The sequence below is a fragment of the Staurois parvus genome, unplaced genomic scaffold (genome assembly GCF_062004578.1).
Source record: "Staurois parvus isolate SC_StPar_1 unplaced genomic scaffold, SC_StPar_1.0 ptg000142l, whole genome shotgun sequence".
Taxonomy (NCBI): Eukaryota; Metazoa; Chordata; class Amphibia; order Anura; family Ranidae; genus Staurois; species Staurois parvus.
The window spans coordinates 2,868,211-2,940,299 of record NW_028317938.1 but is presented as its reverse complement, the minus strand read 5'-3'; the positions used below and the strand labels follow the sequence as shown (position 1 = coordinate 2,940,299).

Below are 72,089 nucleotides of genomic sequence, written 5' to 3'. Positions count from 1 at the left end.
CTGGGGATATCAGTGATACCAAGTCAGCTCCCCCCAGTGTCAGAATGTCCTCCGCAGACCCACTATAAGTCGCTGATCAACGCCATTACTAGTAAGAAAAAAAAATTCCAGTATCTATACCGCCCTTTGTAAACGCCATAACTCTCACGTAAACCAATTAATTTACACGTATTGGGATTTTTTTTTTTGAGCAAAGACGTAGCAGAATACACTTTGTCCTAAACTTATGAAAAAAATTGATTTTTAAAATTTTTTTTTCTGGACATGTTTAATATCAAAACGTCAAAATATTGTTTTTGTTCTCAAAATTGTCTTTTTTTTTTTTGTTTAATAGCGCAAAAAAATAAAAAATGCACTGGCGATCAAATACCACCAAAAGAAATCTGAATTTGTGGGGAAAAAAGGACATAAATTTAATTTGGGTGCAGTGCTGAATGACCGCGCAATCGTCAGTTAAAATAACGCAGCGCTGTAACACAAGAAATGGCCTGGTCAGGAAGGGGGATAAATTCTCAGGAGGGGTTAAAAAGAAAAAGTCACGCTTCCGTGCATATCGATCTAGCGTCAGGTTTTACCTCCTGTCCAAGATGCTCAGGTTCCTGCCTGCCTATCTGCCCTGAACCTAGGTATTAAGCCTGTGCACCTGTGTATTAGTGTTTGGGTAATGTGTCTCCATGTAGAAGCCGGACCCCTCTGTTTCCTGTGGTGTTCACCGCCATTTAAGTATACTCAAATTTTTTTGTGTATTTGATTCTGTCATTGCTCCCAGTGTTTTCCCCTGGCTGTGCAGTTGTATGCCCTTGGATCCCTTCCATCCCTGTTACTGTGTTTCCTTCCAAGCATTGTTTCTTGTTTGTTTGCCATGCAGTCCCTACCCAGCTTGCTGCAGTAGGTTACTTTGCTTCCCTTGATCCTCTGTGTACCCTGTGCCCTTTCAGCTTGCTATTTGGTCGCACTTTGCCCACACGAGTGTGTTAAAGACCTGGAATCTGGGGGCTGCCATGCACCGCAACATCCACACCTCCAGCGACTCTGAAGAAGAAGACCGGGTAGCTCCTTATATCCTGCCACTCTGACAAATCACCGTTTGCGTGCGCGGGGACCCTGCTGGCAGCTGATGATTCACCGTATGTTAAGGACACGGCAGCTACCTGGTTCTTAAAAATCTCGACAGTTACTGGTTGTTAAAGACGCTGGCAGCTGCCCGCTCCTTAGCAACACTGTATTTACTACTGTAACCTGATTACAGATGGAGTTAAACTACAGCTTGTTTTCACTACTTAAATACCACATGACTTCATAAAATAACTCATGCGGTGTATTAGTAGCATTTTTTAGTGAAGTTAAAAAAAGTTTGAAAAATGGAGTACCTCTCAATGCAGTTCTCAGAAAAGAGAAACATGCATTTCTACCATTGTGGGGCACTGCAGGGGTAAGGCTCCAGCTTAGTTTGCTTGTGGGCTCCATCATGTACCTCCTACAGTTGGGCGTTTCCTGGGATACAGTAGATGATAGTTTCTGTCCTTTTCTTAGGCCTAAATTGACAGGTAAGAGAGTAAATTTTGTCTGACAAATTAGTTTATCCTTAAAACCTTTAAATGATTCCTATTAATGTTATCCACTATCAAAGCATACTATTTCCTTATAGTCTGGGAAGTAAATTGTTTTATCTTTTCCTCCTCTCAGTAAAATTGTGAAACCAACATCTTGAGTTTGGAAAAATTATCCAAAGTGCATGCCATAGGTGCCCAAAAGACATTAAAAATACTTTATAGAATTAAATGATGAGGACCATAATGAAAGTGCAAGCAGCCTTTCCCTCCAGAGTTCCCATTCCAGAAACACTATTTCTGCTGTTCCTGGATCACCACAAATTGTAAAAAAGAAGGTTCAGTTTATTTACTGAATAAGGTGTAGTTTTATTTCAAGCATAATACACTGCATTTCACACTCCCAGTCTAACAAAATGACTTTCAATTTGTAAAACTACTCTGCACCGATTTTTTTTTCAGTCTTTCCAAAAATTTCCATCTTTTTCTGGAAAAAAAAAAAAGGGAAAAACTTTTTTTTCCCATGGACTCAAAATTTCCAGAAATTTTACATTTCTAATCCTGCCACTTTAAATCTGATTTATGAAATGAATCTATGAAGTTTAGTGAGAACACAGCACAATGACTCCAAACTTTTCATATTAGAGAATGCAACTTTGCAAATGTGTTGAGCAGAGGGTGAAGGGTAGCACTGATGAAAAGCTGGTTGACAAGGAGCCGGTGTCCACCAGCATCCTCAACAACCAGGAAATAGCTGGGTTTCAGGGACACCAGCGGGTGCTGGCGTTAAAATATTGCATGTTTTGACTACTAAAATACTGCATCATTAAAAGAAATAGCGCATGCATTTTTTTTTAGTGTATTACAAACAAAAATATTTTTGAAAAACTATGAGCCATTTTACTGATGATATTAAAGCAGTAAATAATGCTTAGTGAATTGAGCCCACAGTGCTTACAAAGAAAATTCCAGTTATGATATCCACTCACCGACCACTTTATTAGGTACACTTTGCTAGTACAAGCTTGGACCCCCTTATGCCTTCAGAACTGCCTTAATTCTTCATGGCATAAATTCAACAAGGTGTTGGAAACATTCCTCAGAGATTTTGGTCCATATTGACTGTTGCCTATCATCTCGAACCAGTCTGCCCATTCTCCTCTGACATTGAGGCATTTTCCTCCACACAACTGCTGCTCATTGGATATTTTCTCTTTTTTGGACCATTCTCTGCAAACCCTAAAGGTGGTTGTGCGTGAAAATCCCAGTACATTAGCAGTTTTTTAAAATGCTCAGACCAGCCTGTCTGGCACCAACAACCACGCCACGTTCAAAGTCTTCGCCATTCTGATGCTCGTTTTGAACTTCAGCAAGTCTTCTTCACCACGTCTAGATGCCTAAATGCATTGAGTTGCTGCCATGTGATTGGCTGATGAGCAATTTGTGTTACCAAGCAACTGAACAGGTGTACCTAATAAAAGGGCCCACCAGTGTATTTTTGCATAGTTTGCATAGTTATATTGGTCCAGCTTAGATCAAATTAACTATTTATATACTATACCTGGCCGATGGCCCTGGAATCTGGAACTCACTGAAGTGGACAGTACTATGCCAGTGATCTCCACTTGCTTCCGGGTCCCATGCTGATTGGCCCGTCTGATGCATTGTGAACACAGGATTCAGCCACTTAGCATAGACGCCATTCACAGAATGCTTTTTCTGAATGAATGCAAAACGTTCTCTGATTGGAAAAGGTGGAGAAGCAGGGCAATGAGCTCATGCTCTCCAGTTCATTCAATCAGAGAATGCTTTGCATTCATTCAAAAATGCAAAGCATTCTCTGAATGGTGCCTGTGCCGAGTGGCCAACCTCCTGTGTTCACAATGCATCAGGCCAGCTGCTCAGCACGGGAACTGTATGGTATATACACAGTTACATTGGTCCAAGCTGGACTAATGGAACTATGTATAAAATATCCATACCTGGAATTCTTCAAGACATAATGTTAAACTGAATGTGTGCAATAAGCCTCAAGTACAGCTGACAGGACACAAAATCTGTCTACAAAGAAGAGTTGGGAGGGGGGAGTGAGCACTTGGAAACAGAGAAGACAGGGAGTTGGAACATGTTCATTAAGGCTTTAGAAAATGTACGGGTGCAAGAAGCCTCCAGTGCTTCTGACAGGAAACAGGAATGCCCTTGTCTTTTTATATTATGATGGATTATGTAGAATATGTATGTTGTATATACTCCTGAAAAAATTGAGTTTTGCCTTATCAAATTTTATAATTCGTGAAAATTATGTAACTGAGCTGAGTACCAAAAAATTCCAAACAAATTGTGAACCATAAAACAAATAGTGAAACAGTAGCTGCACTCAAAAATATCAATACAAATACTCAATATGTAATATGCAGTTAGTGTTGCGCTATTGATAAAAAAATATACCAATAGTGAGTGACTTATACTTTAAATGTGCTCCTATCAATAATATTAAGTCAAAATGCATGAAACCCCAAAGATTGAAAAAGTCTTTTGATGACAAAATCCCGATTATAATGAACAGATGTGTGCACAATAATCCTCCATGTGTGTAGTGAAATACAGATTCTCCTGTCCACCACCACAAAAAAACACACTGCTCCTTGTTCAATAGTTAGACCCCAGATTATAAGTGGTCTAGACAGGCATGGGTGATGACAGCACAATCTCTGGCCAGCCTCGATGTATGTTATTTACACACAGATCTCTCCCCTCTCAGCTTCGCCGACGGTCACCGAGTCCCGGACGAAAATCGCCAGCTGGGAACCTGGGACTGACATCCTCAGGAGCCAATAGCAGCGCGGGTACAGCTACACACGCCCCTACCCAGCAGGCATGTGGTAAATAGACACATGTGAGGTCACAGTAACCGCACCTGCACTACGACTAGTATTAAACTCCAAATGTAAAACTTAAAAAAAATGACTGATAGTACAACAATCACTGCTGAATAAATGGGGAGAAATCTTATATTGAACATTTATTAAACATTTGTAAAATCTAGCCACAATACCATCTGAATGCTCACTCCCCCCGGTGGTAGAAATGATAAAAATCCTACCACATTATAGTCTGAGTATTAACCCCCCCCAGTGGTGAAAGATGAAATAACCAGATTCATGCTATCATATCAAGAGAGATAAAAAAAATCCAAACAGTTAAAGTGTAAGCACACTAATGGATCCCTAATTGGTACCATAGCTTGTAGACGCTATAACTTCCACACAGACCAAATAATACACACTGATCGGGATTATTCTTACCAAAGCAATGTAACAGTATATATTTTGTCCCAAATTTAGTAAGCTACTGATTGTTTCTCTTTAACCACCTCCCACCCGCCATATAATCCAATGACGGGCGCAAGGTGGTTCTCTTGTTCTGAGAGGACGTCATATGACGTCCTCCCATTCTCACCACGCATGCGCGGCTCAGGGAGTGCGCTGCGCAGCGAATGGCCGTGCGCTGTGTCCCTCGGACACAGCGGATCACCGATCACGGAAAGAGCCGAAGATGTTGGCTCGGTCATGTGATCAGCTGTGTCCAATCACAGCTGATCACATGTAAACACGGAAATGCCGGTTATCGGCATTTCTCTCCTCTCGAGCTGTCACACTGACAGCTCGAGAGGAGAGCCGGTAATTGGCTTTCTGTGGAGGGGACATGTACATTGATCATCAGGGCACTGATGATCAGTGTGCCCTGATGATCAGTGTAGCCCCAGCAGTGCCACCTGTCAAAGTCCATCAGTGCCAGCTGTCAGTGCCGATCAGTGCCAGTGCCAATCAGTGGCACATATCAGTGCATACCAGTGTACATCAATGCCACATACAAGTGCCCATCTGACCTGCCTTTCAGTGTCATCCATCAGTGCCAATCAGTGCCACCTGTCAGTGCTACCTGTCAGTGCTGCCAATCATTGCCGCCTATCAGTGCCAGTCAGTGCCGCCTAACAGTGCCAGTCAGTGCCGCCTAACAGTGCCATATATCAGTGCTGCCTTTCAGTGCCCATCAGTGATGCCTGTCAATTCCCATCAGTGCCTCCTCATCAGTGCCACTTATCAGTGTCCATCAGTGCAGCCTATCAGTGCACATCACTGCAGCCTCATTAGCGCACATCAGCGAAGGAGAAAAATCACTTTACAAAATTCTATAACAAAAACTAAGAAAAAATGTTTTTTTTTTCAAAATTTTCAGTGGTTTTTGGTTTAAGAAAAAATAAAAAAAACACAGAGGTGATTAAATATCACCAAAAGAAAGCTCTGTCACAAAAAAATAACAATTTCATATGGGTACAGTGTTGCATGACCGCGCAATTGTCATTCAAAGTGTGACAGCGCTGAAAGCTGGAAATTGGCCTGGGCAGGAAGGGGGTATAAGTGCCCTGTAGGCTAGTGGTTAAACATAGCAAGGTCTAAGAAGTTAATCTCCGTGTTACTCAATGCACATGACCATTTTATCCCTAAGTCATTATTATTCAAAGAAATCATAAATGATAATGTCATTTTCTCTGCCCTTTGCCATATTAAGAGGGCATTATCAATGAATCTTTTCCAGATGACTACTTCAGCCATGTTTTTACTATATACCACACCTGCCTCCCAGTAGGTCATAAACAAGTTGGCCACACTGGGAGCAAACGTACCCTTTAGCTACTCCTGTTTTCTGCAAATAGTACTGTTCATTCTGCCAAAAGAAATTATGTTTAAGTGGCTAGATTTTATAAATGTTTAATAAATGTTCAATATAAGATTTCTCTCCATTTATTTGGCAGTGGTTGTTGCACAGTAATTTTTTGGGGTTTAAATTTGGAGTTGTAGTGTAGGTGCAGTCACTGTGAACGGACATGTGTCTATTTAAACTAAGTATGCAAGTCAGCACAGTCACCTGATCACCTTGACATCTATTGAGACGAAACATACATTGGGGCTGGGCAGAGATTGTGCTGACGTCACCCATACCTGTCTGGAACCGGCACCAGCAGCGTTTATGACTTACATGCTCACTTGTCTTTGAAGTTTGTAAGTAGTTTTTTTATTTATTTTAATAAATCATTTGTACGTTATTACACTATCTGGAGTATTATCCTTTTTGTTAGTGCACAGTGGATCCCAAAAATGAAGGAAGAAAGGAGGAGATACCGAATTCTGTGACACCTCTGTTCCATCAAGAATGTTACAAGCAATACACTGTATGTTCAGCATCATGCTCTGTTAGACCATCTATAATCTGGAGTCTAACTATTCGGTAAGGAGCAGTGTGTTTTTTGTGGTGGTGGACAGGAGAGTCTATTTCACTACACATGTGGAGGATTATTGTGGACACAGCTGTTCATCATAATTGGTATTTTATCATCAAATTCATTGTTTGGGGTTTTATGCATTTTGACTTATTATTGGCAGGAGCACATTTAAAGTATAAGTGACTCACTATAAGTATATTTTTTTTTATCAATAGCGCAACAAATTTTATTATTTGCTTTATTTTTATGTGAGTCTCTTAGAGCAGTTGCAAAAACAGTTTTATATTTATTTAAAATAACAAACATGACAGACTTACCTGCCCTATGCAATGGTATTGCACAAAGCAGCCCTGAACCTCCACTTCTGGGTTCCATTGGCAGCGCTCTTGGCTCTCTCTCTTCTTTGTGTGCCCCCATAGCAAGCTGCTTGCTATGGGGGCAGACATGTGCTCATTCCCAAGCTGGGCTGTGTGCATCCATAGACCCATACAGCACTGCTCGCCCCCCCCTTGTCTATGTATAATGGGAAACCAACACTCCTTTTTTTTTACATTTGTATTTTCTGTACAAAACAATAACAACTTGGCACCTGTCAGCAGGTTATATGCACATTTTCTTTTATACAATTACCTGTTGCTGTCACGTAGTAATTCATAATAGACTCGCTTTTTTCATATGCTGTAATTAACTGTATTAAACACTTGCCCATAATAGCTTAATTCTCAACTTTATTGGTCATAACAAAATACTATGCAATGCTTTACTTACTGGACACTCGACCCCTTCAACCCAATACACCTGGTCCAGCTTATGTTTTCTAAAGCGTAATGATTTCCTGTTCCCTTTGTGTGAGGAAGTGATGCAGGATGGAGGTGGAATGTGTTCCTCCACCATCAGCATACAGAAATCAATCCTGTCCTCAGACAACATAAATTAATGTGATCCTCCTTTATAGAGTAGGACATGATGTTATTGTAATGATGCTTCACACTTGCTTTGCACCAACTGTCAGTGTTTCTCCTTCCACTCCTCCTTGATGTGTTATGGACTGTCTAGCAGATTGGGGCTGCTACTTCCCAGTGACATTCTATACATTGGAGATTGCTAAGATTAGTTATCATTTACTGATACACATTGAACTCTAAGGAAAATTGTAGCCGTTGCTTGCTACATTTTACTGTCCTTGACAATGAACACTCTGCTGGGAATTAAAAAACCTGTTGGGACATTTCTGGCGGTAGGTCCCTCTAAAACCACCCAGTTTAGACAAACCTTTGCCCCAGTTTCAGTACCTGTACTGTACCAACACGTGTGCCAGAATCAGGTAGTTCCTGCTACCATCACTTTTAGATACTATTTATATGGCTGAAACAGATTTTAAAAATGCCATCAGTTTGCAGATTAGGAAACTGGTGACAATTAAAACCAAGACTGAGCTGGTGTACAGAAAGACGCTAATGGTCAGAGTGTGGAATGTCTGTGCTGGTATACTGTAATAAATGTGACAGCTTCCTAAACAGGGCAGAGGTTTCCTAGTAATAACATAAAACAATTTATTTGTTCAATCCTGTGTTGTCTGGTTCTATGAAATGCATTCAGATCAGATCAGCATTTGCAGTCCCCAGCTGCACTGAACTCATTAGCAATTTTATCTGCTGTTTTACACATAGGTTTGAAGTCAAAACAAATTCCTTATATAGGTGCCCTGCCCTTTGCGTTCTTGTCCTCAATTAAATTCAGTGTGTTTGTTGCTAGGCTGCATCAAGCCTGCATATTGTTTACATATTTTTCTGGGTTCAACACATTTTTCAGATCAGTGAGTTGATTTTCTCTGCTTGTTAATATGAAGGAGGTTCCAGTACAGTATTTAGAGTTGGTAGAACAACCACTTATGAATATGCATCTGATTCAACCAACCCCTGAGGTCCTTGGTCAGAGGTATGGGTCCAGAGATGATAAATATTTGGGTCACCTTTCCAGAGTCTTCCATACCTCCTGTAGTTCTGCTTAGAGAGGATCTGTGTTTAGAGGTTCTCTCTACTTGGGCTTAGCCTCGACCTTGGATATGTGCTGTGGGATCAAAACTTAAGCTGGTATTGCTGAATCCTGGCTTCATACTTCACGACTGGGCCATTAATATTCCTGACTATGTTCTCTTTCGGAGAGACAGGGTAAAAAGGAAAGGGGGCGGTGTCTGTCTCTATGTGAGAAGTGATCTCAGAGTGAGTCTGAAAGAGGACCTAGTTGATGGAGTGTGATGAAGCTGAAGCATTATGGGTGGAACTGCACATGGGGGTGAGTATTAAAAAGGTAATCATTGGAGTTTGTTATAAGCCACCCATTGTTAATGAGGAGGTGGAGACTCAGCTCCTTGCACAGATCAAAAGGGTTGCAAGGGCTGGGACAGTGATAATAATGGGGGATTTTAACTACTCGGAAACTGACTGGAGTGATGGCACTGAAGGAACAGTTAAAGGGCAAAAATGTATAAACCTAGTACAGAGCGATGAACACAACACAGAAATGGGAATTCTTCAAAAAGACACTGCAAAATATATATAAAAGGTCCAGTCCGAGCATGTACAACCTTTACAAAATAATCTAGAGTGGGTGACTGGGGACAAAGACAAGGCAAATTTATTAAATACCTTCTTCAACTCTCTGTATACAAAGGAGCATGAGGGAGCTTTTGTTCATAATGGGCATAGTATTGGCACAGCCCCAGATAATCCTCATAACTGATCTGTCTAAATATTGGACCATAATAAAGGTGAATAAAGCACCTGGACTGGATGGCATACACCCACAGATCCTTAACCCCTTTGCGCCAGACGCCGAGTGGCCGCACATTTGCATTCATGTAGCAAAAAACATATGTACTGAGAGCGCGCCCTGCGCTCTCCCAGCACACATGTGTGGTACTCACGGAAAGGTCCCGGTCTGCTCTTTCGATCGGGACCTTTCCCGATCATGTGACCGCCGTGATGACGCATCACGGTGGTCACGATTCCTAAACCACACCCCTCCCGGCGTCAAACTCTTAAAGGACCCGGAGGCGCCGGCGGGAAGGGGTTAAAGAATTGAGCTCTGTCATTTCAAAGCCATTGTTTCTATTTTTTAGGGACGTAATGACTGGCATAGTACCACTAGATCGGTGTAAAGCCAATATAGTGACTATATTTAAAAAGGGATCAAAGTCTTTACCAAGTAATTATAGACCTGTTTGTTTAACATCTATAGTTGGGAAGATACTGGAGAGTTTAATAAAGGACCACATAGATGAGTTCTTGCTGGGAAAAAAATATTTTAAGCAACAGCCAACATGAATTAATGAAAGACAGAAGTTGTCAAACAAATCTGACTTCTTTTTATGAGGAGGTGAGCAAAACCTTGAGGGGAGGCTGTGGAAGTGGCTTACTTGGATTTTGCAAAAGCTTTTGACACAGTTCCCCACACACGACTAGTGTGTAAGGCAAAGTCTACAGGCTTGGAAAAATCAGTATGTAAAAGGTTAGAAAACTGGCTAAAAGATCGTATTCAGATCGTATTCAGAGAGTTGTGGTTAATGAATGGTCTGGGGTTGTCAGTGGTGTACCCCAAGGTTCAGTGTTGGGACCCTTACTTTTTAATACATTTATAAACGATATAGGGTCTGAGATTAAAAATACCATTTCAGTCTTTGCAGATGACACCAAGCTGTGCAGTAGAGTAACGTCCTTACAGTATATCTCCGATCTTACTGTACAAGCCGACCTCAATGCACTGTTTAATTGGGCAGCTAAGAATATGTGTGCATCATACATACTAGGGGGAGTACAACTGGGGGAATCATTGGTGGAGAAGGATCTGTGAGTTCTGGTAGATCACAAGATTAATAATGGCATGCAATGACAAGACGTGGTTTCTAAAGCGAGCAAAATTTTTTGTATTAAAAGAGGTATAGATTCCAGAGAGAAAGATATAATTTTTCCCCTGTACAAATCATTAGTGAGACCTAATCTGAAATATGCAGTTCAGTTTTGGGCACCAATTCGCAAAAAAAATATTGGGGAAGTGGAGAAAGTGCAGAGAAGGGCAACCAAACTGATAAGAGGCATGGAGGAGCTCAGCTTTGAGGAAAGATTAGAGGAACTGACTTTATTCTCTCTTGAGGAGAAGATTAAAAAGGGATATGATCAACATGTATAAATACATCAGTGGTTCAAATAGTGAACTCGATGCAGATTTATTCACCCTGAGGTCATCACAAAGGACAAGGGGGCACTCTTTACGTCTGGAGGAAAAGAGATTTAATTTCCAAATACGGAAAGGTTTCTTCACAGTAAGAGCTGGATCTGGCCAGCTCAGTGGATTGCTTTAAACAAGTCCTGGATTCTTTCCTAGATACACATAATATAACTGGATACTAACATTTTAAAGGTAAAGATAATCCAGCGAATATCCGATTGCCTCTCGGGAGATCAGGAAGGAATTTTTTCCCCTGCAGGAGTAAATTGGATCATGCTTTGCTGGGTTTTTTGCCTCCCTCTGAATCAACTGTGGGTATAGGATTATAACTTGTTTTTTTTTTTTGCATGGTTGAACTGGATACACTTTTGTCTTTTTTCAGCCAGACTAACTATGTAATACTATGTAAAGTTGTCTGCTTGAGTGGATATCTAGAGGAAGCAGGACTGTAAAGAATCTTCTTGCTTAAAGCTTTTGTAAAGTCAAATTGTTTTTCTTTTAACATAACAAAAATGTTATACTTGCCTGCTCTGTACAATGGTCCTGATCCTCCTCCTTTCAGGTCCCCTGCTGGCACTCCTGGCTCCTGCTCTTTTCGGTGTGCTATCATAGAAAGCCACTTCTTACTGTGGCACACCTGTAGGCTCAGTCCCAAACTGTGCTGTCTGCATCTAAAGACACAGACATCAAGGCTTAGCCCCATGCCCTTATCACAGGATTTGACTGACAGCAGGGGGAGCCAATGACTTCTGCTGCTCTTAGCAAAGCTTATGAGAGCGGGAGGAAGAGGAAGGAGTCACTATAGATGGGCACAGTGCTGCAGTGAGATAAGGTAAAATAAGGGGGGGGGGGGGGGCAATACACATACTGAGACATCTGTTACTCTAATGCAGAATATGCATTAAGGTAAAACATGTTTAGACTTTAAAGCCACTTGATGAGTGTGTTAGAGGAGCTGGGTAAATGTTGCTGCAGGACATTGTATTGAGCTTTTTTATCCATAAATCAAGAAACATTTCATTGCTAATACTCAACTGTCACTGTTGCCAAACTTATATTTTTCCCCACCATACACCAAAAAACAGATGTTAGTCTGCCACACTATTTCTGGTCATTTCACACCACCCCAAGAAACTGCTACACCTATCTAAAAAGTTGTGCTCTTTGATATAAAAATAATTTTTAAATAGTAAAATTATGTGATACAGGCATAAATCCTGTATAGTAATAATTTGATACAGCTCCTCATAATGATCAAATACAAAAGTTGTACGAGCTAGAACTTAACCCTTGGGTGATTCAGTGGATATGCAGCTGGCTAAAGGATAGATACCAAAGTGTGGTTGTAAATGGAGTTCACTCAGAACAGAGACCAGTCACTAGTGGTGTATCACAAGGCTTTGCACTAAGGTCCTGTTCTTTTTAATCTATATGTAAGTGATATAACTAAAGGTTTGTTGGGTAAGTTATGTATTTTTGCTGATGACACAAAAGGTGTGTAACCAGGTTGATATCCCTGGAGGTGTCTGTAAAACAGACCATGATTTGGCATTGCTGGAAGATTAGTCAAAAAAGTGGAAACTGCAGTTCAATGTTTTGAAATGTAAAATAATGCACCTAGGGAAAAAAAAATCCTCAGAGTACAACATTGGGGGTACAGTGTTGACTTCAGAGGAAAAGAACTTGGGGGTACATATTTTAGATAATTGTAAAATGTTCAAACAGTGTGGCCAGGCAGTGGGGAAAGCAAATAGAATCACTAGAGGGGTCACAAGCAGGAGGAAGGAGGTCCTGATTCCCCTATACTGATCTTTAGTTAGACCTCATTTAGAATATGGTCTCCAGTTATGGAGACCTCACTTACAAAAAGATATTGATATGATAGAACAAGTCCAGAGACAGGTAACAAAAATGATGAAAGGTCTGGGGGATAAAGCATATCAAGAGCGACTTCAGGAACTTAACATTTACAGTCTGGAGGAAAGAAGGGAAAGGAGAGACATGACTGAAACCTTTAAATACATCAAGGGGGTGAGGTGAATAAGGTTCAGGAGGGCAGTATTTTCAACACAAAACCAAAATCAAGTACACGGAGACATGACCTTAACTAACTGGAGGAAAAATCAAAACTAATCTCAGAAAGTACTATTTTACTGAAAGAGTAGTTGATGCTTGGAATAAACTTCCAGCAGAGGTAGTGAGCCAGCAAACAGTAAATAGCTTCAAACATGCTTGGGACAAGCATAGATCTATACTCAGACACAAAAAAGTTAACAAAGAAAAAAAAAAAATGTATTAAACCCTCCCCCCCCCGCAAAAAAAAAAAAAAAAAAAAAAAAAAAAAAGAAGGTCAGACTCGGTGGACCACTCAGTCTTTTTCTATGTTTCTAAGTGCCAAATTGAATCATACACTGACACTATATGTATGTGTTGCCATTCTTGGGCGTAGATAAGGAGGTATAGGGGAGTCCAAATCCCTCCAGAGCATCCATTGATGGTGCAGGTACAGCAGCTATGTTAGCAATCCCAGCTGGCAGATCTGATTTCTGTTAATGATTTAAAGTAAGCTTTCCCATTTGAGCATCTTCCTGAGGCATAGCATGTTTGTTATGAATATGCCTCAATTGAGGTGGTCTACTTGGGTGGGAATTTTGAAAGAAGCTTGGTGCTCTGCAGTGTGTAGCAGAAGAGTCAAGAGTCAGATGCGTTTATAGAGGGACACTGTAGTAGGCCCAGGTAGGCGACAGTGGTTTTAGCTGGCTCTTACAAATTTTGTTTCTTGTTGGGTGCAATGTATGTGTTTTGTCATCACAGCTTGATGTTTGATGAAACAGTATTTATATGTGATTTTATGTAGAATGATATTGCTACATATAGTGAATTATACGACTGACACGGTTCTAACAGGCTACTTTAACTAACCACTGCACTGTATAAAACATGTTCCTGACCACTGCACTTTGTACAGTAGGCAGAATATGACCTGTTCCTGACCGCTGCACTCTGTACATTGGACTGTATAGGACATAATCCTGACCATTGCACTTTGCAGTGGTCAGGAGTATGTCATATGCAGCCCAACCTACACTCTCCACACCTGCTGTATATGGCATGTTATTGACCATTGTATTTAGTATGCTGGGCAGCAAATGACATTGTCCCGGCCACCGCACTTAGTACGCACAGTAGTATTTAACATATACTTGATAACTGCAATCTTTATGCTGTAAAGTACAACAGCTGTTTTTAATGAAGTTCTTCTATAAAAGGGTTTGTTCCCCTTGCCCAAAAAACTGCCTATGCAGATAAGGGGTGTCTGTAGAATAAAAGAAGCTCTGCAGTGGGAAGAACAGTGCCCCAAAAACCGGACAAGATCAAGCAAAGGGCCACATTTGGCCTGCGGGGTGCATTTTGCAGACCACTGGTGTAGGCTGTTATGTACCTCATGAAGCCTGAGTGGAAAAATCCAAGGACATTGCCAAAGGAGGCTTAGCTGTTACTGTTCACCTTCACCAACACAGGTGTGACTTTTTTTATTAATAGTAACTTATCATTGGTTTCAGTGTGAGGAATAGTGCCCCATCCTTGGTTTCAGTGGGAGGAATAGTGCCCAATCACTGGTGTCAGTGGGAGGAATAATACCCCATCATTGGTTTCAGTGGGAGAAATATTGCCCCATCATTGGTGTCATTGGGAGCAGTAATACCCTATCATTGGGAGCAGTAGTACCCCATCATTGGTTTCAGTGGGAGGAATAGTGCCCCATCATCGCTACTAGGATGAGGAATAGTGCCCCTTCATTGAGAAGAATAATGCCCCATCATTGAGTGTCAGTTGGAAGAATAGTACCCCATCATTAGTTTCCTTGGGAGGAATATTGCCCCATCATTGCTATTAGTAGGAGGAATACTGCCCCATCATTGGTGTCCATGGAAGGCATAGCACCCCATCATTGGTGTCCGTGGGAGGCATAGTACCCCATCATTGGTGTCCGTGGAAGGCATAGTATCCCATCATTGGTTTCATGGGGAGGCATAGTACCCCATCATTGTTGTCAGTTGGAGGAACAGTGGTCCATCATTGGTTTCATTGGGAAGTATAGTGCACCATTACTGGTGTCAATGAGAGGAATAGTGTCCCATTATTGGTGTCAGTGGGAGGAATAATGCCCCATCATTGGTGTCAGTGGAAAGAATAATGCCCCATCATTGCTACTAGGATGAGAAATAGTGCCCCTTCATTGAAAGGAATAATGCCCCATCATTGAGTGTCAGTGGGAAGAATAGTACTCCATCATTGGTTTCTTTGGGAGGAATAGTGCCCCATCATTGCTATTAGTAGGAGGAATAGTGGCCCATCATTGGGAAGAATAGTGCCCTATCATTGGTGTCAATGATAAGAATAGTGCCCCATCATTGGTGTCAGTGGGAGGAATAGTGTCCCATTATTGGTGTCAGTGGGAAAAATAGTGCCTGATCACTGATGTCAGTGGAAGGACTAGTGCCCCATTGTTGGTGTCAGTGGGATCAACAGTGCCCCAAGGGCTAGATACAGTCAAGCAAAGGGCCATATCTGACCTGCGGGTCGCATTTTGGAGACTACTGGTGCAGGCCATTTATGTAGCTCATGAAACCTGACTGGAAAACTCCATGGATCCTTCTACGAACACTGCTAAGAGAGGCCCAGCTGTTACTGTTCACCTTCACCAACACAGGTGTGAGCTTTTCCTCTGATTCAAACCCCCTCACATGGGTGCTCTCTCTCCTGATACACAGTGTGCTGTTTATTTTCCTCTGGGTACCCAAGGCTGACCCCCCTCCCCCACCACCACCACCAGTAAAAAAAAATAAGTATCTACAGCCCTGCTGACATTGGCAAACAAATTATTTCTGTTCCCCAACTTTCATTGCAATGCCAAAAATTTTGCAAGGATGCCAGTTGTCTGAAAGATGAAGTCAACCAAATCAAAGTATGAATATGATGTATACAGTCAGTTTTGGAGTGCTTACTAGCCTTCCTATTAATGGTAGTGGTTAGGTGTTAAACATTTTAAACAGGAAACATGAAAAGATGTAAAAAAAAAAAGGGACATTTATTAATAAACATTGCACTAAATAGATCTCCTTTCAAGAGATCGAGTATATCCCATAAAAATATTTTCCCTGAGGCTGGAACAGAAACAGGTGTCAGTTAAGTAAATGTTACCACTCAGGACGTCCTTGTGGGTGAAGGTTTGGCCACCACAATATTCCCAGATATAAAATATAAGGTCTTTTCCGATTATATAGTAGATCATAAAAAACCGTTGAGACAGGCTCTTTAAGAACCAAATTGTGGCTGCAGAATTCATTCACAGATTATTCTTCGGTGATGAAAATACACTCCAAATTTCAGGATCCTGAGCCCAAACGTTTAATCACAAATTGAAAGATAAGGACAACACCCAATGCCATCAGTACGTATCGGATACTGTTATTTGTCAATTTAAGTACAGCAGCCTGATAAGGATACAAAATGAAACTTAGATCAGAAATTAATTCATATACATAAAAAAAAAACTTTATATATTATTTGCAGAGTTGCTCATAAACTATACTATTTAACCTTCTTATTCATTTTTAAATAAGAAACATGCTATTTATACACATTTTAAAAAGGAAAAAAAAGGTGATCAGAAATTACAGTGTATTCCTAAGCAAAGGCAGTCAATGAACATGAATGCTCAGCATGAAGCCGGGAGAGTGGGGAGGGGGAGGGTAATTTTGTAAGATAGCAAAATGCTCCTTATCTCAAAAGGAAACAACAGAAATTGGGACAGGTTTTCTGAGCCACCTGCTCAATGGTGCCCCTTCACCCCTGGATAATAACCATCTCACATGTTCACACACAGAAATAATATTGTCACCCATCCAGATAAACATACCTATTGAGATGTCGTCATCTTTTATAAGTGGGAAAGTATTTCTCTCATGTGGTTGTCCTGTTGACCTGCCATTTTTTTCCCTGTATTTTTAGTTTACCAGACCTTATTAAACACATGGGGGTAGATTTATAAAAACTGGTGCACCCAGCATTTGGTGCAGTTGTACATGGTAGCCAATCAGCTTTCAAACTCAGCTTGTTCAATTGAGCTTTGCCAATAAAAACTGGTGCAGATCTGCATGGAAACCAATCAGTGTCCAGGTTTTGTGTATAAACCCCATTGTGTTATAATATATCCTTTTGTTGAGAAGAATCAGTGGGTCTATTACATGTATGTATTTTTAAAATAAAATCATGCCTATCTTTACTATGGGAAAAAAGATCTTACAACATTAGGGTTATTACCCAAAATCTTAGGTCTGGGACAGATAGAGGTTCTTACAAATAGAAACTCTGGCAATACTCTGGGATAAACAAATATTGTCTTACAGAGGCATGTGTATTCTTACTTGAATCTTGGTGTGCTTTGTGAATTTCTTCCAAATCTGTGCAGTAATCAAGTGTGAAACCTTGCCTCTGCACAGGAGCGTTTCCTTTTCTTTGTGCAGGAACATTGCCCTTTAACCTTAGCAAAGTTCTCTTAGATCAACTTATCCTATGTTTTTATAGAAATGGAATATCCCCCAAGTAGAGCCAGGACAAGGGAGGGGGAGTAGGATGGGCAGCTGCCCCAGGCATAGCATTTTTTAATGTGTGGGGGGGATTGGAGGGTGCCACAAGAATAGTTACAGTGTCCCCCTTTGGTAATGCAGAGCACTAGCAAACAGGCAATCAGCATAGGCGCCTGCTGTGGACTTTAGTCCCAAAGACTTCTCCCTGGTCAACTCATCACATGACTGGGGAGAGGATCATGAGATATGACAAGCATAAATATTAAATTCTAAGCAGAGGATACTATTTATATTACAGTTACGTTACATATCTTTCTCTGTGGTCTCAATATATTTCAGCTATGTAATTATACATATGTAAAGCCTTAGCTATATGTTTAATTATGTTTTCTTTGCCACCTTCCAGTGTCATAACTAACATATGCTGATGGCCACAGGCAGCATAATTGGCCAACTGCATTTGGGCAACATCCCTGTTCAGCATCCTGAAAACCAGATATCTTGCAGAAGAGCAGTATGCACAGAAAAACGACATTTTCATTAACATTAACCCATTCTAGAGTATTTCACTTTTTTGGAAAAACTGTATAAACTGAATAATGTACATGCTGTCTAAAATGTCTTTGCTGTTTACTTACCCATCCGCCTTGTCCTTCAATCCATCGGTAAATTCTACTTTCCACCAGGTATCTAGCAAGCCACTGAGCAATCGTTCTTAGAAATTTGCGCCGTCCATTTTTCCACACATAGACAGCTAATCGATATCCAAAGCCAAGGAGTGCTACAACACGTCCCCAATTCACCCCAGTTTCAAAAACACTGAAAAAAGACAGAAGGAAAACAATGTTATACTTCAAAATAAAATGCACAGAAAAACGGTAAGAAGAAAAAAAAAGAAAAAATAACCACAAATTAAAGTATGAATAATGAGAATGCATAAATAAGAGTAAAAAAATTAAATAAGTCAATAATATATTTAGTTAAATAAACAAATTAGGGCTAGAGGCATAAGAAAAAGCTCTAAGTGAATTTAATATGACTAATTTGGCAGCGATGCTGAAGAAAGGTGCACTGGGCAAGATGTAAGAATATAAAAGGTCATTTATAAAGCAGACATAGTGCCCATGCTTTTAGGTATGTTTATATGCTCTTATCTTCCCAGACAGAGAGTATATTAGAATTTTCCACTGGCCCTAAAGTTAAGTGAGTAAATGTTACCCATTTCTATACACATACTGTAACCAATGTAGCTGAAAAAAACCTCAAAAAACATTTGGGAATGCAAGGGCCAAGAGTCAAAATGTAGTAGTGTATGTGGTTGCTCGAGGGATAAATGTACATGCTTATCATATTTCTTCAGAACCCCAATGGTGAAATATATCAAAAACACAATATTGACCAATAGTTACAGCCATAAATCTAAATGATGGTGGCATGATCTATGGATTGATTCCCTATAACAGAGTAAATAAAAAATTAGGTCATCCAGCTGCAGAGAAACAAACAGCTTTGTTAAAGGGGAGAGACAAACACTGTGCTTCAGGAAAATGCTGCCCTTGGAGTATTCACAAGATAATAAATACTAAACTTAAAAGGCAACATTAAAAAGGGACCCTGTCACCAGACCATCAACTCAACAAAAATCTTCTCATAAAATTAGGAGGAGAGTGCTAGGATGTGCAAGTAAGTAAAAAAAAAAAAAATCACCTATGGGAAGGAAAACACTGCAAGCAAGAATTATTTTTTTTTCTTTTTCTGTGCTTTTACCTGCATAATTATAAATTGGTGACAGGGTATAATTTTAATATATAAATTTTTTGTGGATTCGACCTTTACTATAGCCTTGGCATCTTCTCTCTTTGTGATTCTTGTAAAATAAAAACCGGGAAAGATGAAACTATGGAAAGAGGTGATAGAAAGTTGCATGTTTATATTATGTTAAAGTGGTTCTAAAGGCAGAAGTTTTTTCTTACTTTAATGTATTCTCTCCATTAAGGTAAAAAACCTTCTGGATGCAGTCCCCCCCCAGCCCCCCCTTATATTTACCTGAGCTCAATCTTGATCCAGCGATGTGCATGAAAGCCGTGGCTCCTGCTGCTGTCAACAACAGCCAGTTACTTATCTGAACCCCATTGATGTGCACGAGAGTCTAGGCTCTCCAGGGATTCTCCTTCCTCATTGGCTTAGACAGCAGTGGGAGCCATTGGCTCCTGCGGCTGTCAATAGCAACCAGTGAGCCAATGAGGAGAAAGAGGGGATGGGGCCAAGCCACAGCTCAGGAGTGAGCCTGCTTGAGAGCCCCCATGGCAAGCTGCTTGCTCTGGGGGCACAAGGCAGGAGGAAGGGACCAGGAGCACTGGTGGGGGACCCAAGAAGAGGAGGATTTGGGCTGCTCTGTGCAAAACCACTACACAGAGTAGGTAAGCATGACATTTTTGCTATTTAAAAAAATGCCTTTAATATCACTTTAACTATTAGTGAATGTTTTTGCCAAAGTCACATTCAGTACTTTTCTATGTGCATCCACAAATGAGAATTGATAGCTACATTGTAAAAAGGTATTTACCCACTGACGTCATCATGGTTTTTGTAACAATATAATATATTAATCCAGCTATCACTTTTTAATCAATTACAGCAAATGTTTTCTTTTTCACTTGGAAAAAAAAGTTTAAACTTTATGAATAAAAACTAATGTTTTAAGCATCCAGGCAGTGCAATTTGGTTTGACCCAACCCATGTACCTAGTACTTTTGCTGGATGGCTTGGCCTGTTACAAGAAGTGGAATAGTAACAGATCTACTGGTGGGAACAGCGGGTAAAGAAACTATGTTATGGGGTGGGGGGCTGGGGGTGCTTGTAACAGACTAGATCATATACTATGAGGTTGATTTACTAGAGGAAAATAGACTGTGCACCAGAGCTTAGTAAATGAGGTAAAGCTTCACTTTGCAAAGAATACCCAATCACATGCAAGGAAAAAAAAAACAGCATTTTTTCTTGCACATGACTGAATGATGGAAGTCAGCAGAGCTTCTGCTGATTTACTAAGGTCTGGAGCAACTGCATTTTGCAAAGTGCATACTCTATTTGCCTTTAGTAAATCATCTCCTCTATGTTACTTTTATTTTGGCCATCGCTCCCCTTTGAAGTGTATCTAAAATCAAAGCATTTCTGTACAGATTAGAGAATGGATTAAACCCGTCAGTTTGTTGGCATCTGGGCCCAACTTTCTGTCCAGTAGAGGAAGTGAGAAGATATCTCTCAGTGTCCCAATCTAAACATTTTCCTTCTATCCCTCAAAATGTGGGATTTTCACATCCAATATTGATGAAAATTGCTGTACCGGAAAAATAGAGAAGGTGAAACTTTCCAGTGGAAAGACCAACATCAACAAAAACCTGATGGGTTATAACCCTACAATACCCTATCCAAAACTACAAAAAAAGTTTCTAGTTTCCTTTAATGTTTATATTTAACAAAATGCTGCAGGTTCTACTCCAGTCACACCTCCACCTTCAACAAGCACATTGGAAACCCTTTCCAAATTTTGTTTATCCACTTGAGCTCCAGAAGGTTTTACCCCCCTCACGATCAGGTCATTTTTTGCTACTCAGAAGTGCGCTAATTTAACTGGCAATTGTGAAGTCATGCAACACTGCACCCAGATGAAACCATTTTAACCCCCCCCCCCCCAATATTTTCTACTTTATGTTATAAAACATAACCAATAAAAAAATGAAAAAAAAAATGTCTTCATAAATTTAGGCCAAATGTATGTGTGAATATTACTTGGTTTGTGCGAAATTTATAACAGCTATGACGCTATACTGGTAATGGCAGTGATGTGGGACTGTGATAGTTGGCGGGCTAGCCGATGCTGGCTGGGAGGTATACCATCTGACACTGACATCAATAGGGACACTAATACTGTAATCAGAGCTAATACTCTACACTGTACTGACACTGGCTGGGAAGGGGTTAACATCTAGGGGCAATCAAGGTGTTAACTATGTGCTTAACAATGTGTGATGTGTGTAATATGTGCTACTTTTACTAATACATGTGGCTGTTTTTCCCCGTTTTGCAGGGAGAAGAAACAGCCACATTGCTGCTCTGTATACGAAGCTCTGTGTTGTTTGTAAATACAGGGCTCTGTGCAGTGACTGGACACTGCCAATCAGCAGGTCCCAGCCATAAATCATTGGTTTGGACCTGCTGCCAAAATTGTGATATGTCTAACTTGGTCTGGCCAGCAGCAGGCACACAAATATGTGCCCCAGACCGAGAAGTAGGCTTGCAACATTTATGTTGCTGAGCCTGCACCTTCCGACCTGTCACAATAAGTCTACTGTGATGGGGTTGCAGGTAAATATCCAAGTTTAGAATACCACTACCCCAGTTAGTGCCTCAATCAAAATGGATGGTGGTACATACCAGTTAACAATAGTGTGAAATTATTACAAGTAAAGAGGAGTATGTGGTATTCTACAAAAGACTCCTATTTCATTGTAAACCTATCAACGGTGAATAAGATCAATATGTGATGCTCTGTAACTACATGAAAAATCTTTCTAGTAAAAACTGTTGAAAGTGAAAATTGATGGTGGTGCTAAAATGTAGCCTGTGTGTCCTTTAATATTTCACAATGTGAAATATATATGCTGTACTTATATTCTATTTGATGGATGCTTCAATAAAAGCATTTACATATCCACTGATTATTACTTACACACTTGCTAATTGCTCCTTTAATTTAAGAATCAACACATTTTATCCACTTGTAGTTTGCCATTTTAGTGTGTCTTCTTTTCAAATATTACTTACAGGGAAAGTCCCCTCTGGCTTTCATATAAATCAGCTTCAATCCCGTCATCATTTATCTGGCTCTCTGCACAGCATGAAAATCAGCGAAATGCTGCACCAGCATTTTATCATTTAATCCTGACGTGGCGCTCAATGATACCCCCTACTGATTACATAAAATGTGTAATCCTACCTTTTGGGAGTCATGGCTTACATTCTACCCAACATTTGAAACTGGGAGTCTTACATTATTTGAAAATCAGGGTAATGTACGTTATTAAAAGGATGATGGAACATTTTTTTGTGTCTGTATTTAAAATGCACAGTAAGAAGCTGAAAGGGCATATTTATAGATATGGCAGAAAGGAAAAAAAATGAAATTACAGATTTCAAAATGATAGCAAAGCATTTAGATAGTGAAACTGCACTGAATGCAAATTACCTGAGAATGCAGAAAAGATTCTAGCCCATGAAGCGGGCTGGGAAACAGGAGAGAGAATAGAGAAAGTTATGCCACAAAGTCCACGTATACCATATAAAACTTAACTATACCAAAGAACATAGAAATGCACAAGATCCATTCTGATTCCTGGACCAAAGCTGATATGTCTTACCTGATGTACAGTAAACAACATGCCTGAAATGTACACTGCCTTCCCATGGTAGCCAACTTTGTTCTTCCTGTTAGTATTCCTATTAACGTCTAACTTGCAAATGGACTACAACTGAAATCAGAATGGCTGTTGTACAGTCAGTTGCCATAATTATTTGTGCTCATTCACACTTTGTTTTACATAATTGCATAGTTAGTCTGGTTGAAAAAAAGACACAGTCCATCTAGTTCAACCAATAAAAAAAACCCCCAAAAAACATACAATCCTATATACACAAACCTATACCCATAGTTGATCCAGAGGTAGGCAAAAAAACACAGCAAAGCATGATCCAATTTGCTCCAGCAGCGGAAATAATTCTTTCTTGATCCTCTAAGAGGCAATCGGATATTTCCTGGATCAACTTTACCTATAAATATTAGTATCCATTTATATTTTGTGCATTTAGGAAATATTCCAGGCCTTTTTAAAGCAATCTACTGAACTGGCCAGAACCAGCTCTTGCTGGAGTCTATTCCACATTTTCACAGCTCTTACTGTGAAAAAGCCTTTCCGAATTTGGAGATTTAAAAAAAAAAAAAAAATCCCTTCTGGGTGGTCAATGTACATTGTAGCAGATTCCTACCTGGTTCTGCTCCAAAGAAAAAGCGGTTTGTTGTGTGCATGGAGACTGTGAATGGCCGTGCCAATCAGCTGATGCACTTGCAGTATTCTAATGGGGAATGTTGTAGTGTCTGCATCTATTTAAAAGTGATTAACCATTGACCGTATCTCACCAAAAAAGATTATGCAGGGGATACATAAAATCTGACTTGTATCTCAGTGCAGACTTCTTGGAAAATCAGTTAGCCAATCAGACATGCAAGAAATGACATTTCTGGGGAGTTCCATACACTAATGATGTAAGGAACACCTCCAGGTTGCCAAATTGGTTTGCATTTTACAGAAAAGTTTGAGCTGCAGATTTGATAATGAAAGGTAAATTTTAAAAACATTTAATTAAAGTATGGTTCGTGTAGCAACTGTATATGCTTTATTTTTATTTGCTCCCCCCTCACCCAAACGAAAGTGGAGTCACCTTTTAAGCCCTAACAATTAAATTAATTATCTTATTTACTTCCTTTTGGTCTTCTAAATAAACCATTGAAAGTGTTTATTAAGTGCAAAAAATGCCTGTTAACCCTGCCAAAAATTCAACAATGTCATGTACACTGTGACATGTTATCTCAAGCAGTCTTATCTCCCTGCCCAGGCTAACTCTGTGGACCACAGAACACATCACCCCTATATTATAAAGGTGAGGAGAGGGGGTTGTTTGTAACCCAAATTAGAAGACATACTAGAATGGAAATGCTGTTCCTCCATAGATACAGTACAGCAAGTGAGCACAGTCACCATAAAACAGGAAGGGTTTTACTGGCTGGATAACCAAGCAAAAAGAAAAAACCTCCCAAAAGAAAACGAATGCAGCCTTTACATCTAAAGACCGATAAGATATGCAATATCTTACATTTTTGTTCTTGGCTGAAGATGCACTTTAAAAAGCACATAAATGCAACATACAGTACATCAAAATGCACATTACTGTATAGGTGTGTATGTGTAAGGACCCTTATAAATCAGATCCATTGGCTGCTGCAGTTCAAGAAAGGCTTTTGGTTGATTGTTTAGTAAATCAAAGGAAATAGCAATGATTAAATGCAGGAAACAAGATTTCAGTTTAATGCAGTTAAGTCAATAGAAGAATAATTTTGCTGGTTTCCATGAGTTACGGCCATTGCACTTTGTCTACTGAATATGCTCAATAGAAATAGGAACGCTGTTAACATTTCATTATTTTTTATGCCTTTGTAAGCACCAGTTTATACAGTTATTATCAGAATATATCTAACCCCAAGAACAAAAATGTACTGCAGCTTACAAATCCTTAGCCATGGTGGCTACATTTGTTTGTTTTTTCAGGATTTTTTCTTTATTTCAACCTTGTGATCCTGCCAGTAACACACTTCTTGTCCTCGCCTAGACCGACAATGCTCGCTCACTGTCCTTCACTGTATGGAGTTTAAGGACAAAACAGGACAAGACATTTGTTTGGACTACCGAACAACTACTCCTCTTCTTAACATAGAGGTAAGGTGTTCAGAAAGAATAAGCAGCAGCAGCAGCACACTGTATAGCTGTGCAGGGGGGGGGGGGGGGGGCTGTCAAGCAGAAGTCAGACCATTGGGGGAGAGTACACTGAGTTCCCAGCACAGCTAGAAAACTGACCACCCTGTGCTCTCCTGCCAAGTGTGGTAGGAAAGCAGAGGGCCTGGCAGAACACCAGGTATTTCCCACAAAGGAAGCAAAGGAATACAAAGAGTACAGGATACTTTTTAATGCAAGTACATAGTATAGCAGTCACATATCAGGAATATTAATGTTGGACTGGCATATTCTTAAAATAATAATAAAAAAAAAAAAAAAAAAAAAAAATTATATATATATATATATATATATATATATATATATATATATATATATATATATATATATATATATATATATATATATATATATACATACACACACAGTCAGGTCCATAAATATTGGGACATCGACACAATTCTAACATTTTTGGCTCGATACACCACCACAATGGATTTGAAATGAAACAAACAAGATGCGATTTAATTGCAGACTGTCAGCTTTAATTTGAGGGTATTTACATCCAAATCAGGTGAACGGTGTAGGAATTACAACAGTTTGCATATGTGCCTCCCACTTCTTAAGGGACCAAAAGTAATGGGACAGAATAATAATCATAAATCAAATTTTCACTTTTTAATACTTGGTTGCAAATCCTTTGCAGTCAATTACAGCCTGAAGTCTGGAATGCATGGACATCACCAGACGTTGGGTTTCATCCCTGGTGATGCTCTGCCAGGCCTCTACTGCAACTGTCTTCAGTTCCTGCTTGCTCTTGGGGCATTTTCCCTTCAGTTTTGTCTTCAGCAAGTGAAATGCATGCTCAATCGGATTCAGGTCAGGTGATTGACTTGGCCATTGCATAACATTCCACTTCTTTCCCTTAAAAAACTTTTTGGTTGCTTTTGCAGTATGCTTTGGGTCATTGTCCATCTGCACTGTGAAGCAGCATCCAATGAGTTCTGAAGCATTTGGCTGAATATGAGCAGATAATATTGCCCGAAACACTTCAGAATTCATCCTGCTGCTTTTGTCAGCAGTCACATCATCAATAAATACAAGAGAACCAGTTCCATTGGCAGCCATACATGCCCACGCCATGACACTACCACCACCATGCTTCACTGATGAGGTGGTATGCTTAGGATCATGAGCAGTTCCTTTCCTTCTCCATACTCTTCTCTTCCCATCACTCTGGTACAAGTTGATCTTGGTCTCATCTGTCCATAGGATGTTGTTCCAGAACTGTGAAGGCTTTTTTAGATGTCGTTTGGCAAACTCTAATCTGGCCTTCCTGTTTTTGAGGCTCACCAATGGTTTACATCTTGTGGTGAACCCTCTTTATTCACTCTGGTGAAGTCTTCTCTTGATTGTTGACTTTGAAACACATACACCTACCTCCTGGAGAGTGTTCTTGATCTGGCCAACTGTTGTGAAAGGTGTTTTCTTCACCAGGGAAAGAATTCTTCGGTCATCCACCACAGTTGTTTTCCGTGGTCTTCCGGGTCTTTTGGTGTTGCTGAGCTCACCAATGCATTCCTTCTTTTTAAGAATGTTCCAAACAGTTGTTTTGGCCACGCCTAATGTTTTTACTATCTCTCTGATGGGTTTGTTTTATTTTTTCAGCCTAATGATGGCTTGCTTCACTGATAGTGACAGCTCTTTTGATCTCATCTTGAGAGTTGACAGCAACAGATTCCAAATGCAAATAGCACACTTGAAATGAACTCTGGACCTTTTATCTGCTCATTGTAATTGGGATAATGAGGGAATAACACACTCCTGGTCATGGAACAGCTGAGAAGCCATTTGTCCCATTACTTTTGGTCCCTTAAGAAGTGGGAGGCATATATGCAAACTGTTGTAATTCCTACACCGTTCACCTGATTTGGATGTAAATACCCTCGAATTAAAGCTGACAGTCTGCAGTTAAAGCACATCTTGTTCGTTTCATTTCAAATCCATTGTGGTGGTGTATAGAGCCAGAAATGTTAGAATTGTGTCGATGTCCCAATATTTATGGACCTGACTGTATATTTATATATATAGTACACACACACAAATATATGTACAGTATATGATTTTACACACACATTGAAATAGCAAACACTTGCATATGGTTTTGCATACACTAAAATAGCCAACACACTGAGAGCTATCACTTTGCCTGAGCCTTAAGAACCAATTCACACAAGAATGCTATGCGGGAAACCCACATCCTGTGCACATTTCTCGCACCGCATTCAAAACGCACTGTGTGCGCGATCTGCTGTGAGTATCAATGTATTCTTAATGACACCCCAAATGCAGATTACAAATGTACTGCATATGCCTGCACCGAATTGCATGGTACAGCAGTACCATGCATTTTCAAGAGTTGTGCATGCACAACTTTTGGTGCAATACAGTGTGATTTCAGCACTTTCAAATGACTGGGCTGAAAATTGCACCGCACTGAATCACACAGGAACACAAATTTGTTCCTGTTGGATTCTGGTGTGAACAGGCCCTAAATAAATTAAGTCATTAAAACAACCAGGAACTGCTAACAAGCAACTGTTAAGACAATGAACACTGTTTGGGAGAATGTATTGTAAAGCAGTAAGTACTTTATTATTTTCAACATATTGTATAGTGTAAGAGTTCAGAAGTCAGCCGTATATGTCATAGCGCCCCTAATATAGCTGGTCAGGAGGAAAAGATGAGTCAACATGGTGGGCGCAATTCGAGAGGTAGAGTCTCACTGCAGAGAGAGATAGCGGGGCCAATTGAGAAATAGCAGGATTCTCCTGCCACTCATTGGACCTTCAGGAAATCCCTCTCATTTTGCTTGGCAGTCCCACCAAATCTAGAAATTTACTACAGATGAAATAGCACTGTCACCCTGCAGGAGGAAGGTGCCTCACTGGCAGGATTACTAGGCAACTATTTTAAGGTTCAATAAATCATGAACTCTTTAGTTGAGGATCAGTTATTTTTAAATGATCCTTGCAATGTAAGTTTTGCCATTTGAATACAGTTGTACTTTAAAGTTGATACCTGGGAATAGTAAAAAAAGAAAGAAGGAAAAAAAAAAAAAGAAGAAGGACTATAGATTCTCCCTCTCCAACCCCTTATTATAAGACATCAAGAAGATTTTTTAAGTTAAACGCTTTTTCTCCAGATATATTTTTCTGCCCTGGCTCAAATTGAGCTCCCTTTAGTGGTAGCCTATGGGAGAAGTGGAGTGCCTACACAGTATAGGTGAGCTTATGTTATTGAGGCAATTATCAATGGTTGCAGGGAGGCAGTGAACTCCATTGTCATTGCTTCAGCAACCTGGGCTGGCAATAGTAGGCTAGAGCAAAAAGGAGCAAGGCAGATCACTAGGCAACAGCAAGCAGCATAGTGATGTACTCCCTTGCAAGGCAAAGGTACTGCTAGGGAGAAGAATTGCTAAGTGGCAGGGGAGGCAGCTTTGATGTGAGTGCTGGTTACAGGTATGGAAATGCTATGTATGCTGGCTTTTGATCTCCACCTTCCCTTCCACAGACCGTGCTCACATTATATTTTCAGCCTCCCTGGTTTCATTACAAGGGGAGGTTATGAGACTAGTCATCCTGCACACAAGAAGCAGGCAATGGTGACTGGACCCTTTCACAGAAAATAGGGTACCTCTACAGAAATTAGGCCAAAATTTCTGAAGATTCTGGACCACAGAAAAAGTATTGAAAAAGGATAACTTGAATGTGTGAGAGGTGACCATTTCTCCACTTAAAGTCTAAGTCCACCTTTGTAACAAAATGTACCATGTAGTCAAGAGCCCCAGTAGTTTTAAAAACACGGGCACCTTTGAAAACTGGTGCTTAGTTCAAATGCCATTCCTGCAGGTCAATGGCTACTTCCCCACAGTAAAAAATAACCTCTGATTAATAGAGATCGGTCCCATCCTGCCTAGGATCTGGGACACACCGTACATTGGGTGCTCCCCCAGCATTACAGGAATGAGCGACCTTCCACACTGAAAACCTATGCATGCAAAGTGTGCTCTCTCTACCCAGGATTTTGAATAGTAGATCTGGCCCTCATGTATGGGGCCTGGGATTACCAGTCCAGCAGGGGCCCAGGGGCAGAGAGGGGACTCTAACTGTCTTTCAAGATGAATGCACAGTAATCCCACGGGCTCCCAACGATGAAACAGAAGTACCCAGGGCCCTCATCAGTTCAGCAGCAGGTGCCAGGGGCAGAGAGGGGACTATTTGCTCATTTTCGGGAGCAGGCATAGTAATCATCCATGTCACAACTCCTGACAATTAAATTAAAGTTCAAGCCTCTTTTTCTATATCAATCTGCTGGGGCAGGCTGGAATTTTAATTCTCATGAGCTGCAACACAGAGGATTACTCCACCTGATCCTGAAAATAAGAAAATAGTCCCCTCTATTTTTGGTCCCTGCAGTTGAACTTATGGGTCCCAGGCAGAGGCTTATTTGGGGAAGGGGGGTGCAGTCTGTAATAGGCATTGGCACTCTGGGAGTACCAGCCAGCCACCTCACATGTTCATTTTTTGTGTTGCTCCAGACAGACAGAAGTGATGCTATAGTACTCGTATTAAGGGCAATGCAGCATTGCTTCTGTCTTTCTGACAACAATGAGTCAACAGAAGGCTTCTCCCCAGCTCCAATCACAGGATATAGCTGAAAGGAAGAACTTACCTCACTCTAAACTGCCACTGATCAGTAAGGATATCTGCACTGGGAAAGGGGGGGGGGGGGGTAGGATGTGTCTGTACTAAGAAGGGTTTGAGGATAGGCTGGGAGGGGTGGTGATATGCTGGAGGAGGGAGTCTGTAATGGAGGTTCTGTACTGAGGGGTTTGGATGGGGTGGGGGAATGTACTTGGGAGGTGTCCTGAAGGGTTAGGCTGGGATAGGGAAATCTGTACTTTGGGTCTGTAGTATAGGGTTGGCCTGGAAGGGTCTGTACTGTGGAATGTCTGTACTGTGGGGGGCTATGTCTTTTATGACGAGGTAGCCTGGAAAGATGGGGGGTCTATACTGAGGAGGAAGATCTGTACTGGGGTTAGATTGGGGCTGTTGGTTGAGATTTCTATTGTGTGGAATTTGGGCTTGGAGGAATAGAATTGTGCTGTCAGTGGGGTTAATTTTTGGTTTGAATGGGGTGGGGGGCCCTGTTTAGAAGGCTGTACTGTAGGTTGTAGCAATTGTACGTACAAATATGGACGCTAACATCCATTTTGGTAAAGACCCTCCATCTTGTATCATTTCTCACTCCAAATCAGCTCCCCCCTCCCTCTCTGTTGAGTGACACGTGGTCCGTGAGTGCTGAGTTCAGGAGTGCACAGGACACAGCTGGATATCCTTGATGGTCATAAACCCAATTAGATGATGCCAGGGTGTCTGTCCCACTCTTGCTGTGAATGCTCAAAAGCTGATCGTAAAGCTATAAACCCGTCAGTCACTGGACTTTGGCATTCCGGGATAGCAGTAAAACATAGATCTCATTTGGAGACCACTTTTTATACACTTTCATAATTTCTTGTGAGAAATACGTACAAGAATACAAAGCATGTATTCAGAGAGGTAATTTTAATACAAGTCACCTGATACCTTACACCCCTAAATTACGTCTACCCAAGAGCAGAAAGCGATATCTCTTTAACCGTCACAGCCAGATATGTCATATGTGATGTCTGGGCGTTTAGAATATCATTCGGCATATTATCTTACATACACACACACACACACACACACACACACACACACACACACACATATATATATACACACACATACACACACACACATATACATATATATACATACATATACATATACATACATACACATACATATACATACATATACATATACATACATATACATATACACATATACATACACACATATATACATACACACATATATACATACACACATATATACATACACACATATATACATACACACATATATACATACACACATATATACATACACACATACACACATATATACATACACACATATATACATACACACATATATACATACACACATATATACATACACACATACAGTGGGGATCGAAAGTTTGGGCACCCCAGCTAAAAATTTGTATTAATGTGCATAAAGAAGCCAAGGAAAGATGGAAAAATCTCCAAAAGGCATCAAATTACAGATTAGACATTCTTATAATATGTCAACAAAAGTTAGATTTTATTTCCATCATTTACACTTCATTTACACTTTCAAAATAACAGAAAACAAAAAAATGGCATCTGCAAAAGTTTGGGCATCCTGCAGAATTTATAGCATGTACTGCCCCCTTTGCAAAGCCGAGACCTGCCAGTGTCATGGATCGTTCTCAATCATTGTCTGGGAAGACCAGGTGATGTCAATCTCAAAGGTTTTAAATGCCCAGACTCATCTGACCTTGCCCCAACAATCAGCACCATGGGTTCTTCTAAGCAGTTGTCTAGAAAACTGAAACTGAAAATAGTTGACGCTCACAAAGCTGGAGAAGGCTATAAGAAGATAGCAAAGCGTTTTCAGATGTCAATATCCTCTGTTCGGAATGTAATTAAGAAATGGCAGTCATCAGGAACAGTGGAAGTTAAAGCAAGATCTGGAAGACCAAGAAAAATATCAGACAGAACAGCTCGCAGGATTGTGAGAAAAACAATTCAAAACCCACGTTTGACTGCACGATCCCTCCAGAAAGATCTGGCAGACACTGGAGTTGTGGTACACTATTCCACTATAAAGAGATACTTGTACAAATATGGTCTTCATGGAAGAGTCATCAGAAGAAAACCTCTTCTACGTCCTCACCACAAAAATCATCGTTTGAACTTTGCAAAAGAACATATAGACAAGCCTGATGCATTTTGGAAACAAGTTCTGTGGACCGATGAGGTTAAAATTGAACTTTTTGGCCGGAATGAGCAAAGGTACGTTTGGAGAAGAAGGGGCAGAGAATTTAATGAAAAGAACCTCTGTCCAACTGTTAAGCATGGGGTTGGATCAATCATGCTTTGGGGTTGTGTTGCAGCCAGTGGCACAGGGAACATCTCACGAGTAGAAGGAAAAATGGATTCAATAAAATTTCAGCAAATTTTGGATGGTAACTTGATGCCATCTGTGAAAAAGCTGAAGTTAAAGAGAGGATGGCTTCTACAAATGGATAATGTCCTAAACACACCTCAAAATCCACGGGGGATTACATCAAGAGGCGTAAACTGAAAGTTTTGCCATGGCCTTCACAATCTCCTGGCCTCAACATAATTGAAAATCTATGGATAGACCTTAAAAGAGCAGTGCGTGACAGACAGCCCAGAAATCTCAAAGAACTGGAAGACTTTTGTAAGGAAGAATGGGCAAAGATACCGCAAACAAGAATTGAAAGACTCTTGGCTGGCTACAAAAAGCGTTTACAAGCTGTGATACTTGCCAAAGGGGGCAGTACAAGATATTAACTCTGCAGGGTGCCCAAACTTTTGCAGACACCATTTTTTTGTTTTCTGTTATTTTAAAAGTGTAAATGATGGAAATAAAATCTAACTTTTGTTGACATATTATAAGAATGTCTAATCTGTAATTTGATGCCTTTTGGAGATTTTTCCATCTTTCCTTGGCTTCTTTATGCACATTAATACAAATTTTTAGCTGGGGTGCCCAAACTTTCGATCCCCACTGTATATATATATATTTGTTTATGCTACATCTTTTTCTGTAAATATTTTTATTGCACCATTTTGACCTTTTTAGTAATAAATCCTATTATCTGAAAAGTGTTGAACGGTTTCTAAAGCTCTTTAATGCAAAGTGAGAATCCCTGTCTCTGAAGAGTGCTACTGTGTGTTTTTAAACTTCTGCATACATCTGCCTGCGGTGACAGAGTGTATACAGACGCTTATTCAAACATCATAGTGTTACTGCTAAAATTGGAGAGTTTCCTCCTACTCTATACAAAAAGGTGGTGGTGGCAGTGTGAAGGGTTAATTGCGTAATTAACCTGACCCAGTAACAATCGCTCTCAGGCTGCGGCACATAGGTTGTGGTCCAGTGAGCTGGAAAATCTTTGTGCGGGTTGCAGCTGAGTGTGGCATTGTACGCAGGTGACAGTGCAGTTTTAGATTGGCTAGTCCTTTGGTCACAAGTTGGTGAGAAGTGCTAGGGGTCTGATGCTGCATCCGTCACATAGGTCTCTACCTCTGTCTCTACATCAGCCTCTGCGACAGGAGAACAGTTGGTGCGGAGCATTTGTCAATCTTTAAAGTGTGAGAGCACTCATTCCTATGATGCTGTGGATGTGCCCAACATACGGTGCGTCTCAGATCCTATTATGGGCCACAAGTATGGTATTTAATCTAAGTACCAATTTGGAAAGGTGCAGTGTATTTAAAACTACTGGAACCCCTTGACTGTGTGGTACATTTTATTACAAAGGTGAACTTAGCTTTTAACTTTTTTCCTTTTTTTGCCCAGAGATCAACTTTAAGATACTTACAGTGACTTATTGTCTTTTAAACCTCACGCTCATTATTAGCGGGGGTTGACTTTCTAAAAATGTATTTATCAAGGACCTTGGAGTTCAGGAAACAGACTAAACTGTAATATAGAAAATAGGTTATTGAAATAATTGAACAGGCTTCTAAAGCATTTGCAAAAGAGGTGCCAGCTACACAATATAAAGCTATAGTTCTAGGTGTTCTTTGTTTTCTTTCTTGGATCAACACATTTACGGTAAATGTAGAATTGAAGGAGCTGCATATTTGTTTCAGAATAAGTCTTATTTGTAGAAAAAGAACAAAGAGAAATGTGCCATTGCTTACAGCCTTTGTATATTCACCAAGTGCACAGAGGGTACACTCCTGGGGCTGGGAGCCTGACTAAAGGCTTGAAGTGCTACCGCTACTGAGCAAAAGAGGAATCTATGTGTTATTCTTGTTACGGGGGCTTCCAGTGGTAGCCACTGGTGTTCACACCACACGTACACATTACTGGGAGCTATAATCTATTTAGCAGAAGATAAAACCACAGCTCATGTTCCTGTTGTGATGTCATTTCACATCCAGGTCTTACTAGCATACACACCTGTTTGGGGGTAGAAGTTGCAACGTATAAGGCTAGTTGTCTTGCTTAAAGTGTTACTAAACCCACAACAGTAAAATCAGTCTGTATATGCAGTAAAGCATGCTTGTTATACTCACTGTGCAACCTAAAAGGGTTAATCCTTTGCATTGTGTAAAAAGGCTATTTGATCCTGACTTCTCTGCCCCTCCTCCTGTTCAAATGTCCACGCTGATAAGACGGACTGGACCTGTGGCCCTTCTGCACTTGCTCAGTTTAGTGTGTATTGCTAGAGAGATTGTTTTTTTTTCTTGGGAGAGTACATGTGATCAGCACAGGGCCAATCAGCACTCCTCCTAGAAGCTTTAACCAGTGCTCAGCTGAAGTCACAAGACTGCTCTAACTGCTAATAAGAAAAAGGTATTTAGCAGATTATATTTACTAAAATAATAGCATTTCTATATTCTGCGTACTGTGGAAGACCAGATACAGTGAATACAGGGTCCTGGGTTTAGTAACACTTTAAAGTGTAAGTAACAATTAACTTATCTTATTTGCTCCCTTTGGTCAATTTGTTATGCCAATGAAAATGTTTTGTTGTGTCATGAGTGTAAAAAAAAATAAAAAATAAAAATCAGGGTTGTCTTGTGTCCTGAGCTCTTTACATGTGTCGTCGTTCTAGAGTCTATTTAGCCATCCAGGTTCTTATCATAGGACAAATCAATTAGTGTACATACTTTGATACATGAAGACAGTGGGAGAGGTTGAGTAGTTTGGTGAAAAAAAAAAAAAAAACAGGGCAGAGCTGATACCACTGTACAGAATTGCTGTGAGTGCTGTCATTCCACAATAGGTAATTAAGAGCTGTCTGCACTTCTAGTAGACCAATGACTATTTTTCTGTACTTACAGAGTCTTTCAAATGATAAAGCATATATAAATGTGCATGTGCTGCAAAGAAGTGCTTCGTGTTTTTTTTTCTTTATTTTGTTTTGCTGTGCTTATCTGCAGTAAAGCCTGTAGTTAAGTCATCAGGATAGATGTGCTGTCAGCTAGGGCAGTGTAAATCTCATGACTGCACGGACAGTAACATGGGGCTTTTGGCAGATAAAATACATATTTGAGAGCAGTTCTAACTGTGCATGTAACTTTTTTGCTTGAACCTTAACTTTAAAAATAATGGATTATGGCACCTTCAGTCAGCTGCAAATTAGTTTGAATTTACAGCATTATTAGAATCAATCTTTCTGGTTAACTATGGCAAAGTAAGTCTTCTGTTACCAATGCTTGAGGAGCAAGCAAATTAAAATAAAATGTAAACGTTTTATAAACAGGTCAGAATACACTTGCAGATGTGTATACTGTAAAGCATTTGCATTTCTCTAGCTTCTTATGTTGCCTGCAATTGCTTTATTAAAATATCCAACAATGTCACATCCCTGCAGATCACTTGATTATACCAGCTATGTTAACCAGGTACATCTAAGCGATATCCAACACTTTGCTATCCAGTCATACAAGGTGCCCTACAATGTATTCTAACAGTTCTATTTTGGCAGTACCTGGAAGCAATTTTTCGGAAGTAGTCATAAGCGTTGTCCAAGTTAGGATTCAGGTTCATCAGAATGTCATCAAAATATTCCTCATAGCGCTTATTCAAGTCATCTCCAATCAATGCTAGCTGATATCCCACTTTGTCTAAATTGCTGTAGAAAGAGAGAATGGTTATTTCTGTGTTTTTAAAGTTTTTCTCCTTACATTTTACTTTGTAAGACAAAAATAGCCAAGTTATTCAGACCCAAGGGTAAAATATAAGAGCATTGCATTTTCAGGAAAGGCAGTTTAGAGCCTTCTAAACACTCAAATCCCTGAATTTTTTTGGAGCGGATTGGTTAAAACTGCTGGAAAGAAAATGGAGAACATGGAGTTGCTGCCAATAGCCACCAATTAGGTTTCCCCTTTAATTTTATGAAAAAAAAAGTAAAAAAAAACAAACATTCTCATAACTTTATTTTGTACTGATTGTTCTTTTAAATAAATTGACCCTTAGTATTTATCCAAATTAGAGTGATATACATTGCTGTGCGGCCAAAAGCCTCCTGACCTGTAGCACTATGTAACCGCCCAGGGCACCATTACAAGGTTATATTTAGTCTTTGGCATTAATGAACTTACTCATTTCAGACTCTATCTGGATTTGCTTTATTTTCTAAGGCACATTTGCCCTTCCTTGTTATCTTTTAAAGGCTTCTGTATCCAAAACCAATACTGCAGTAATAGGTGGTCACAGTAGGCTGAATTATGCAACACTTTCTTATATCTGAGACTCCAGACTTCCTCTAAAGGTAACCTTTTCTTCACCCAAAATAAAAGGGTCACATAAAGCAGAATTAAGGTCTGCTATACTCAACCCTCCTCCAGGGATGTAACATCCAAGAGTCCCTTTTCCACCATTGAAACTTTCACATGGTCTTCTTCCAGGTTCATCATCTTCAGTTAACCTAATTGGCCAGCCTGGGATGATGTAAACTCTGTGCATGCCAAGGAAGTTAATTCATCCCAGCACCAATGCATGCTAAGATAGTATGCGAAGCTGTAAAAGCATGGTTCAGTGTACAATCTTTGGAGACTTGCTAGTAAGAAGAGGTTATTGTAGAAGAGACATACAGAGGGTTGATTTAGTAAAACTGGAGAATACAAAATATGGTGCAGTTGTGCACAGAAACCAATCAGCTTCAATTTTTTTTTTCAAAGATTAATTGAACAAGCTGAAGTTAGAAGCTGATTGGCTACCATGAACAGCTGCACCAGAGTGTGCACTCTACAGTTTTAGTCAATCAATCCCAGGTCTCTTCTGCAATAAAATAATTCCTGCTAGGAACATTTTTATGCTAAGGTTCCACTTTAAGTCTTCACTTGTGGCATATGCTCATCTTTCCTTGCGTTGCTCATTTTGGCCAGTGGTACTACAAAAAGAAAGTCCTGTTTAATCTCCATACTGACTTGTCAGAGCCTACAAAGGAATATGGTATCTTCCCAAACCATTTGTGACATCACAGGGCCAATCATGGGAGATGGGGAGTGAGCCACAAACTCACCCTTAACCACAAGTGTCAGGTATCGAACTTTTTGCAGTGAGCAAAGGAAAGATGGGTATATGCTGCAGGGAAGGAGAGGAGTTTAGTTATCATTCTGCTTGCCCTGCATTAAGTAGTGTATGCCATGATCCCTCCCACAAAACCATAATAATGGTATCACTCTCTTACACCCAGACTTCATAACTATTTGTATGTAATTACAGTATATATCATAATAAATCCATCTGAAGAAAATATCATCATTTGGCCTTGTAATTTTTTTAGCCATAGCACAGAGCTGGGACTTCAGATGGGAGTCTCTTTGTAAGGGAATTCCTGTACGGCGACTGCCGCATAGATAACATCGTGCATAGAAATAAGCACGGGCACATTGCTAATATAAATGAGCATAGGCTCAAGCATGCGCGCAAGAATGCGCACACACGCAGGAGCATGCCTACAGTTTATGGCGCCTACAAATATAAAATTGTATTTATTTTTTTTTTTCACTGTGATGATGCACTTCATTTGAGCATTTACAGCACTGGGATTGTGGGTGCAGTCACCAGTAGGAAGATGTTTTTCTCCATCTGGATCTTCTGAAGAGTTCTTTTCTTTTTTCTTCTGTGGATAGCATTCCGGATCTGATGTCACCCGGCTCCTCCCCACACGTATTGTCACGCACCACATGACTTCATCAGGGATCCCGATTGATGTCAGAGCCGGAATGCCGTTCAGTTTAGTAGGATATTGCTGTTCGGTTATTGTTTGTTTTACACTGCGTTTTTATCATGGTTACCATGTGAGTGCATATATTTTTAATAAACTTTATGCAGTTTTTAGAAGCATGCTGCACTATGGTTATCTTTATGGTTGTTGAGTTCCACCCACAGAGCCAGCTATACTGATAACAGGTGCTTTGGGAGGATCAGCGTTGACATAGAAGAGGAGGATTACCTACAGAGGAGAAAGCCATGTGTTATTCCCACTAGAAGGGGAGATACCCGTTTGACATGTGAGGGTCCACCATATATATATATATATATATTCACTGTGGTGATACACTTCATTTGAGGATTTACAGCACTGGGATTGTGGGTGCAGTCACCAGTAGGAAGATGTATTTCTCCATCTGGATCTTCTGAAGATTTTTTTTCTTTTTTTTCTGCTGTGTGGACCTATACACATTGGGACTGTTTTTTATTATTATTTGTTACACATTGTTATGTTACATATATACATTTTTGGAGCGACGCAACACTTTTTCATTTACTTATTTATTGTTGCTTTATGGGTTTGCAGCAGCTTGACACATTTTGTGTTTTTGTTATAAGTTTATTTTTTGTTCTATACCTACAGTTGGCAGCGCACAATTTTTCTATATATTGTTTTTGCCCCCTGACTATGCTTCTGGCTCCAGTTCGGCTCTACAGACCTTCTGAGTGCTTGCCCTGGCTGTCGATCATATCCTCTCCAGTTGTCACCGTGTATTCCAGCCTCAAGCTTGTTGGAGGTTCCGGCAAGTCACGCACCCAGATCTTGCAGTTCTGGTGGAGTGCTCCTTTAAGCTCGTTTGGTTGTTCCTGCATCTCCTCCTGATAGGATGCCCTGCCTGATCTACCAAGTTTACACCTCCAGCCGCAAGTTCTGCAATCAACATCTGCAGGCACTCATGTTCAGGGGCAGACTGACAACTCATGGGGCCCCCGGGCAATAGGGGATCATGGGGCCCGTGTCCTTGCCCAAACTCAAAAAAAACCTATGAAAAAGGTGCCAGGGGCATCTCATGGGGCCCCCTACTGACCCCAGGCCCTCGGGCAGTGCCCAAGTTTCCAAATGGTCAGTCCGCCCCTGCTCATGTTTCTCCTGTCCCTCGGCACCATCTGTTCCACCTTCGGTGGGGCCTGGGCAGGAGATACAAGAGAGGCTGACCTCATCTGTTCAGACTTCTACCAGGTACGGGACACTCCAGGAGATACAAGAGTCCTGCATTACATGCAAAACAACACAAACCCATTTTGGCTGGAGTTGGCCCTTAAAGTGTGTCTCACTTAAGTTAAAAATCTTTCAACTGAGGTACTGATGTGAATTCTGTGGGTACTTGTTACACAGTGAGAAGGGAATGGACAGAATATGTGAGTCTGAGGTTTACCAGCATGCTGACCACTAATATGAGAAAATAAAAACTTTTTGTCTAGGCACACAAAGCAACATGAAAATATGTACACAAACAAACTGCAAAATCACAAGCTTATGAGAATAACCACACTCCTGACATTCGTAGTTAAAAGATTAACTGGGCCATATACTTTCAGTGATGTAGCAAATATACAATAGTCTTATTGTTGCTTTTGAATTTGTGGTACTTTAGAGCACTTTTTACACAAAACCTACATGAAGGTGCATACAAGCAAAATAGTATAAAAATAAAGAGATTGGAAAATACAGAGAAATTATCGAATACCTACCCAGGGATGTAAGAACAATCTGGCATGGGGTCTAGCACAAATGGTCCCAATCAAGAGCAATGTACAAGGGCAAGAGTGCACATCCAGCACTGGTGTTGATGCCACTTAGCCTATTTAAACCCAGAACAGCTATTCCTGTGACCTGCAACCTGACCCTGTGATTTTGATTTGTTATCGACCCACCTGCCTCCTAACCTGCTTCTTGATCTCTGCCTTCTGTTGATGATCATGGCTCCTGACCTCACTTGGTAACTGCTGTTTTTGTACCTGCTACTGTCTGCTTGATCCTGACTCCAGCTATCCTAATTCCTGCTTCCAGCTGTACCCAGCTTATGTATGTATCATCACCTGGCCCTGTCTTCCTACACTCTGCTTACAGTGGGTTTCAGCACATTTTGAATCTGCAGTGCTTCACTTTCAGCACGTATGTCCTCACACTCCCTGTTATCTCCAGGGGTGCTGAACACCATGTGCATGAATCCCCTCACCAACACAGTCTTCACCTAGTACATGATAGATTCTAAGAATACAAATCAGTGTTGAATTGTATACCTTACCTACAGTATACTGTATATGAAGTTCCAAATATAGATGACACTACTTCCAGCAAGCTGTCCAATAAAATGTGAGAGGACAATTATAGGTTACAAATCTGTCATTATGATTAGTGTTTTTGGCACTTGTTTATTTATGCTTAGAGACTGAACATGAATATTGTAAATAATATTAGCACAAAGGGACCTAAATTATTAATAACTTTCCCATATCACAAAACTCCAATATTTATCCAATCTGTTGGATGGGGTCAGCTCCAGGATAAAAAAAAATGGGACTGTACAGGTCATGTTTTGAAAAAAAAATAAAAATTCAGGGGTACATGAGAATGGCAGAGTAATGGATGTGCTTTAACCACGCTGCACTACTCAGGCCTACAAACTGGCTTTTCTCTGCTGCTTAATCAGATCACAATGTTACTAGTCCCCACTGCTGCTGATGATGGCAACCCAAACTAAAATCAAAGGGAAAAACCCAGCTTGAGCAACTTGGTTGGAAAGACCCCACGCAAAATAGAGCTGTGTAATGAGGCAGAAGATCTACATAAGGCCTCTTAACATTCACACTACTTTCCCACCTGAAGATGGAGTTTACTAGTTCTGTGCCTTTTTGTCCTTTTCAGAATCTCTCCTCTCCGTTCCTCTCAGGAAGATATGCATTGCACTACTGGAGCTGGCATTGGGATGCCATAAAACCTCCTTGCAATGTCCTGAGCACTTTCTTTAGGGGCATTGCTTACCTACTGGACTTGTTTCTTTTTAATTTATACATTTTCGGCTTAATAGAGAACACAGGACCAACACCACAGAGAGACATAATCTGTGCCACTCAATTTGAATATATTAAAAAAAAAAAAGATTTTACAGCAAGTACAAAAATCTTATTTTCTATTTTCGCTCAGTAAGAGACAAGGAATTCTGTTACAGTTGGGACATACTGTTAGTCCATCTGAATGTGGGGTGACTAACATAAAATAAAGTTTATAGCTATTGCATTTCAGGAGGTATGTGAAGGAAACAATCAATCCTAAATCAATCAGAGTGGCTGCCACAACCATGGGGAGGACAGAAGATCAATCTAATGTTTCAGAGCAGAAAAAAAAAAAACAAAAAAAAAAAAAACACACAAATAGAACTCCTGGCTGAAGAAACAATGGGCCCTTGCCAGTGAGACTGAAGTGCCAAAACCGCAATACACCAAAAACAAAAAACAGGTGGAATAAAAGCTTAGATATCATAATTCCACAGCAAAAAGACCAGTTGGTCAATAACGATGGAAAGAAGGCATAAGCCTTGCACTCTTAACGTACAAAACTGGGTAATAAGTTATATGATGAAGAAAGGACTGTGCAACCAAGTAACCAGTTTTGCAATAGGATTGTAAAGCTGTATCATCCCAATGAAAAGACAAAAGGAAAACATACCAAGCCTTGAGGGATCTCAAGCAAACCAGTCCTGAAGCCATTCTGTAGGGAAATTGGTACAGGCCGAACTGATGAAAGGGCTCTCCCTTACACCTCCTGTCCTGTTAGTCCCCCGTGATTGATAACAAGGAAGAACAAGACATGAAGTGGCATGGGCGCCTGTAGTAAGTCCTGGCCAACAGAAGAACTAGACCTCATGATGAAGCAGAAGCTGAGGAACAGAAACTCACACCAAATGTCGTCATTGGGTTGGCAGAAGCAGGAGGCAGGAATGTGATAAGATAGGCAGAAGTTGGCAACAGGTGGACAGCACAGGAATAAACCCCATAGTTGAGATATGTTTTTACCACACTCCACAAACCAGTGATATAGCATCAGGGGTCGCAAAGGCAACCCCACCTTATGCTCCAGGGGGGCCCCTGCAGCCTCCCTGTCACATTCTGTTTTACACTTAGACAGGAGGGGCGTTGGGGCTTCTCCTCCTCTCCCTCCTGCCGACATTCAGTGGCTGCAGGAGGAAGATGTTCATTATGCTATTCAAAAAAAAAAAAAAAAAACACATTTAATTCTGAAGCATTTAATTTCATTGTGGCCCACTACCTGTTACCAAACAACTTAGGTGGCCCTCGTTTTGCAAAAGGTTGAGAACCCCTGATCTAGAGTGTACCAAAAAGATAGAACGATAACACTGCACACTTGTCTAATAGTTCTGCAACACATGATTCTAGGAATCAATGGACCTGCCCAAATCATCACCTCTGAGGAATGAGGGGAGTAGGCATCTCAGACTCATTACTAGGAAGAGTCGCATGATTGGGAACAGAAGGAAGGAATTTCCTCAATAGTCTGCAGATCAGCTGTAGATGAAGGACCTAGATTTTGGTGGTACCTCAGGATACCATCCTCCATAAGGGGTACATGTAGCAGGATCCTAGCTTAATTCACTTGCTGTCTGTACAGGATGACTAGGGTCCATCCTCCAATGGATACGCCCCGCCACAGACTGAAGACTGATGAGGGAACAGCTGAGAAAACAGGCATTTTGAGTGATTTAGCTTGAAAGTTACCAGGGATGACTTGAATACCTAAACACATGAGAGGTACACCAATCTGGGATCCAGCTAAAGAAACAAAAATCCCTCACTTAAAGTGGTGGCACAGCTTCATGCAGAAACCTGTGCAGAGGACTTAAGAGGATCTGTGCCTTCAAGCCCTACAGCTACTACTGGTATAGTAGATACAGGAGAAGGGGGTCACTCCTCTCCTTTCAGGAATGTGCTCCAACCACCAGAGGCATTGATACTGAGAGAGAGTCAAGAACAGGTCCGAAGGACAACTGAGTCCAGTGTTTCTTGGAGATATCATCAGTGTTCCATGCAAATTGGCTAAAGTGCCCTACGCATGTATATGGAGATGAGTTTAATGCAAGAAACAAGCTTAGATGCCTTTATCAGGCTGTCACAGTTGACATGCAAGGCTCCAGACATTTGCTGCAAATTACTTTGCAACGTTTTTTCAATTAAACTAGGGCCTGTCCTACCAATGTCAGGTCCTTTTCAGGGACTTAATTTCGCAAATTAAAATCACTTCCAACCAAGGGTGCAGAGTAAATCCAGCAAAATCTAACTGTTATCTAAGCAGGGAATAAAACTTTCTGTGAAAGCCAAAAGGTGAGCATATCATCAATCTATTTGTTAGTATGCCTGTTATTGTGGATTACTGGAGGGGCCCAGGATGTTACAGGATGTCCCCATAGATGAACAATTTAGACAGTGGGTATAACAGAATGATCTTTTCGGCTTGGGAGCTCTAAAGACCTTAGGATTGAAAAAGCAGGCTTATAATCTTAATGCAGGGCAGTACGTTCCACATTATTTAGGTTAGAAACAACGTCTTGTAAACTTATGGCATCTGCAGATGGCACAAAAACATCTCCTCTAGGGGAAGACTAGGAGGACTCAAAATCTGAAGATGGGTAAAACTAACAGATTTTCCTGCTGTGCTACTCTATTCTGACAGCAGGGACTCTGCTGTCAGAATGCACTGATCAGTGCTGTAGCAGATTGGCTGGAAGAAGGTTTTCCATCAATCCCATTTGACAGAAGTTGATCTAGTGAAGTTGACAGAAGTTGATCTGTCAAACAGGGAGGGCTACACACAGATCAAAATTTGGCCCGTCCTTGGTGAAATCAGCCAAATTTTGAACTGTATGTACCCAGCTTAAATCAAGGAAGGTAAAAACATCCTTGGGCTTTGTTTGAGTTGGAGGCCCAGAAGGGTCAGAGCCTCTGAAAGCAGATTGCCCAAGTATTGGGCACAAACAGACAAAAAAGCCCAAAGTGGACACTAAGCTCCTTGTGAACACAGGGGAGGCCACTGCCTTGCCCAGCAGAGCTGAAGAAGCTCTTGATCTGGACGACCTTATAATAATAGTAGTATGTGGACTAGTTTCTAGATTAAAGGTCTCAGTTCCTTCTGGGGATACCAGATACAGTAAATGCCCCCATACCAGTAGAAAAGTATGGACTGAAGTCACCCCTATGCGTTTTTAAAACATGTTACACCACTACAATGGAGAACAACTAGGCACAAAGTGAGGCTTTATCTAGCAGATGGTGCTAATAAGAGTTACAGACGGCCAAAAGTAAACAAGTCACTGTAGACAGGAAGTGAAATAAGACCAGATAATCCACCTGGAGCTTCTTCTAGGCTGGATGGAGGGAGAAAGACCTTAGAACACAGGGGCTCAACCCTCCACCTTAGTTTTCATCCTTCAAGTCAAGATTGTCAATGTGCTTTTTTGCATTTTGTTTTCTGTATTGTGCAAAAACTCAATAAAATTCTTGTAAAAAAAACAACACATTAAATTCTTTTGTGCCAGTGAAAGTCACCGAATTCAAGATTTTTATACTCTATATATGAATGTATTTTATACATCCTATTTCCCATCCTTATTACAATAAATTTCAATTACAATACATTTTTGGTCTTATGCTCTTCCCAACCATTTACTAAGCTATTACCTGTTTACTTGTCTCACATCTTCAATTTCATTAACAAGAGGTCTGGAATCCTCATCTTCGCTTCTAAGCTGGGTGATGTGAAAGGCATAATTTAGGAATATTTCTTCTGTCTGTTGACGCACCTGCTCCTCTGTAAGAGAGTAAAAAATGTTTCACATTTTCATATAAAAGTTACAGTATATGAAATTTGTTGTATCTTTGCAAAATCGTTCCACCATCAGAACCACAAGCAACAACATAATTTGTTAATGCACTTGAATTCACAAAAGATAATAATAAGGTATTCTACTTTATATCTTGATTTAAAGGTGGCTTACCCTCTGATTCAAGTACAGCTGCATTATCCGTTGTATCTTCTCTGCCTCCAGTTGCCATGGTTGACAGACAGAGGGGTCAACGTGATCCTACAATAAAATTAAAAGCAATTAATTTACTGCAATACAGTTATCTTTCAGACACCAAATTAAATCCATTAAAGGAAACCTATAAGTTGGATGTATGGGATCAGTTATCGCTTACTTGTTTTTAAAAGGTGTAGGTTTCAAGGCTGTCATCCTGATGCTGGTTTAACTGTCTAGTGCAGGGGTCCTCAAACTGCGGCCCGCCGAGGACATTTATCCGGCCCGCTGGCAGGGGTGTATTTGCCGTGAGGATGGGACACTAAGTACAGGGGCGGACAGGGGGCTGCTGTATCTTACCTGGCTCCATGTCCCGGTCCCACGATGATCCAGTCCAGGAAGCGCTGCTCCTTCATTCACTCCGGCCGCTCCCTCACTCGATGTTTGCGCTGCCGCTCGGCTCTGCCTCCTCACCGGTGATTGGCCGGCAGAACTGTAGCTCAGGAAAGGCACACAGGCGGCCAATCACCTGTGAGGAGGCGGAGCCAAGCGGCCCCGCGAACATCGAGTGAGGGAGAGGCCGGAGTGAAGGACAGCTGACAGGTAAGTGTGCCGTGCAGATGGTGCTGCTGCAACCAGGTATGCTGGCTGCAGCAGCACCATGCTGGAACAGGGGTCAGCAAGTTAAATGTCATTGGTGTCAGTGGGAGGAATAGTGCCCCATCAATGACGTACTATTCCTCCCACTGACACCAATGATGGGGCACTATTCCTCCCACTGACACCAATGTTGGGACACTATCCCCTTCCTCCCACTGACACCAATGATGGGGCACGATTCTTCCCACTGACACCAATGATGGGGCACTATTCCTCCCACTGACACCAATGATGGGGCACGTTTCTTCCCATTGACACCAATGATGGGGCACTATTCCTCCCACTGACACCAATGATGGGGAACTATTCCTCCCATTGACACTAATGATGGGGCACTATTTCGCTCCATAAGACACACTTGGGGGGAAATGTCTGTGCGTCTTATGGAGCGGCTGGCCCAGTATTCCCGCCGCTGTTGTATGTCTGCAGTCTCTGGTAATCTCCTGTACTATGTCCGCAGTCTCTGGTCATCTCCTGTACGCATTTGTTCATAGTTTTTTTTTTTTTAAACTATAGTCCGGCCCTCCAACGGTCTGAGGGATAGTAAACTAGCCCCCTATTTAAAAAGTTTGAGGACCCCTGGTCTAGTGAGTCTTGAACATCAGTCTTCGGACTTCTCAGTCTCTACTGGCTGCATGCATTTTCAGTTTTGTGGCTCACTAGGTAGTGAAACCAGAATTAGTATGACAAACCCAGAATCTGCACCATTGAAACCAGTAAGCAATGTCAGTGTTTATAATAAAGATCTGGACAGTTTGTGTTGATTTATTCGTCTAATCACCAATGGCCTTGAGTGGAAAACAGTGAGGCAAGACTGGAATGATGTTATGATTTTTGTGTATCGATTCCACCATTCTACGATAAAGAACACTTCCTCCAGCAGATCCCTCAGTCTTTACTAAGGGCTCCATATAAATAAACGTTATGGTCTAAAAAAAAAAAAAAAAAAAAACTGCACATTTACAGTGTAAAGCAACATTACATGTGTACATTGAACTGTAATACTGTGATCTTCCTAGGACTATGAAGCAAAGAAAAAAAAAAAAAGCATCTCCTCTAATCATGCAGTTCTCTCTGCAGTATTAAGCATAAAGAACTCTATGGGACAACCTCTACGCCATTTCCTGCATTTACTATAAAGTATCCAAAATGAAGGCCACAGTGTGCAGTTACAACACATCGTTCAGCAGCGGACAGAGGTAGCTGCTCACTGCTATGAGCAGGACTCAGAGGGGACTTAGAGGGGCAGATCCATATGGGAGAGTGGATACCACTATCCAATCTCTGCTATACTCCACAATGTAAGTCCACCCCTAGGTCTCTATTTTACAGCCTATTCATAACAGAAAGCTGCAGTGTGGAGTTTGCAGTGCCCCACAAAATTCTTGATTTTTAAAGGCAGTAGAGATAACTGTGTTTTGTAGGAGACCGTGGCGTATCATCCAGTGTGCAACTGTGTGGGGGGCACATTAGCCATAAGAGAAGGGAGGCCCAGTGTGCCCTGTCACACAAAGCACACCAATTCCTTGCAGCACTGCGAATTCTCCCCATTTCCAGCACAGATTCCCTGTGGCTGTTGGCTTCTCCTCCTCTCCCCTCCAGCTGGCTTCTGGCGCTGCAGTGGAACCACAGGGAGATTAAATTCTGCAAACTCCCCACTCCCCACAGCTAAGACCCACCCTGGAAAGACCCTCTTCTTCACCAATCTCCCGGGCCCCCGCCCTGCAGCACTGCTGGCTGGCTTCCCTTCTTCTCCCCTCCCTCCAGATGATGCTGGGGCAGGAAATCGGTTTCAGGATGGAGAGGTAGGGAGGTATCGATCACTTCTGTGTTCATTCATCACTGAAGCATAGTAAACTGCTTTATGTGAATGAATAGGAGCCCCTGTACAGAGACTTCTACTCATTCGACTCTAGTGCAGTGGAGGCTACAGAGGAAGGGAATGCGAATTCTATAACCTCAGAACCTTCTACTGTTTCAAAAAAGAGGCTTCAGGGGTCTATTTAGACCACTGAAGCTTACAAAGCCCCCCCCCCCAAAAAAAAAAAAATTAATTAAAAGTATTAAAAATGCCATTGTAAAAAAAAAAAATACAAAACAAGAAACATAGTATGGCCTTGTTCACATAGGGCATACTACAACATACACCCATACAAGGCCCTGTTTACCCATACAGGGGTGTGTACAGGTGTTCTATACATCCCCATGCATTCAGTCCCATTGATGTTATTTGGGAATTGGCTGCATGGATACAGCCGCTGCTCTGTATTTGACATCCGTGTGGGTGCGTATACATGTCCCTGAACTCACACTGTCTGCATTTTGGGCTGCACACCGCACCCACACGGATGTCATATTGGAAGCAGTGACTTTGTCTGTGCAGCTGCTCTGTCCTCATTGACATAAATGGGACTGAATGCACAGAGATGCATGGAACACCTGTGCCTCCCTGTGCACGTAAACACGGGTGCACGCCTTAGTACTCCCCATCTGAGGGAGGCCTTAGTGGAAATTTAACAGGAATTTTGTCATTTATATTGTGCTTTTGTGTGCGAATAAAGAGTTTTGTGTACTTTTTGTGAAAATGGGGACAAACTGACCTGTGGGTGATTATACTAGGGGAAAGACTGACATGGGGGGGATTATATTAGAGGACAGTTTGACCTTGGGAGTGGGCTTATACTGGGGAACAGACTGACTGGGGGGGGGGTATAATGATATACAGATTGACCTTGGGCTTATTCTGGGGGGAACAGACCGCCCTGTGGGGGGGGATTAAACTGGGGGGCACACTAACCTTGGGGTGGGAGGATTGTACTGGAGGACAGGCTGACCCAGGGGGGTTATACTGTGGTACATATTGATCTGGAGAGGGGAAGGTTTATTCTGGGGGACAGAGACATCTACATGGGTTTGTTTTTATTGCCTTCTATTTGCAAGCATTTGCTATTTGCTTTGAGTGTGATGTGCTTTATAATTGTTTAAATGTACAGTGCTCTTTTTGTGCCAAATGGCTGTTTTTTAAATTGACCCCTTTATGTTGAATTTCTAATATCTAGTAAAAAATGTACAGTATAGGACTTGAAAACAAAAAATTACAGAAGCACATACAGTCGCATTAAATTGCCACACTGTATACTCATCATCTCCTTTCAAAATAACCAAGTGGAGTTTTTTTTTGTTTAACCACTTCAAGTCTGGACACTTTTACCCCCTTCCTGTCCAGGCCAATTTTCAGCTTTCAGCGCTATCACACTTTGAATAATTGCGCGGTCATGCAACACTGTACCAATATGATATTTTTAGCATTTTTTTGAGACAGATAAATCTTTTAGTGATTTTTATTCACCACTGGGATTTTGATTTTTTTTGCTATATAAATGAAAAAGTCCAAAAATGTTGAAAAAAAGTGTTTTTCTTATAAAATTTTGCAAATAAATAATCTCTTTCTTCATAAATCTTGGCCAAAATTTATTCAGTTATCTTTTTTAGTAAAAAAAAAAAAAAAAACACCCAACTTAGTTTATAAACAAAAAGTATAATTTGAAAAAAAAATTTTTTTACATTTTAATTTTTTTTTTTATATTATTATTTATGTTTTTTTTTTTTTTTACATACGGTCACCCTAGCAGTACAGTACAGCGGACTCACCTGTCAGGTGAAGCAATCGTTGGCAGCGCTGCCGACGATTGGTTCACACAGTGCCAGCCCCTCCGCGCCACCACGGAGTAAAAGTAAAAAAAAATTGTAAAAAATGAAAGTTACACCGAAACACATACCATCCCCCCCAAAAAAAAAAATATTGAGGCCCCCACATTTACATATGTACAAACGTAAAAGCACATGCTGGGGTGCCTGCGCAAGAAACCGTTGATTGCGATACATGTCATATATCGCCGTGCACGCCAGGATGAGAGCAATAATTCTAGCACCAGACCTCCTCCGTAACACTAAACTGGTGACCTATAAGGAGCTTTAAAATTGTCGACCTATAGAAAATATACACAAAATTTAAGGTTTTACAAGTTGGATATCTATTTACTCGCTAGAATCTCATTTTTATAATTTTACAAAAAAATTAGGATATTTATTGCTTTTTGTGCCCTAAAATTAACACACTTGTATTTTTTACTAAAATTTTGCGATAAAATCATGCAACATAAAAAATTGGAACTAACACTATTTTATTCTCTAGGGCCTCTGCTTTCAGAAAATATATACTGTTTGGGGGTTTTATGTAATCTTCAGGCCTAAAATTATTTTTTAAACGTATGCAAAAACGGCTCTGGCAGTGAAAGGGATAAAGTATAAGCCCTGACCCACCCTTTCCTGACGAGCAGCCAATCGTTGTTCATCACACTGCAAGGTCTTCCCCTTGCAGGAGGAGATAAACAGCGCAATGTTAAAAATATTCCACATTTAAGTTGCCATAAAGCCTCTTTTGTTTTTAAAAGCCTCAGACATTCCTAATATCACCACTGATTTAAATATGGTTTTGGTTAAAAAAATAAAATAAAATTATCTGGATCCTGGACATAGGATCTGCTGAATGAGGGTACCAATGCTGAACAGGGGTACAACTGAGCCGAGGTTCGACTGAGCCACTAAAAAACAAAAAGAAATAAAAGAAGCATCGCCAAAGCATCAAATAAGCATAAAAAAAATATCATAAAAGCATGTTGAAGCGGTATGCACTTTAATGTGTGTTAAAGTCGAAGTGTAAATGAGCCCTAAGGGCTGAACCTAACAGAATAAATTCATGCATCATTGGAATCAAAAGCCATACGATTAAGCGGTTTTTCACTAACCAAACAGAAAAGCTTCAGATAATTTCATAGTGTGAAAATAATGTGTTTTACATCTGAAGAAGAGGGGCATATACTGGATTCATTTAGTAAATCCTTTATACCCCTCACGGTTAAAATCATGACTATTGTCTGTATATGTTTTTTCCCCATGTGCACTATTTGTTTCAATTTATTTTTCTTGCTTTCAGATCATATCAGCCAAAGCCGACTTTAAATAAAGGTACAAGAGCTACTTTGCTGAGTTTTTGGAGCAAAGAGAAGCCCCTTCAAATGAATGGTACTGCTCTAAAATCACAGCAAAAAAATAACATTCAAAATGCGCTAAGGAAGCAACACTCTATAGGGTCCCATTCTGAAAGGGATCCTATATATCAACCACTTTATTCCCATACTTTGATGAGATCTAGCTTAAGTAGCAATTCTGATGCAAAACAGTTTGTTTTACTGGGAATATAGAATGATGTAAAACAAGTCTGCCTGGGTTCAATTTGGAGACCGGGATGGATGGGGAGTTTAATTGAAATGATTTAAATAGAGTTTTTGGTTAGCGGTGCTCAGGTGCCGTTTAATTATTATTATTATACAGTATTTATATAGCATCAACAGTTTCATCAGCGCTTTACAAAATAAAGGGAGACAATACAGCAACAACACAGTTCAATACAAGAGGGATTGGAGGGCCTGATCCTTGGAGCTTACAATCTAAGAGTAATGCCGCTTTAAGTCTATAGGGGCAAATCTTGTTTTTCAATTCTAACCATTTGTTGGGCTAATAAGCAAGCTAATATTAAAGGGTATGGAAAGTTGGGCACCGTCCTAGGGGGCATGTACCTATGCCAAAATAAATAAATATTGTGAAAAAGTGTTAGCTCCATCTAACAGCTCCAAATATATATTGAAAATATGGTTGCTTTGAGCCCACACTTTTATAGAAAAGGTGCTGGGTTATCCATACTTTTTCTTGTGACTCAGCTAACCAGAAGTAAACAGTATGTACTGCATTCTAGGGCTGACCAATTGGCTGAAAAAACAAATGGATTCTCCCAATCACACAAGCAAGGGAATCCTCCCCACTGTGCCACTGTATTCTAACAGCAGGGCTCCTTCGTTGCTGCCGCCGCCGCTGATGGTCAATGGTTCTCCAACAGACCCAATTGACAGAAGATGGCTGTTAGACTGACTTCTGTTGAGTAGGAATGGCCATAGATGGAACTAATTCAGCCTGTCCCTCCTGAACCAGCCAAATTTCGAACCATGTTTCGGAAGCTTTAAATTGTTCCTTATTTCTATTGGTGAACCTCAAAGATTTTGTCCAAAAGTTTACAATTGGCAAGCTTTCTGAACCCTGGGGTATAGCAGCGAACTCAAGAAAGGGTGGGGAGTGTAAAAAACAGTCACCATTAAGTCATTTGATCCACACACTGTAATGTTCCCTTCGGAAGAATGTAAATGATTGCGCGCAAAAACCCCACTTAAAATACATAATAAATATCAAAGGAAATAGGCCTATGGTTACATATATACTTTTGGTTGAGAACAAGAGAAACTCTATAAATCTTTATTATTGAGACAACATTACATTTAAAAAGGTATGAGAAACTTTTTACAATGTTTCCATTAGCAGCAATTCACAAAATCTATTGTAATTGATTTTTGCAACAGCTGAGTTCCACTAGCAATCCATCTCAGTTCTCCAGCAGCCACAATGCAAATGGACCTAATGACAAATCCATTATATCTGGGATCCCCATAGAAATGCATTTTTAACACACAATAAAAATATTGACATGCACAGGCAAGTATGCTACCTCTAGTTATTGCTACTGTTCGAACGTAGACAAACCTGTTCGCTCATAGTACTTAATATATTTTTCTTAAACATCAAAGGACACACTAGTCTGTGTAATAATTAAAAAATCTTTAAGAAAAAAAAACACAGTAGTCTCTGTTTGCCTGATCGATCTACTAGGTTTTACCTGCTGATCTGCCAGCTCCACTTGTTAAAATTTAGAAAGAGAGAAAAAAAAAACAAAACAAAACATGGAGAGTTCCCTGTGACAATTACTCTCAGCTGAAAAAAGAAGCTTTTCCAGTTTAAAGGAACAACAATCTAAGACCAGAAAATTGCTAGTGATTGTCAATGGGGCAAGTTAAAGCAGTAGTAGTAAATGCTTCGAAAAAAAAAAAAAAATTCTCCCTGCAAGTTAAGGTCATAACGTGCTAATACGCATCACATACCAGTACATTATGAAAGACTTACCTTAAAACGAAGCCCTCCAGCGGATGCAGACAGGGCTTCCATCTTCAACCAGTCTTCCTTCTGGGTTCACAGGCTCTGGCTATGCACATGGGAGTCACAGCCGTGGCACAGATCTCTGAAGGGAAGGCATGAGTATGCCATCGCTTCAGCGTGCATGCGCCATGACATCACTGGCTGAATAAACAGTGAATATCTCCTAAACAATTCACATATAGGGTATAATCCTTGCACCTACAGTAATCTTTATTATAGGCTTACAGGGATGTGCAATTTATATCGGTTGAAACCCGGGACATGCATTTTTATTTTTTACATTTAGCCCTGCTTCGCAGGTGGAAGCGTTTGGGTGGCTGAGTTGCTGCCCAATTGCTTTCACATACCGCGCTAGTGCCATCTCCTGCCCCCCCTGCAGGTAGAGGGGGGGGGGGGAGCCCGCATCAACTGATTTCCCAGCCATCAAAGCAGGGAAAGAATGTTTGTAATGCAGTACGATGTGCAGTACACTGCTTTGCTTTACATTTCAATGGAGCACAGGGGAGGCATGCAGGGTCTTTTAAAATCCTGGATGTCTCAAAGAGAACCTGTCACCAACAAATCATCACACGTAATGGAAAGTTAAGTAAATAAGTAGTTTTTTTAATTGTAAACAAATTCCAAAAAAAGTTACACCCAAACACATATCCCCCCTAAAAACAAAATTTTGAGCCCCCACCCCATCATATATGCACAAATGTAAACACATTGGGGTGCCTATGCATGAAAATGTCAATTGTGATACACGTTACATATCGTGGCGCATGCCAAAATGTGAGAAATAATTCTAGCACCAGACCTGCTCTGTATCTCTAAACTGATGACCCATAGGGGGATTTAAAAATGTTGCCTATAGAAAATATAGGGTACTAATGTTTTCACGGGTGCACGCAAAAGGTTTGATATGTTGAGTATCTATTTACTTGGTGCAACCTCATCTTTTATATTTTAACACAAAATTTAGTAATTTATTGCCTTTTTTTCCAATAAATTTAACTTTAGTGTGTTTTTACTGAAATTTTGTTTCCTAGACCTTTGTGGCATTATTGTGTGACATAAAAATTTAGAACTATCACTATTACTCTCTAGGGTGTCTGCTTTCAAAAAATATTAAATATTTCTAGGGTTTAGGTAATCTTAAGGCCTAAAGTATTTTTTTTTAACGTGTACAAACATGCAAAAAAGGGCTCTGGCACCAAAAGGGTTAAAAGATCACCTTTGGGAATATGCTACATGTTCCACCCGTTTTTAAGGTGGAACATGTAACATGTTCCTGCTTCTGCAGTGGCTCGGTTATGTAAGCACTTTGTGTGACAGCAGTACATGGAGATGTTCCTCGTACCAGCAGACACTTTTTGAATAGAGCACGGCCACATCATTTATTCACAGAGTTCTGTGAATGAATCAACTACAAGTACCGACATCCTTTGCGTTGTTGACCGCTCTGGTAGTTCATTAACCACTTGCCCTCATAAATTTTGGCCTAAATGTATTCTGCTACATGTCCTTGCTAAAAAAAAAAAAAAAATACGTGGAAATTAACTATTTTTTTCTACTAGTAATGGCGGCAATCAGCGACTTATAACGGGACTGCGGTGGGCATTCTGACAGTGGGGGGAACTGACTTGGTGTCACTGACATCCCCAGTGACACCAACACAGTGATCAGTGCTAATAAAAAGCACTGACACTGTACTAATGGCACTGGGCAGGAAGGGGTTCACATGCTCGGCTATCAAAGGGTTAACTGTGTGCTGTTTTACTGTGTGCGCTTTACACTCACACTGCTATGCAGAGCAAAGTAGTGTGCAGGAGCTGACAGGGGAGAGATCTGTATTGTTTATACACAGGTCTCTCCCCTGTCGGCAATACACGGAGATCACTGGGTGCTGGCAGAGAATCAGCGGCCGGGAACAGTGATTGACAGCCAAGGCCACAAATGGTGGCGCAGGCGTGCGCGTGGCCCCTACCCGGAAATGCAAAATCACATATATACAAACCTAATTTTGTGCACATGTGCTGCCCTGTAGCAGTATTTCTGCTATAGGGAGGCATGGACGTTGTTAATCCTTCCTGTCAGTGTGAAACTGCCTGCCTGTACCATGTAGATTACACTGACAGTCTGCATCAGTCCTGTATTCAACCAGAGATTTGCTGATTGCTGGTGCAATTGCTCTTTTTTTTACCTGCAAAAGATGTGCATTTATTTTTTTAAAACTTATCCTTTAACGGAGCGGACGCCTGAGGTTGTTTTGGCTGTTCAGCATGCACTTGTATTGAGCACCCAAGTACTTTCGTGTGCGAAGGTAACCTAAAAGGAATAAAGTTTTTTTTTTTCTCATTGGGGCCGGGGCATCATTTACTCACTCAGATTCGCTTCTGCTGAGCATTAAGAAAGCCCAACACTCCCCTTTCCTGACAAGCACCCAATCAGTGCTCATCACACTGCAAGAACTCTCCATTCCCTGCTAGCCCGCAGAGGCAGTGCTGGAGACAGACAGGGAGGGGAGGAGGAAATAAACCGCGCAATGTTAAAAACAAAAGTTTAAGTCGCCATAAAGCCATTTTCATTTATAAAGCCCCAGACATTCCTAAAAGCACCTCAGATTTAAATACGGCTTTGGTTGAAATTCATTTTTTCTTTTTTCATCAGGACTAGTAGATTGTCATGAGGAACAAGAAGACTGGGACCACGATTTAGTACCTTGGGGGAAGTAGTTTACCCATAGGTACAAGTGTCCAACCGTTAATCCTTTTCACAGCATTAGCTGCTGCATTTTTGAACTTTAAAAAAAAAAAAAAGTCTGTATAACTTGCTGCCACACACAAACAGGAAAGACACTACAGTAGCTTCTTTACAAAGTTCTTAGCTAGAGTATTCAGAGATTCAGCTTAACAATTTCTAAATATGTTTCTGAAAATAAAAGAAAATGGAGCAATATATAAAATGGAGTAATATATAAAAAAATTATAGTACAGACATAAACAATTATAAGAGGGTTGTAAAAGCGAAAAATTACTTAACTGGATTTTGCCTGGTCTTTGGTTCAATTCAAAGTTTGGATCATTTGCAGAGTAAGTCCAATCTGATGTAGATGCCAAACCCCACTATATTACAGCGTGCTGAAGTTTAAAAACTCAGAACTATGTCATATTTGGTAAATAACAAATCACATAATATATTGGTTTATGGATTGCAAAACCTCGTCCTAGGTAAATACAAAATGTACCCAGGATAGTCGGCATTAAGTGTATGTCCGATGGGCATATTAAAATACTACAACACATTCCTTAGACCTTTTGACAGGGTGGCATTTGATCTGCAAACACCTTTTATTATAGGACAAAAGAAACTGCTGCATTTGACATCTGGAGCTCTTGTTTTATGTTGTAAGCTGAACCATGGTAACTATGCAATATAAATCTTAGCTAGGAGTTCAGCTTCATATTTTTGGGCATTGCAGTGAGTGACATAGATGTTTTTCAAAAGGTCAGAGTTGCAACAGTGGATGCTACAAAAGATGCATGTTTCCATTAAAACACATAGTGATGGTTCCTGTGTGTGTGTTAAGGGTTAACTGTTCAATTAAACTGTCCCAGTTCTGATCACTTTCAGTCTTGAGGTACTAAGATTGTCCTCTGAACTGGAAAATCTTCAAAAGCGTTGAGGCTGTAAGTGTAATCATCACATCTGGTGGCAGCTTCCATACTCCACCTCACCCTGTGCAGAGGTTTTGTTAGTCAATGGTTTGGCCAAAGCCCTAAATTTGCTATAGTAGCCAGCTGACGCCAAAAATGAAATAACTTGCTTCTTAGATTGAGTGGTAGGCTTTAATGGCCTAGACCTTTCCCAACTCAAAGTACCTCCCTCTTCCTTGTTCCCCAAATATTGAACTTCTGGTTTACCTGACACTTACTGGGCCAAATAGTCAGATAAAACAGATGACCTTTTGTTTAATACCCCATGGACAGGTGTAAGATATTCTTTCTAGGTTGGGCTGAACACTGCAATGTCATCCAGGGAAATTACTGACTATGAATGCTCCAAGCCCACCCACCAAGTCATTTACGACCTTCGGAAAGGTGACTGGGGCATTTTTCACTCTAAATAGCATTATTGTGAACTCAAACAATTGAGGGCGATGAAGCCTCAGATGCTAGGGGAATTTTCCATTAACCATTACACAGGCCTATGATTGTTAGATAGTGGACAGCTGCCATCTTTTCTTTTGGCACAAGAACAGATTCAAGATTTAGACTAGAAGGGGAGAGCATTTCCACTGGCAAGAGATCTAGTGATCCCTAACTTAGAGGTGAATTAGGATAGACTTAAGCTGAAAGCTAAATTTAAAGCTTAATCTCCCTTCACTGGTTACGCCATGTGATAACATTTTTAGCTACTGGTAAATTATTGTAATTATTTCTATACCTTATTTTAGATGCAGTCAGTGGGTCCCTGTGATTCTCTATGTAATACAGACAGACAATGGCTGGTAGGAGGGGACAGCAGGGTTCGGTACATGGCTTCCTGACAATATTCCAGCACCATGCATCAGTACTCCTACCAAAAATCCTCAGCCTTGATACAAGCAGTCGGCTGGCTCATGAGGGAAGTTCATTCAAATTTCAAAATTCGTTAATATGTAGGTGCTACTACATAGGCTGCATTTGCATGCAGACCACCCTAGACAATAAAAGACACCTGTCCACAGGAGCAATCAAACAATCAGATTCCAAACTCTCCACCATGGCCAAGACCAAAGAGCTGTCCAAGGATGTCAGGGACAAGATTGTAGACCTATACAAGGCTGGACTGGGTTACCAAACTATCGCCAAGCAGCTTGGTGAGAAGGTGACAACAGTTGGTGCAATCATTCGCAAATGGAAGAAACACAAAACAACTGTCAGTCTCCCTAGGTCTGGTGCACCATGCAAGATATCACCTGGTGGAGCGTCAATGATCATGAGAACAGTGAGGAATCATCCCAGAACTACACACGAGTATCTTGTCAATGATCTCCAGGCAGCTGGGACCACAGTCACCAAGAAAACAATTGGTAACACACTACGCCAATATGAAAGCAGACAATTCAGGTACAAATTTATGGTCTGGATCTTTTTGGCTATTTGTAAGGGGATAATTTTTCCCAATGATAACAAGTGTAAGGAGCACTCTTCTCACTGATGTATCAAATATTTTAGCAGGGGCTTCCTGAGATAGTTATATCAAGGGTTCCTCTGTGCTTTAAAGGTTGAGAAACGCTGCTCTAAATCCTAAAGTGTCAGTGATGCTAAAATGTTGGACCCCACAATTACTCCTCCCCCGTAGATAGCAAAGTTAATAAATTTAAACTGCTAAATACCTTTTCTCATCAGCAGTATATAGCAGTCTTGTGACTTCTATCAGTGTCCAGCCGAGCACTGGTCAAAGCTTGTAAGAGGAGTTTTAATTCTGCTCTGACTGTCCTATGAGGCTGCATGACCCCTGACCCCCTGTCCGGACAGTGCTGACTGGCCCTGTGCTGATCACATGCACCCTCCCAGAGAAAAATAAACCTCTCCAACAATCCACACTAAACTGAGCATGTGCAGAGTGACTCCTACAGCTCTGTACTATCAACAGATGATTGGGGACAGTAGAAGGGGAGGATCAGAAAAGACGGGATCAAACAGCCTTTTTATAAAATCTGGATGATTAACCCCTTAGGTTCCATAGTGAGTATAACAAGCATGCTTTACTGCATATACAAACTGATTTTACTGTTGTGGGTTTAGTAACACTTTATTGGTGGAAATGGGGGGCAGTTGGGTAGACTGGGTAAATTATAATAATCTCTGTGTCCCTGATGCATTCTGATAGATCTCATATAAACCTTTATTGTGTTGGTGGGAGCCTGGTGTACAGCTAAGCTGTAACTTTATCCTGCAGGAGAAATCTACATGTTCTCTCTAAGGTCCATCATATCCATATATGACTTGTATTCCTCATGTCAAGTTAACAGGTATAGCGATGCACATTATCTCTTTGTATCTCAATGGTCACCTGTGTATCCAGAACAGCTATATCACAGCTCACTTATAGCCCAATATTTCCGAGAGTGTCACTCTGCATAAAGAGATGTTTTTAAGTCAAGTACTTTTGACTAATAGTATTTGGAAAGAGAACACTAAAATCTGACATAATATTTTTTTTGAATTTGCATAGACCCCTCACCTCGTAACCAGCCAAGATCTGCAGAGTCACCTATTTAATAGTGTAATTGTCAGATACAATTATGTTATATATATATATATATATATATATATATATATATATAAATATAAAAAACCAATAAGAAAATACAAAAAAAAGTGAAATTTTTATTTATTCTGGTACATTTAACATAATAATAATCAGAGCTATCAGAATATTAAGAAGAGTTTTTATTAACCTGTTGCCACCTTGCAGCAGCAAAAGGGTAGGCTTTTACACCCACACACCGCACATATGCATTACCTGGCAGCCAATGTTTCTGTGCTGAGACCATGTTCACTGTGCTCTTCTAGCACAGGAGACAGCTCTCGGTCAGGACTAACATATATAAACACACAAACTATATTACTAAAAGTATTGGCGCACCCCTCCAAATCAATGGATTCAGGTGTTTCAATCACCTCCATGACCACAGGTGTATAAAATCAAGCACCTAGGCATGCAGACTGCTTCTACAAACATTTGTGAAAGAATGGGTCGCTCTCCGGAGCTCAGTGAATTCAGGCATGGTATCGTGATAGGCTACCACCTGTGCAATACGTAATATTTCCTTGCTATTAAATATTCCACGGTCAACTGTTAGTGGTATTATAACAAAGTGGAAACAACTGAGAACAACAGCAACTCAGCCACAAAGTGGTAGGCCATGTAAAATGACAGAGTGGGATCAGCGCATGCTGAAGCGCACAGAAGTCACCAACTGTCTGTAGAGGCAATAGCTATTGACCTCCAAACTTCATGTAGCCTTCAGATTAGCACAACAACAGTGCATAGAGAGCTTCATGGAATGGGTTTCCATGGCCAAGTAGCTGCATCCAAGCCTTACATCACCAAGTGCAATGCAAAGTGTCGGATACAGTGGTGTAAAGGATGCTGCCACTAGACTCTAGAGCAGTGGAGACGTGTTCTCTAGTGTGATTAATCATGCTTCTCTGTCTGGCAATCCGGTAGATGTGTCTGGGTTTGGGGGGTGCAAGTAGAACAGTACTTGCCTGACTGCATTGTGCCAAGTCTAAAGTTTAGTGGAGGGGGGATTATGGTGGCGTTGTTTTTAATGGGTTGGCTTGGTCTCTTAGTTTCAGCGAAGGGAACTCTTAAGGTGTCAGCATACTAAGACATTTTGGACAATTTCATGCTCCCAACGTTGTGGGAACAGTTTGGGGATGGCCACTTCCTGTCCTAACATGACTGCGCACCAGTGCACAAAGCAAAGTCCATAAAAACATTGATGAGCAAGTGTGGGGTGGAGGAACTAAACTGGCCTGCAGAGAGACCTGACCTCAACACCTTCAGGATGAAATGAGCGGAGACTGCGATCCAGGTCTTCTTGTCCGACATCAGTGCCTGACCTCACAAATGCACTTCTGGAAGAATGGTTAAACACTCCCATAGACACACTCCTAAACCTTGTGGAAAGCTTTCCCAGAAGAGTTGAAGTTGTTATAGCTGTAAAGGGTGGGCCAACTCAATATTGAACCCTACGGACTAAGTCTGGGATGCCATTAAAGTTCATGTGTGTGTAAAGGCAGGCGGCACAATACTTTTGGCACTATAGTACATATAATATACACACACACACACACACACACACACACACACACACTTGTGCTCAAAAGTTTGCACACCCTGGCAGAAACTGTGAAATGTCGACATTGATATTGAAAATGTGGCTGACTGTGCTGAAAAACTGTTTTATTTAAGGGTAGTGATCATATTATCAAAGAGTTGTTTGATTCTTTTTTACATCAAAATGATAACAGAAATCACCCAAATATCTCTGACCAAAAGTTTACATACCCTGGAACGTGTGGCCTTGGTATAGACACAGGTTAAAATTGCAATTAAAAAGGTTAATTTCCCACATATGTGGCTTTTTAAATTGCAATTAGTGTCTGTGTATAAAATAGTCAATGCGTTTCTTACTCTCAGGTGGATGCACCAAGCAGGCTAGCCATGGCACTGAGCCATGGGGATCAGAAAAGAACTGTCAAAAGACCTGCATAACAAGGTAATGGAACTTTATAAAGATGAAAAAGGATATAAAAAGATGTCCAAAGCCTTGAATATGCCAGTCAGTACTGTTCAATCACTTGTTAACCACCTCAGCAGAGCACTTTTACCCCCTTCCTGCCCAGACCAATTTTCAGCGCTCTCACACTTTGAATGATAATTACTCAGTCATGCAACAAAGTACCCAAATAAAATTTATGTCCTTTTTTTCACAAAAATAAAGCTTTCTTTTGGTGGTATTTAATTAGCACTGGGTTTTTTATTTTTTGCGCTATAAATTAAAAAAGACCGAAAAATTTAAACAAAAAAAACCACAAATTTTTCAATAGTTTCTGTTATAAAATTTTGCAAAGGAGTAATTGTTCTTCATAAATTTGGGCCCAAATGTATGCTGCTACATTGCTTTGGTAAAAATAATCCCGATCAGTGTGTATTATTTGGTCTGTGTAAAAGTTATATAGTCTACAAGCTATGGTACCAATCACTGAAAATTGTTTACACCTGATGTACTGATGGCCTCTCATTTCTTGAGACACTAACAAGCCAGGACAGTACAACCCCCCCAAATAACCCTTTTTTGCAAAGTAGACAGTCCAAGGTTTTTAGTAAGACACATGGTGAGTTTTTTGAACCTGTAATTTTTTTCCCACAATTCTTTGGAAAATTAACTAAATGTGTTTTTTTCCCACACAATTGTTATATTAACTGGTTATTCCTCTCACACAGCATATGCATACTTGCTTGCAGCTTTACCCCAAAACACATTCTGCTACTCCTCCCGAGTATGGAGATACCACATGTGTAAGACTTTTCTACAGCCTGGCCACATCCAGAGGCCCAACATCCAAGTAGTACCTACAGGTGTTCTGGAGGCATAAAAATACACATCTCATTTCTTGACTACATATCACCTTTTTGAAGGCCCTGGAGCACCAGGAGAATGGAATTACCCACAAAATACCCCATTTTGGAACGCAAACACCCCAATGCATATTCTACGAGGCATAACGAGTCTATTGAACATGTCATTGTTTTCCAAAAGTTTTCAGAACGTGGAAAGAAGATGAAATTTTTTTTTTTTTTTTTTACACAAAGTTGTCCATTTATAAGATATTTCTAACACATAGCATGTACATACCAAAAATTACACCCCAAAATACATTCTTCTGGGGCAACCACATGTGTAAGACTTTTCCACAGCCTGGCCACATCCAGAAGCCCAACATCCAAGTAACACCTTCAGGCTTCGAACACAGCGTTTCTTAAATCAGGGTACCGCGGCACCCTGGGGTGCCACGAGGTGTCCCTAGGGTTGGCGTGGGAAAATAGCTAAAATATTCCCCAATCTATGCAAAATAGATTTTTCTCACCACCAGCAATGTTTTTTCTTTACAGCGGTGCAACCCACCTGCATCCTGGTAACCGATTACATCATCACGTCCCACGTGATTTTCTGGGAGTGCGGTAAGCGACCTGCTCTAGCTGCGGTGGACTGCTCTTCTGTCGGGAGCTGAGGCTGAGATGGCACATGCTGGCATGTGAGAGGGCAGAAAAAAAAGACAGCTTTTTTTTGGTGCTCTTCTGTCAGCAGTTGTGGCTGAGGCGGCACATGCTGGCGTGTGAGAGAGCAGAAAAATACAGCTTTTCTTTGGCGCTCTTCTGTCCGTAGCTAAAGCGGCACATGCTGGCGTGCGAGAGGGCAGAAAAAGACAGCTTTTCTTCGGAGCATTTGAGCTCTGGGAAGTACACACTATGACGGTGATTCATTACTGAGGTTTTCATTACTTTCTAATGTTGTGCTACACTTATTTTTGTATGCTTCATACACATTGCCCTGCTGCAGCGCAGGGTACCCGTGTTTTTTGTGCTCGTTACCTGCGGTTTCCTATAGAGTCTATATAGGAAACTGCAGGTAATGTGCCCAAAAAACACAGGTACCCTGCGCTGCAACCACACTGTGGCCAAACTACAACAGGGCAATGTATAAGAAGCATACAAAATAAAAAGTGCAGCACAACATTTAGAAAGTAATGAAAACCACACAGCAAACAAAAAATATATTTTTTTTTTATTTTTTTTTTTGCGATGTGGTTTTCATTACTTTCTAAAATGTTGTAATACACTTCTTTTTATTTTGTATTCTGCTTACACGTTTCCCTGCTGCAGTTTGGCCACAGTGTGGGTGCAGCATGCAGTCTTTTGTGCACATTATCTGCGGTTTTCACCACACCACAACTGTGTGCAATGAGCACACAGTTGCGGGGTGGTTGTAGTTCAACCCCATTCACCTGGAGGTATACTTCCAGCTGCGGCAACAGCATGTGTACACCCCCAGCTGCTGTTTCTGCAGCTAAAAGGGGAGCAGTTGGGGGTGGTAAAAGCAATTGTGTGGTTTTACTGCCCTCCAACCTCACAGGTGAACAGGCCCTTGGTTCACATCTGTGTCGCTGTGTGTAGGGCAGCCCATTCATTTCAATGAGCTGCTTTACCAGCAGAAATGCAGGAAAAGTCGTCCTTGACCTTAGTTTTAAAATTGCACTACACAAAAACACCCTACATTTGCCAATGTATGGGGGTACCCCTAAAGAGCAGAGAATTTGTCTGCGTGTCAGGAAGGAGTACGATTTTGCGAGCGTTCCACAACACACAGTAACGCGAAGCAAGCCCTGGACACGGGTGCCTCATGAATGAAAATACTTTTCTAGGGCGCCACGACTGAAAAAAGGTTGAGAAACATTTTTCTAACACATAGTATGTACACACCAAGAATTACGCCTCAAAAATAAATTCTGCTGAGCAAAGGGTAAACAAAAAAATGACCTTTGGATTTAGTAGCACAGTTGTCCACAGAGGAGAGCATTAGTCCAGGCAGCAAGCAGCGATGTGGTCAGCAACAGCAAAAGGAATCACCCAGGCAGCAGGAAGGAATCACCCAGGCAGCAGGAAGGAATCACCCAGGCAGCAGGATTTGTTGCGCTACTGGTGGATGCCTGCCTATCTTCTGGGAGTGCTGCGCTGCTTCGACTCGCCATTGTGCTACTGGTGGATGCCTGCTCCTCCTCAGATCTCCTAAACCTCTTTATATGAACTCTCTCCTCCTCAAATTCCGTTGCTGACCCACTGCTTTCAACTGGCTCATACTCAGAATCTGAGTCTGACAGAGAGAGTTCCCCGCTACTTTCGTCCATCAGAGAAGGGAGGATCAGAGAAGTCAGGCTCAAACAGCGTTTTTACACAATACAGATGATTAACCCCTTAGGTTCCACAGTGAGTATAACAAGCATGCTGTACTGCATATACGGACTGATTTTACTGTTGTGGGTTTAGTAACACTTTAAGAAGTGGGAAATTTTGGGGTCTCTTGGTACCAAGCATATTTAGACCAAGAAAGATTTCAGCATCAACTGCCAGAAGAACTGTTCAGGACACAAAGAAAAACCCACAGGTAACCTCAAGAGAAATACAGGCTGCTCTGGAAAAAGATGGTGTGGTTGTTTTGAAGGAGTACAAAATGACAATATTTGAACAAAAATTAGCTGCATGGTCGAGTTGCCAGAAAGAAGCCTTTACTGCGCCAATGCCACAAAAAAGCCCGGTTACAATATGCCCGACAACACCTTGACACGCCTCACTGGGCTTTTTTGTGGCACTGCCGCAGTAAAGGCTTCTTTCTGGCAACTCGACCATGCAGCTAATTTTTGTCAAATTTTACATTGTAGGATGCGGCAAAGTCTTTAATTTGAGCTTCATTCTTTTTGGCAACTTGACCTTTTAAGGATAAGGTCACCTTTTAACAAAAAATAATAAATGCACATGTGCATTTACTATTTTTTTGTTTTGGGAGCCTGAAAAGGATTGCACCAGTGATCAGCAGACCAGTCAGTGTATCTGTGTGCTTGTATCTCCTATGGACAAGCAGAAATACTCTGACAGAAAGAATCAATGAACTACCACATTGAGAACTACAAGTCAACAGCTCAAAAAGCTGTCAGGACTTGTAGTTTCCCAATCACAAAATACTGTGGAGCCCCGCACGGACACGTTTTTTTTAAATTGTGACAGCTAGTGGGGGGCAGAAGATACACCACTAGCTGTCAAAACAGGGAATCAGGGACCGGTTCTTTTGTAACATGTTACATCCTAACTATGGATGTAACATGTTACAAAAGGTGACCTTATCCTTTAAGAGAGCATTAGGGCCAGTTCACACCAGAACATGGTGTGGGAAACCAGAGTTCCATGTGCGTTTTCCACACTGCGTTCAAAATGCACCGCAGTTGCATTTGCTGCACCAGATGACATGATACAGCGGTAATGCACCCCATAGAAATGCATGTGAAACCTCAGTGCATTCCTGTGCAACTCCTAGGTGAACCTGCCTTTAATGTCATGAGGAAAAGGAGGCTTCCAGATCACATAACTATTATCAGCTGTCACATCAGTCACACAATCAGGAGCCCATCCTGCTGGCTTCTGACATCAAAGAGATACTGGGAACTGTCAATGACAGTTTGGTAGGTGTGCTGGAAGTGCGCAGTGAGCATGCTCTCAGAACACCCATGGATACATTTGTGCAGTGACTGGGTGATGAAGACAACCAGCCCTGCCACCTTATAAATGTATTACATCAACAGGAAGAGGTTAAATATCATGGTCGGCAGGATTAAGGCAGACCATACATTAATAGTTGTTTTTGATGGGGAAATCACTTCCGAGTTACTGTATTCTGACAGACAGCAGCCATCCCCATTGTCAGAATACACTGATCAGCATTGCTGGCTATAGCCGGCAGCATTGATTGTTGGGAAAAACCCAACAGGCTGGCTGTACAGAAGTAGATCGACTTCTGTACAACTAGCCTGACCATACATGGATGAACATTTGGCCGGTCCCTGGTGAACTGCTGAATTTCAATGCATGTATGGCCGCCCTTAGTAAGTGCTTTTAGCTTATTCACATTGCTTTTCATCTACAAAGCAGCATTTACTATTTGTTTTTCCTACATAGAGTATTTGATAAACAGCCTAGAGTTTATAATAATATTTTGTTGCAAATCCAAAAACACAAATATAAAAGGCATAAGAAGAAAAAAAACAAAACTCTGTTTTAAGATGAACATACAAGTACTTTTCATTCAGTGCACAGGCAGGACGTTGTACAAGCATCATGATCTAACAGTTATGGTCATATAAAATGAATGACCAGACTTTAAAACAGTTATACAATACAGATTTTTCTATTGTCAGTCAGCATACCTTCAACTACAGCAACAGGAAAAACAGATTTCAATAAAATACAATGTAGCAGTTTTGATATACTATCAAAAGCCAGTTCACTGCTTGCAAATGAGCTAATGGCCTAGAGAAGAGTACTGAGACAGGATGCTGTGATGTTTTCAGGACATTATGTACAGCCCCATCCACCAGCTATGATTTGACTGCATTGAATAGACAAGGACAGAGACCCAGTGATGACATCACTGTGTCTAAAATATGATATGTTTTTAAACACGTTATTAGCATGTTCATGACGTGGGGAAGAAGGAATCTGGGAAGGAAAATCACACGCACATTAATGTTAAAAACATTTTAAGGGGAATTATAGCAGCTTACCTGGATACTTGCCTTGTCAGCTGCTTCCTCTTTAAAAACTTGCATCTCTTTGTTATTGATCAGATCCTAATATCCTTTCTGAAAGTTTCCTCTCCTAGGTTGGCTCCATTGCCTTGCAGGGTAATACAGAGCCACCCTTACGTGCATGCTCCCGGGAGAGAGACACATGCCTGGACTGACTTGGACAGGCAGCAACATGATGAATGTTACGCAAGAATACTTTAAAAAATATTTACTTTCATTTTGCAGCGAATGGACTTTCTTGAATGAACACCACAATCACAGATAGAAGTTCAAAAATGAATGTCAATTTTGTCCTATGAATGATTAGCAAAGAGAACAAACTCAGTATGGCCCTCTAACCCCTCGTGTGCTGTTTGTTGTTGCTGTACTGTTTCATGTATTGTCCCCCCCTCTATTGTACAGCGCTGAGCAAACCCTTTGGCGCTATATAAACTCGATGTAATAATAATAATAATAATAACTCTTAAGTGAACATTTCCAACAAAATTCTAGTGTATGGCCAGCTTCTTTCTGCACATTTTAAATATTAAAGCACTGCCCTCCACTCAACTGGCCTATATACATCTGATGCTGAAAAAGAGTGTTAGACTTTAGTACTACTTTAACCGCTTGCTGATGTCAGGAGCCAGCCTTTTTAAAGTGGAGTTCCACCCAAAAGTGGAAGCTTCGTTTGATTGCCTTCTTCACCCCTACAACGGATACCTGGTTTTGACTTTGCTGCGGCGAAGTGATCCGGAAGTTCGGGCCTCCCTCTTTCCTCCTGCAGTCTCCTGAGAACATTTACAGGTCCCAGAAGACTGTTGGACGAATCAGAATGCGCAGCTCAACCTGTGCATGCGCAGTGGACATCTAGCTGTGAAGTCACAAGCTGTCACAGCCTGGTGCCCACAGTTGAGATGCTGGCGCCGGGGAGAGAAGAGAGAGAAAAGGGACGGCGTGGGTGAGCACGTTGCTGGAACTGGGACAGGCAAGTGGGTGTTTTTTAAAAGTCAGCAGCTACAGTTTTTGTAGCTGCTGACTTTTAATAAACACAAAAACGGCTGGAACTCCGCTTTAAGTGGACTGTGATTTCCAAGGCTGGTAGCCTGTGATCAAGTGGCGCTGTAAATGGTTGCACAGTGGTGAGATCATCAGGAGCCTGTCCTATCGGATCCCGATTGATGGCAGTTGATTGCGAGCTCACGTTGACAGCTCGGTCACAATTTTGGGGGCACAGTTAAAGTGCGCCCCAGAAAAAAAAAGCAACATATATATCTGGGTGTGGCTGGGTATTAAAGTGTTACTAAACCCAGGACCCTGTATGCACTATATCTGGTCGCCCACAGTACACAGAACTGCCATTATTTTAGTAAATATAAACTGCTAAATACCTTTTCTCATCAGCAGTATATAGCAGTCTTGTGACTTCTATTGGTGTCTGGTTAAGCACTGGTTAACGCTTGTAGGAGGAGCTTTCATTCTCTTCTGACTGTCCTGAGGCTGCATGGCCCCTGACCCTCTGTCTGGACAGGGTTAGTTGGCCCTTTTTTGATTACATGCACCTTCCCAAAGAAAAAAAACAAAAACCTCTCTAGCAATACACACCAAACTGAGCATGTGCAGAGTGACTCCTAGAGCTCTGTACTATATGCAGATGGATTGGGGACAGTAGAAGTAGGGGAGGATCAGAGAAGTCAGGATCAAACAGCTGTTTTAAACAATGCAGAGGATTAACCCCTTAGGTTCCACAGTGAGTATAACCAGCATGCTTTACTGCATATACAGACTGATTTTACTGTTATGGGTTTAGAAACACTATAAGGTCCACCTTAAAGCTGTAACAAATGGGTTAAACGGCAGCTTTAGGCTCTTTGCACAATGAGCTTAAAAAAAAAAACAAACAGTTCACTTATCAGAAAAAAATGCTCATATAGAGGATTTTAGTACAATATTTAGGCACGTTTAGCTTTTTTTTTTTTTTTGTCAGGAAACACCTCTAAAATACGCAAACCAGAATGTTGTTTTTTTTCAGCCTCTAACCATCCTAATGTGCATGGGAACATAGGATAGCATTGAGCTGCTTCTACAGACTGTAACAGTAGTGACATTTAAAGTGTTATTAAACCCAGGACCCTGCATTCACTATATGTCGTCTCCCACAGTACACACAACATGGAAGTGCAATTATTTTAGTAAATATAAACTGCTAAATACCATTTCTCATCAACAGTTAGAGCAGTCTTGTGACTTCTATCAGTGTTCAGTCAAGCACCATCACAAAGAGAAAAAAAAAAAAAAAACTCTAGCAATACAACACACTAAACAGAGCATGTGCACAGTGACTCCTAGAGCTCTGTTCTATCCCCTTAGGTTCCACAATGAGTATACCAAGCATGCTTTACTGCATATAGACTGATTTTTCTAAGCCCCTTTCACATAGATGTTCTGAAAAAACAGGCAGATGGACCCGATCAGAACCTCTATTCTCCTCTCTGGAGTGTAAACGGACAGGTGTCTGTTTACACCCACCGATATCCAATGCGATTCGCCAAAAAGAGAAGGATGGGGATCCATTCCCTTTCTGTCCAGTTAGATTGGATGGGATGGCAGTCAGATAAAAACAAGACAGGCGGTCTGTTTCCATCCGACCACCTAGAGAAGACTGTGTCTGTTCTGCAGCAGCGGAGCGGACATGGACCTGTCATCCGCTTGCTCAGGGGGGGGGGATCAACAGAGAGATCGCCCGCTGAGCAAGCAGATCTGCTGACCGGTCTGCCCTGTGTGAAAGGGGCCTTACTGATGTGAGTTTAGTAACACTCTAAGCCCAGTGTGCATGAAGCCTTAGTGTGTACTAAAATGCACATATATTCCTGTCTGCACTCATGTATATCACATACAAGAGTGGTCAGTTGTATGAGAAAGCATTCCACAATCAGTGTTAGTTCGGGATGGACACATCTGTGACATCTCATTGGACAGGCTTGCCCCCTGGCTGGAAGTCACAGCTCTCTACACAGGACCAGAGATAACACACACTGCCACACAAACCTTCCACCCAGTGCGATGCACTTCTCTAGAATATGGCTTTATCAGCCTGATCCCAAGAGCTGACACTTGGCCAGAACACTCACCCTAAGGATCTTCCCTTCCTTCCACAGCCCTAGAAGTCTGACTTAGGACGGAAGACAGGTCCTGCACCCCACGCTGACTCCTTCCTGGAGGATGGCAATGGGCCGGCCCTTCTGTTAACACTTCATGGTCAGGACGATGAGGGGGCGGATTACAAGAAGTGCTGCATATTCAGAGGAAATGCTGTCTGTCTGTGTGTACCATTGATAAACACAATGCCTGAGAGGAGGGAGAGCACTGATATACACACTGCCTGAGAGGAGGGAGAGTACTAATATACACAAACCGCCCGAGAGGAGGGAGAGCACTGATATACACACACTGCCTGAGAGGAGAGAGAGCACTGATATACACACTGCCTGAGAGGAGGGAGAGCACTGATATACACACTGCCTGAGAGGAGGGAGAGCACTGATATACACACTGCCTGAGAGGAGGGAGAGTACTAATATACACAAACCGCCCGAGAGGAGGGAGAGCACTGATATACACACGCCGCCTGAGAGGAGAGAGAGCACTGATATACACACTGCCTGAGAGGAGGGAGAGCACTGATATACACACGCCGCCTGAGAGGGGAGAGCACTGATATACACACGCCAGCTTGAGAGGAGAGAGAGCACTGATATACACAAATCGCCTGAGAGGAGGGAGAGCACTGATATACACACACCGCCTGAAAGGAGGGAGAGCACTGATATACACACGCCAGCCTTAGAGGAGAGAGCACTGATATACACCCACCGCCTGAAAGGAGGGAGAGCACTGATATACACACGCCAGCTTGAGAGGAGGGAGAGCACTGATATACACATGCCAGCTTGAGAGGAGGGAGAGCACTGATATACACAAATCGCCTGAGAGGAGGGAGAGCACTGATATACACACACCGCCTGAAAGGAGGGAGAGCACTGATATACACACACCGCCTGAAAGGAGGGAGAGCACTGATATACACACGCCACCTGAGAGGAGGGAGAGCACTGATATACACACGCCAGCTTGAGAGGAGGGAGAGCACCGATATACACACGCCGCCTGAGAGGAGGGAGAGCACTGATATACACACACCAGCTTGAGAGGAGGGAGAGCACCGATATACACACGCCGCCTGAGAGGAGGGAGAGCACTGATATACACACACCAGCTTGAGAAGAGGGAGAGCACCGATATACACACGCCGCCTGAAAGGAGGGAGAGCACTGATATACACACGCCAGCCTGAGAGGAGAGAGCACTGATATACACCCACCGCCTGAAAGGAGGGAGAGCACTGATATACACACACCAGCTTGAGAGTAGGGAGAGCATTGATATACACATGCCAGCTTGAGAGGAGGGAGAGCACTGATATACACACGCCGCCTGAAAGGAGGGAGAGCACTGATATACACACGCCAGCTTGAGAGGAGGGAGAGCACTGATATACACACGCCGCCTGAGAGGAGGGAGAGCACCGATATACACATGCCAGCTTGAGAGGAGGGAGAGCACTGATATACACACGCCGCCTGAGAGGAGGGAGAGCACTGATATACACACGCCGCCTGAGAGGAGGGAGAGCACTGATATACACACGCCGCCTGAGAGGAGGGAGAGCACTGATATACACACGCCGCCTGAGAGGAGGGAGAGCACTGATATACACACATCGCCTGAAAGGAGGGAGAGCACTGATATACACACGCCGCCAGAGAGGAGGGAGAGAACTGATATACACGCCGCCAGAGAGGAGGGAGAGAACTGATATACACACGCCGCCTGAGAGGAGGGAGATCACAGATATATTATTATTATTGTTATTATTAAGTTATTATTGAGTTTGTTCAGCGCTTTAGAATATAATGGGAGACAATACAGCAACAATACATTTCAATACAAGAGGGTTAGGAGGGCCCTGCTCCTTGGAGCTTACAATCTAAGAGGGAGGGGCTAGTGGATGGGGGAAGATCTGGGGGAGGATGGGGGAAGCTCTGGAGAAGTCCTGAAGACGAGCATAAGAGGAGGAGACAAGGGAGCTAGAGAGCAGGAGGTTGTGCGAGGAGCGGAGAGTACGGTTTGGGTGATGTTTGTAGACAAGATTGGTGATGTAATTTGGAGCAGAGTT

The 72,089-nt window shown here is 41.3% G+C and overlaps 1 protein-coding gene across 2 annotated transcripts; it reads right to left on the bottom strand.

The window, feature by feature from the left end:
* Positions 1-16,134: 16,134 nt before the first annotated feature.
* BAK1 (BCL2 antagonist/killer 1) lies at positions 16,135-70,126 on the bottom strand. Of its 2 annotated transcripts, none has more exons than XM_089673593.1 (6): positions 69,985-70,126; positions 45,195-45,281; positions 44,878-45,007; positions 35,894-36,037; positions 18,293-18,473; positions 16,135-16,559 (listed from the first exon to the last, which is right to left on the bottom strand). In XM_089673593.1, the coding sequence occupies exons 2-6, from the start codon at positions 45,250-45,252 to the stop codon at positions 16,452-16,454; spliced, it is 621 nt and encodes a 206-aa protein (XP_089529719.1). In that variant the 5' UTR covers positions 45,253-45,281; positions 69,985-70,126; the 3' UTR covers positions 16,135-16,451. The 2 variants fall into 2 exon arrangements, with proteins under 2 accessions (XP_089529719.1, XP_089529720.1); XM_089673594.1 differs by lacking the exon at positions 69,985-70,126 and adding an exon at positions 66,851-66,870.
* Between the last annotated feature and the right edge of the window lie 1,963 nt (positions 70,127-72,089).

Excerpts from the sequence above, each read along its gene's own strand:
- BAK1 (XM_089673593.1), bottom strand. The coding sequence starts at position 45,252 with ATGGCAACTGGAGGCAGAGAAGATACAACGGATAATGCAGCTGTACTT. Across the intron at positions 18,474-35,893 it reads TTCCGAAAAATTGCTTCCAG|TGTTTTTGAAACTGGGGTGA; the intron begins GTACTGCCAAAA and ends GTCTTTTTTCAG. Across the intron at positions 16,560-18,292 it reads TTGAAGGACAAGGCGGATGG|GCTGCTGTACTTAAATTGAC; the intron begins GTAAGTAAACAG and ends TATCCTTATCAG.